This window comes from Diplotaxodon limnothrissa, linkage group LG22 (genome assembly GCF_057381915.1).
Source record: "Diplotaxodon limnothrissa isolate DT_005_m linkage group LG22, D_limnothrissa_male_GT1.1, whole genome shotgun sequence".
Lineage (NCBI taxonomy): Eukaryota > Metazoa > Chordata > Actinopteri > Cichliformes > Cichlidae > Diplotaxodon > Diplotaxodon limnothrissa.
In genome coordinates this window covers 16,201,519-16,262,466 of record NC_140616.1, presented here as the reverse complement: position 1 = coordinate 16,262,466, position 60,948 = coordinate 16,201,519, and the positions used below count along the sequence as shown (strand labels likewise).

Sequence of the window (60,948 nt, the reverse complement as noted above, 5' to 3'; positions counted from 1 at the left end):
CTACTTCTTTAGTTGAATTTATGAAAAAAATACATAAAACGCTATTTTTGCACCATTTTGGTGATTTTGGAACGGCTATTACCCGAAAACCTGGCATGTCTCAGCATGCTGTGCAGTGCAGACCTCGAAAACTATCTACAGCAGAAGAATACTAAAGAATTAAGGTGGTCATACCAAGGATTAACTTTCAAGCTCGTTGTCTTTGTGCAATCTCTGTTTTTTCCTTAAATACTGTATTTTCATTTATGTTTTCATATTATTTTAAAGCCATTTGGACAGACTTTTTTTAACTGGCTTTTTTCTGAATTTTGGTAGTTAATTTAATTATCATGGGACTCATTTCAGTTTCTTTTTTTCCAGGTATCATAAAAACAGCATGCCATTTGATGAAGGAACTTCTCTTCAGAGATCGGGATTGGATACTAAAGCTGTGATGTTTGGCAAGTTTTTGTTACCTGTGCTGAGAACTCAATAAGTTTTGGAAGAATAACTTTTCTAGAGTTTCAAAGAGGATTTATTAAACAGCTGTGGTGATTCTTGATGACCGGTGGTCTTGGAAAAGTGATGGAGACAGAAGAAAGGGAGGATGTTTCACAAAAACACACAGCTAAAGTGGAGGCAGAGGATGAGGTAACCCCATGCCACACCTGCGGGGTGTGTGGTCGCAGTTTTCCACTTCTAAGCTCTCTATCTCAGCACATGAGAAGACACACTCGGGAGAAGCCTTACAAGTGTCCCTACTGTGAGCACAGGACAGCTCAGAAGGGCAGCCTAAAGGCCCATATTAGAAGCCATAAATTGGGCCTTTTGAGCCAAAACCTCAGTGACAGGGAGGGGGATGGAGATGAAGGGCAAAAAGAGGATGCTGATATAACTGACCCTCCTGAGCTCAGCAGCCCACCTGATAAAGCTCATAACATTAATGGAAAGGTCAAGAAGAAAACAACCAAGAAAAAGGTTAAAGATGGTGTCGAGGTTAGCGATGGAGGTGATGACGGACCTTTTTCCTGCACCATTTGTGGCCAGGTTTTCCCTCAGGTATTACTCCTCAAGTCCCACATGAAAAGGCACCGTGGCTCTCAGGATCACGGTTGCCGGATATGTGGACGACGCTTTCGCCAAGCGTGGTTCCTCCAAAGTCACATGCGCATTCATCGAGTGAAAGCCCAGCTAAGGGGCAGCAAAAGCAACGAACCGCCTGCCACCATCAACGGGGTTCCTCAGGACCCAGCATTACTGACGAATGAAGAGTGCCTCTATGAGCTCTGTGCAGGCTGCGGTAACTTCTTCAATGACCGCAGGACACTGCAGATACATGAAAAGTTGCATAAACTGAACCACACCCGCACTCAGATGCAGAATCCAACACAAGGAAATGTGGAGTCCTCCGAGGTGCAAGATGCTAAGAGGCAGTTTTTGGAAAGCCTGAACCTCATTTCTGCTGGACCCAGGGAAAGCCCTGCAGAAGTGAAGCCGGGCAGTCGAATTCCTGAGCTGGATCCAATTTGTAGTTACCAGTCATGGCAGTTAGCTACAAGAGGACGGCTAGTGGAGGCTACAGAAAAATGTCTGGGATGGGAGGAGAGATTAGCTGATGCGGAAGTGGCATATGACATAGAAAAAGGCGAGTACGTCCCCTTGAAGCAAGAGAAGAAGAGAAAGCCAAATGACACAGCCGGCTCCAATCTTAAGAAGAGGAAGGGTGACGCAGGCCTTGATCACAAAGGTGGTGACAAAAAGATTAGCCAGAAGGACTCTATTCTGCTGAATGGACTTGGTCAAGCATTTTATGAAGCACTACAGACTAAAAACGTTAAAGATGTTCACTCCTCATCTAAACAGACGAAGAACATCAAGAGCCTAGACCAGGAAGGTGAGCCGAATACACCACAACACACCATAATACATTATCCACGACAGAGCTTAGACAAGAGTTTATATTCGTTGATCAGACTTAGAACAGTTTTGTACTTTTACCATTTATAAGCATCAAAGCATCAATTAAGGGCTGTATTTTATACAAATTGATTTCTGAAAGGTAAATGAAACTACAACTCTAGTACAAAAATGAGTTAAATTGGCAATATATTGTGTAAAGGAGAGATCACTAGCGAATTTCTAAATGGATTACAGCAGCAGTAATTGCCCTTTTTTACACAAGAATGTCTGTAAACATACAAACGCAGTAAGGTTACCTTACCTAATATTTTTAAGGGACTCTTAATATATAAATCTCAGCATTAATAATTGTTTTATTGTCTTAACAAATCTTTAAAAAACTGTTTTGGTTGGATTTGTAGATTCAGATTTAGATTTATTAATTGTGTGTCAGGGGTGGGACAAAATATCAATATGGAAAATTTTATGTAACAGCTTCTATTTGTGTACAATATCTTTAGACTAATGACAAATTTCTTTATTACTATTAAAACGTGCTGATGCTATGTTCTACCAGTCTGACTTACCACAATGACTGTCAATACTCATCATGGCAGCACCAGTAATCATGAAATAAAGCTAATAGGGCCAATATTAGCTGTTTGCTAATATTTTGGCATCTGCATTTATAATGACCAATAAATAAACACAATTTACATTTAATAATAGCACAATACATAATTCTATCTTTTTGTCTAATTAGGGGTGTTTTTTCCTTCCTTAGCTAGATGTGTGATCCTTCTGTCTTTATTATACAGTCTTTTTGTATATGTAAAAAAAACTGACCTCATCTGTTATGAATGTCCCCTTCTGTTTTTACCTGCAGATAAAAAAAAATATTTCTGCGAGCACTGTGATTTCCACACTGTTGACACCGCGCTACTCAGGTCTCACCTGCACATGCAGCACCAGGACTTCCTGAGTTCCTACAGCAAACAGAGCACCAATTTGGACATAAGCAGAAGTGGTTCCAAAGCCTCAAGATACATGGACTACCTCAGAAGCAGGAGCATCCTGCTCAGTCAGCCATATTGGAATCCATATTCATGTTCTCCAAGCCAGGAGTTAGTAGAGTCAAACATTAAAATGGAAAAGACAAATGGCTCAGAGGTGAAAGAGCAGGGACATGCTACTGGCGATGCTAGCAGCCTCCTCAATCTTTCTTCTTTACCCATAACTGATGTTAGTTTTTCAGTAAAAACACAGGGCCTGGTGAGACATCAGTGCCCATACTGCTCCCACACCACCAACTACCCAGAAGTACTGTGGATCCATCAGCGTGTTGCCCACAGGGTGGATGGCAGCAGTACCATGGCACCCAAGTGGGCACCTAGCATTAATAGTCTCAAGAGTTTAAAGGCAGGTGCTTCTCAGTGGAGACGCACAGGGCCGCCACCCTTCCTCGAAGGCAAGGACTGTCCAGCTTTGCCTACTCCAAGAACGCAGCGCACACAGCCTCCCGGGGTCACAAACCATGGCAGCAGCAGCAGCAGCAGCAATAAGCAGTCGTCCCACAAGAATCAATCAAGCACCCTGAAGTCCAAGCATCAGTCAAAGGACTCACGACCTTCAGATGCGACACAGTCTAGTGGCAAGGTTGGACTCCAAAATCAAAAGAAGGAGCATAACCGAACAGTGGGGGGTGGATCTAAAGGCTCCAGCACCCAAGCTACTTCGTCAAACAGCATTGTGAACAGCATTGTGAACAGCAAGAGTCTCCAGAGCTTGCAGCCTACCAGCAGCCCAAAACAAAGAGGCAACAGAGCCACTGTGGAGGGGAACTTCCCACAGGAGGGTTTGGGTTTTATGCTGGCAAGAAATCGCAGTGGGAATTCTTCTTCTTCCTCTAACACAGATAAGCTCCACTCTCGCAGGCATTCAAGTGACTTTTCTTCAGGTCCCAAAGGTTCTGATCTCTGGGCTGCCATGAATATGTGGGGGCTACACGGAAGCAAAGCATATTTAGATACACTCCGAATATCTCAGGGAAAGAGTGAATCAACAGGAGAAACGCCAACGGACATCGATATTTTAAGTATCCTGAAAAACTACAGTCCACATGATCTGGCAGCTCTCTATCAGCACTGGGGCTTTGTTGATCCCAGGCTTGTTTCACAGGGTAAGGAGGAAGCTTTGCTTTCTGCTTTATTTGCTGTAAATGATCAAAGAACTGAGTACTGTTTAGATCAGGGGTGGGGAGCTCCAGGCCTCAAGGGCCGGTGTCCTGCAGGTTTTAGATGTGTCCTTGATCCAACAGAGATAATTTAAATGGTTAAATTACCTCCTCAGTATGTCTTCATGTTCTCCAGAGGCCTGGTAATGAACTAATGATATCTAAAACCTGCAGGACACTGGCCCTTGAGGCCTGGAGTTCCCCCACCCCTGGTTTAGATGGAGGCCTAACGTTTTAGGAAATAGGATTTCTATTATAAAAATCTACTGCTTTCAGAATGAGAAACAGATGTTTCAATGCTCTTTCACTACTTTCTACTTTCACAGCAACGATGCAGTTAAATGGAAACTTTGGAAATGAAGTCCATTCCTCGTCTGAAGCTTCCAAACAGGTATGTTTTTGATTTTACTGATAATTTCTAGATTTGTATTTCAGGCAAAAAGAATTGTGAATTAAAATAATCTTTGCATCTTTCATTTTAAAATCTTTAAGACTTTTCGAATCATTGATGATCATAATCGGTTATACAACTAGGTTGGTGGATATATACTTATAAAGTATATAAATATGGTTTAAAAATGGAAAAAATAGCATTTTGTGCTCCAAACCAATTATATCTGAAAACATAAGCCTACCTTTACATCATTATTGATTAACTTTGTGTTTATGTTTTTAAAATCCTGTCAGTTATCTGCTGCAGGGCAGTGTTTCTCTTTATATTTGTATCACAGTTCAAAGCTTAACTACAGTTTCATCTTAAAGGTAACTCAAGCCAGTTAACCGTAGATCAGTTATCTCACTTTCCAGAGTGAAGTACAGCATAAAGTCCCTGCTCACCCCATGTACAGTATGTCTTTACCAACTGCGTGTTCCTGCTCTGTGTCTGTACTTCGTCTGTGTCTGAGCACAGTCTGTCATTTCTGCGCACACGTGCGTCTGCGTATTGTCTTGTAGATACAAGACAATACGCAGACGTAGATACGTGCGTGGCTGTCAGCTCCCACAACCTGGCTGTCTCTTCCTTCTCGTTTCCGTAACAGAAGCTGACAGGGATGAGGCAAACAAATAATAAAAAAACATTGTTGTCCCCCTCAGGGTAAAATTCGCACAGCATCTCCATATGGTGTGTCATCAGCCTGTCAGTCAGGCCTACCCTGATGCTACCTACAACTGTTCTTGCTTTCTCCTATTCCCCCTAGAGTAATGTGTGGGCAACTTTTTGAACACGAGTGATGGGCACTGTCTGTCTTCAGGGTTGAGGATTTCTAAGCCAGACAACAGTTGTATGTGAGGTGTAAAACAATACTGGAGAAACATGACTTTGTGAAAGATTTTTAAAAATTTCTATTTCTCCATATCTTATACAGCGTTTGTGCATCGCTCATTTCCATCTTTGTGAGGACACTCATAGACCTTTGTCTTAACTAAAGGGCTAAAGCCGACCCACCGGTTCTCAAACTGTGGGTAAAGCTACTGCAGGGGTGAGGGGTGTGGGCAGAATTTAGTGAAAATGAAGTTGAGATAATGAATGATTTATTGCAGGGACTATGGACTGGTTCCTATATAAAGCTTTTCTACTCTACCTGAGCATTTAAAGTGCTTTATACAACTTGCTTCATTCATTCAGGCACTTTTTTCCATGCTTAAGTGCTTTTTTACTAACATTCACACACATTCATACTCCATTGGAGGCATCAGAGTAACTTGGACCAGTCGCACCACCAACCTTCTGATCAGTAGTTGACCTGCTCTACCTCCTGAGCTACAGCCACCCTCAAAAACAAACCAGTTGAAAACCTGTGCCAGTGCTAACTAGTGTTACTCACACTTGTCTTCTGCAGATGAACAGCCACTCCACTTCATCCTCAGGGTCTCTGCATAAAGGAACGTAACGAAACATTGTGCTTCTCTTGGTTGCAAAGTTCTAACTGCTGAAAAAAGAGAGGCCTGCTGTTCTTCAAAGGAACTAGCCATAACTCCTGGAGAGCACAGAGGCTCTGGAATCTGCACAATATATGCAAAGCAATGCGGTGGACTTGTTTGATTTTGTATTATGACTGTTTGATTTGAAGTGTTAAGCATGTTACGAGTGTAGATATGATAGTTAAATAAACACATATGATGTGTTTTTGATTATTTTATTTGGTGAAAATGAGGCAAATGTTCAGGATTATTGTACAAAACAACAGGAAAGCATTGTAGAAGTACCACAGCCAGGTGGAAATTAAATGTAGAGCCACAACTATGTGGCTAAACAGATGTTCTCTTGGCTTTAGGCCCAGATATCTGCTTGTTTTTGGTTACAAAAAGTAGATCCTTGCAGAGCAATACAACATACCAAATCTTACAACTCATAATTCCACTAAAACAGCTGTGATGCAAATACATGTTTTTAACTGCTGTATATCAGTGTCGAGTTTAAGTTTGTTGTTTTGTTTCATGTACAAATGTCTTCTTTTTTAAGTTTTTAATTTTCTTGGTTGAGTATGTGATTTTTGTTGCAGATAACATGGTGTCACTTGTGTTTTCAGCCCACAATTTAAATAATAATAATAATAATAATAATAATAATAATTTAAAAACCGCAAACAGCTTTTGAGTCAACGTTTTGAGTTTGCCAGTTTTCATTTGGTCAAAAGTTATTTGTCACTATGCACCATCTCAAGAGTAGTCTGGGCAAATTCAAAGGACTCTCCTTTAAAATGCAAGTGTTGACCCAAGGCCTTAGTCACACAGGCCTAGAGACCCCTTTGCAAACCCCTGGCAGACTTTTGGTACCCTAACAGCTGGTGAGTCGTTCCTGGAGGTTGCTGAGTGAGATGTGTCGCGAGGAGGGTGCTGCACCAAAAATCTTCTTGTCATTGCTTTGGTCATTAGCATATTAATGCTATCACTCATTGTTTACACTGGAAATGTTGATTTGTATGCTAGCACTTGTCAACTTGTCACTTTAACCAAGACATTTCAGAAGGCACAACTCTTACTTTAAAGGTAAATGTTCTACATTGTCCAGTTTGCACTTTTTCCACTTCTCTTTTTTAAATATTTTTTGGCCTTTTTACAGCTTTCTTTGAAAGGGTACAGTGAAGAATGACAGGAAAGCAGAGGAGCGAGAGCAGGGAAGGCACAGGCCACAGGTCAGATTCAAACCCAGGCTGGCTGCTCTCAGCCATGCGGCATATGGGCACCTCACTACTCCCACTTTTCATTGTTTGACTGACACTCGACACAAGTAGTTGGCGACTGTTTGCAACATCTTCTGTATAAACTGCAGGGGATCACAGCAATCGAGAGACCAAAGCAATAACAAGGTTTTTGTTGCGGCACCTTTTTGATGACCAATATCAACAAGCAGCCACCCGCCTGGTGATGTGGACGCCAGTAAATGCGATACCTCGAGAATGAGGAGACGTAGGAGCTTCAAATTAATAACACACAGGTGTCTCTACTAAAAATCTCTGACAGGGTTAATCACTGCCTGGTCTTTAAGGCTCTGCTATTTTAATATATATGATTTTTTTTTTTTTCAGTGTTCAAAACTTTATATTTTGAACCCTACCCAAACCTTTTCTCCAGTTTTACACATTCCTCATGTAGTTTCACCAGTCCAGTCCACTTAAAATCAAAGTGGGCTGTATGTGGCCCACAGTGTAAAAAGACTTTGACATCCCTGCTCTAAGGTTTTAGCAGATGTTTTCACAGAACAACAAGCAACCCATTTTTCCCTAGCAACTGATGGTTGAAAGGTGGTTGCCAAACGGTCGCTATCCCTGTGTGACCAGGGCCTAAGACAGAAATAGTGCTTTTTTTTCCTGTCAGTTTGGAATCAGTATTTCTCCTAAGGTCAGATATGTAATTCAGTTGCTTCAGGCACAGCAATGCCATCGAGTCCTCTAGCTCTGCTTCAGGTTAACAAACTGCTCCGTTGTAGTTTACAGTAACTTCAGCAGACCAGTGAAACAGCACAACCAGAAACGGTTCCCTAGTGTTTATCTTGTATTTTGTTAATGAAAAGTCGTTGGCCATTTTCCAAACTTTAGGTCCAGGATTGATGTGAAAAATGAGCACTCGCGCTCGTCATTGAAGCCAGTCTTCAAAAAGGGTCTCAGAACAACCAGTGAACAATGAAAAGTGCTGCCATGTTTTTATTTTTATTTTAAATCCAAGTTTAAAATTTAAATGCAATAATTTGCTCTTATGTTTTCAATTAGAGCGCAGACATCTGCACTTCTTTTGGCATTATTCTAGTGATGTAGCCATTTAATGCTGTGATTTATTTCTTTTAGAAGTAGAACTTTTAGCAATGAGCATTTCTACTGATCCAAAACTCACCTCAGTCTCCAGTTGTTTTCATGTGTTTCATTGTTTGCAGATTTTAGTATGTTTACATTTCAATTCCTCCTTCTCAGTGTATTCATATCCCATAGAGACGTAGTCTATGCATTTAACTAAAAGCCATCAACTTATGGATTCTTGGGCGATCTTAAGAATCCATAATTATGAAAGCACTGACTGTGTGGAGAGATTTTTCTTCTTTTTGATAATATTGTAAATGATAGTTTTATTTAATGGTCTTTGTTTGTTTGCTATGAGTCGGATTTCAACAATTAAAAGTATTTGATATTTGTAGTAGCAGAACATGTTAAAAACATGTTGAATTTTCGTCACCTTTGAGGTCAGGGTCAGCGGGGTGTGATGCTCCCACAGCAGGTATCACTGAGCCTGTGTTTTGCAACGACCCTGTAACTGTAACTCCTGTTTGGCATAAAGAGGCAGGAAGCACTGAGAGAGGGATATTTACGCAAGTCTGAACTCTTATGCAAACCTCCAGCTTACAGTTGAGCTCTCGCTGGGTTCATTTTTGTGACTATGTAAACATGTTTCATAGTTATTATGTTGGTTCAGAATTTATATTTTCGACAGATCAACAATTTTTGTCTGACTGTAAAATTCAAATAAAGTTGGTTGATGCCGATCTGCGATGGCGTTGGATTTTTTTTCTCCATCACACATCATCTTCATTCAGAAGCCTCACGTCACTGTGTCACGTTCCTTCTCAGCAGTTTAACAGACTCAGCTCTCTTCTTCTAGTTTGCACAATATATATTCGAATAAAGTACAAAGCATTTCTTCTGCTCTAATAAACAAAATGACAAAACTAAATAAAAATTGGGGTCATTCTTGCTGCAGTGTATCACTTCTACCAGCAGGTGGCAGACAATGTCAACAAATGAAGGAGTTGAAAGCCGCTTTTGTTTACTCATGGCTCTTGGATAAGTGGCTTTATACCTTATTTCTTCTACACTGTTTAACAAGTAACTCTTTCTCCTATTTGCAGTGAGACTTCCTTTATATGCTGTCTGTGTGTACAACTCACAGCAAAGAAATCACGACGACCGCTGATGAATTAAACCTTTCTCCCCATCATCCACCTTTGTGGTCTTATAAAAACACAGTTACAGCAGATCTTTTAGATTTAAACTCAAACTCCTCGTGCAACTTTCAGCAGCTCTTCCTTTTTTGTGTGTCAATTATAAAAATTCACAAACGTACATCAAAGCATAATTTTTAAGTCGGGGCGTGTGTGCCGCTGACCTGGTCTGACAGAGGAGAAAATAACAACTGAATAAAGGCATTACTTGCACTGACTCTTGTGCAGCATATTGACGAGACATGAGCACAACTGTGCGTCTGCGTGTACACTGTGTGTGCCTGTGTGTCCTTGTCACAATGTGTTTGTCAGCGGGTCGTGTTGAATCTTGGTGCAGTGACAGCATCAGTTTGCTGCCTGAGAGACATCAGAGATCATGTTCGCAGAGCCACCAGCAAGGGGGCTGAGAGCTGGTGCCGGCCACAGGGACTGGGAGTAGATAATGTCAGGCAGCTCGGAGCAGGAGAAATGCAGTGGCATATGTTGTCTGACAGGGAAACGCCTGGATGTTGTCGGGCAGAGAGGGGGAGACGGTTTGGTGGCCAATGGGAGTGACAGCTGTCAGGAAGTGCTTTCTGTGTGTGTGAGAGCTACTGCTAAGAGAACCTAAGAGCTTTAGTCCTTCTAACTGAGTGTTTTCATTATAGGAAGTGCCTAAAAATGCTCTTTTGGGTGGATTAAAGGTCAGAATTTGCTCACTTGAATTTGGTTAGTTTGAAATTAAAGCTTGAAATCAGACTTGACGTCAGCTCTGTAGAAAAACATCACAATCTTGATATCATACGAAAGTTATGAGGCTTTGAGTTCTCTGATTTCATGAAGAAAAGTCTCACACATTATAATACATGAAAATAATTAAAACAATGATAAGCCACTGGGAGATTAGAGAAAAGATTCCTCTTCTATAAAATTGTAAAATTGGTAAGCAGATAATAAATACTGTCGTGAACTCCGCTGGCAAATGCTCTGCTTAAGGATAATAAAAGGTAAGATTTAATTAGTGTGTGAAAGGTGACAGCTGGGTGTGATTATTTAAACAATCAAAGTTTGATTTTAGGGTTTAAATTAAGTGCAATCAGTGTAAGCACAGAAGCAAGATGTTTCTTAAACATGCTGCTTTTTTTGGTTAGAAAATCTCAACCCTATACACACAAAGCCATAACCGGCTATTTTCAGTGATTGGACTTTAGGTCGCTAAACAGAAATTACAAACGTAATCTAAGGGGGTCACAAGATAATGTAGGACTTTAGGACTAATCCTTGGTCCCAAAATCTCCTGAAAGAGAAAATTAGGAAAGAAAGTTAGAGATGTAAAGCTAAGATGGTGTGGTGTGATGCGCAAGAGGAGGGATAGTGGACGTTGAAGATGGAGCTGTGAGGCAGGAGGAAGATCACAGAGAAGATCCACCTTTTCCTTTAACAGTAGTAAGTATAAAGTGTTACACAGAAATTTAGCAAGCATTTTTAAAACTGTTATTTCCACTTTATTTTGTATTTAACAAAACCAAACCACAGTTTTACCTGTTCAAGCCTCTTAAATCACTAAAATTAAACAGCCACAGTTTTCTATTCATGCCACGGAAAATAAATAAATGAATGAGCAAAGAAATAAATAATATTTACAACCGCTGATCTCGGCCTTATGTCGCAAACGACAGACATGTTGCATTTTACACCGTTTTTGTCACATCTTCTGCCATCTATTTGATTTTGAAACCTTTGCATGCGCTTCATGAAGCTCTGCGTTGGCTTTCTGGTTGTGGATGTTGCCATATTTCCATATAAAAGCAGGTTTTAATTTGGCCTTACAGTGCATTGCTGTGCCTCAGTTTTACATACTGAGACCCCACTGTGACAGTAATGACTAGGCAGCGGGCTAAAATACTGAGCGCTGCCTCAGACAGGTGGACACTACCGATAAGGAGATTTCCCAGCAGCCTCAGCAGGTGGTTGTAAATGTTCTGTACACCCTGATTGTTAGATCATGTGACCCGGGTCAGATATGTGATTCCTACCTGAATGCGTGCAGTCCGACTCGGTTGACGAGAAGCATCCACTAAATTGTACCGGTAATAAGAAAAAAAGAAATTAATAACACAGTTCTTTGTAAACTTCTTTCACATATTAAACATGTCCCAAATATTCAGAGAGAATCCAGTCAGTCAATGAAAAAAAAAAAATGTAAATAGGGAAAAAAAGGTGCATCAATTTCCATTAAGCTGGAAAGTGTTTTAAGGTAATCTACACCTTTATGAGTTTAGATTTGCAGATATGCATATGAGAAAAACTGCTTATAAGATGTAAGCTTGAAGTGAGGAGTGTAGAAGCTGCTCAGTTCATATATATATATATATATATATATATATATATATATATATATATATATATATATATATATATATATATATATATATATATATATATATATATATATAAACACCCAGCACGCCCCTGCGGGCGGTTTATCCTTCAAGCTCGGGTCCTCTACCAGAGGCCTGGGAGCTTGAGGGTCCTGCGCAGTATCTTAGCTGTTCCCAGGACTGCGCTCTTCTGGACAGAGATCTCCGATGTTGTTCCCGGGATCTGCTGGAGCCACTCGCCTAGCTTGGGAGTCACCGCACCTAGTGCTCCGATTACCACGGGGACCACCGTTACCTTCACCCTCCACATCCTCTCGAGCTCTTCTCTGAGCCCTTGGTATTTCTCCAGCTTCTTGTGTTCCTTCTTCCTGATATTGCTGTCATTCGGAACCGCTACATCGATCACTACGGCCCTCTTCTTCTGTTTGTCTACCACCACTATGTCCGGTTGGTTAGCCACCACCATTTTGTCCGTCTGTATTTGGAAGTCCCACAGGATCTTAGCTCGGTCATTCTCCACCACCCTTGGGGGCATCTCCCATTTTGACCTCGGGACTTCCAGGTTATACTCGGCACAGATGTTCCTGTACACTATGCCGGCCACTTGGTTATGGCGTTCCATGTATGCCTTGCCTGCTAGCATCTTGCACCCTGCTGTTATGTGCTGGATAGTCTCTGGGGCATCTTTACACAGCCTGCACCTGGGGTCTTGCCTGGTGTGATAGACCCCAGCCTCTATGGATCTTGTACTCAGAGCTTGTTCTTGTGCTGCCATGATTAGTGCCTCTGTGCTGTCTTTCAGTCCAGCTTTGTCCAGCCACTGGTAGGATTTCTGGATATCAGCCACCTCCTCTATATATATATATAAAAATTATTATTTTTTTTATTTTTTTTAAAGTGAAGCGTAATAGCTAAACCAAAAGAAATCAATGAAGCAGTTAATATCTCAGCCTAGCATAAGAAAGTTGTGATGCATCAATGCAAAGGATGGCAGGACACACCAAGAAGAAAGCTGTGTTGAGGCTGGCTGCTTTCTTTGTGCCTCCCAAGTTGGTATCTTACAGGATAATACAGAGGAGACTCAGTAATGACCCTGGTATTGGAGGTAAATCCACTACAGAATGACTTCAAACAAAGAAAATCTGCCTTTCAGTGTGGCCCAGTCAGAGCTAAGCACTTTAACCCAATAATGATGCTGTGCAGTGACCTCAAGATGTAGCCGTTTCCCCTGGAAGTCCTAAAATTATGGCTAAGCTCGAGCAGTTTGGTAAAGGAGGGTCTAAATCGGAGGGTTGGTTTTTTTTTTGCCACATAAGCTTTTAAATAAATACATATTACTATAATTTTTGGCTTGTTATTAGCTTAATTCTGTTGTGTTTCTTTCTTCATGACACTGACAAAGATTAGGTCATATGTTATGACCGTTTCATGCAGGAATCCTGGTGATTTTAAGTGGTTTGTTTACATCAGGAGGTTTTTACAGGAGTATGAACTTTAAGTTTACAGTGTTCTTAATCAACAAGGAAATCCTCAACTGTCTGCAAACACAAGACCTCAAATACAGTGAAATACAAGTTATTTGGGCCATGATATGAAGCTATTCTATATGTAGTAAAGACAGCGTGTGACAGGCCAGGTAGAGACACACAGGACAGAAGAAGGCATATCCATCAGATTAACACACAGTAATGTCTTCCTGGTCTGGCTCCCAGCATCAGTGATTTATCAATGCAAAGCTAATAGCATCAATATGAATCTAACTAAAAATCAATATTTCATTATCTAATTGTTAGTGGGAATGAAGAAGGATGATTGCAGGAGATGGCGTTTGAGAGCATCTGGAGTTCACAGAGACATCTGGAGGACAAACTCGAGCAGTAACTACACACTTAGTTATGACACACTTCCAAAGGGTAGGGGGTGAAAAAAAATGAATGTATGTGCCTTTAATGTAGTAAAACACTAACAACAAACAGGGAAAAATCCAATGATTTGTTGCAAAATGCTACCGCAAGGTTAAAACAGAGTCACCACCTTACATTTCATCAAACAGATCCCCGCCTCATCCCCACACATACACCCACAAGCTGCAGTCTGAACCATCCATTAAAAATACTGAAATCAAACCAACACAATCATCTCGGACCTCCTACATCCATCACTCCTGGCAAATGGGGGTGTGCTGGCAAAAGTCAATATGATGCAATTTGGTAACAAAGATGCATAAAATGAATCAGCTTAATCCTTTCAGTCACTCTGACACAAGGACGTCACATCTTTAAGACCACTGTTTCACTAACCTCATTAATTGCTTAAAATTGTTTCTGCTTGTTTCCACTAATCAGGTTCGATTTGCATCTGGAATACAAAGTGAGCACTGCAGTTACCATCTCAGAGGGTAAAGAGCATCCCAGCACCTTTAACTTACGATTACTGGAAAAACACTTTTTCACATTGTCACCTAATTTCATAAAAAAAAAAAAAAGAAAATAAAGAAAGACCCAAACATCTACAGACACAAAATATAAATAGCTATTCTAGAACTGTTTGGAGGGTACACGCATGCATAGGAGGTGCCCACTATAAGGGCACCCCCTATGCATGCACGCACAACGCCTCAGAGTGTACACAAATGTCTCGGACCCTCGCATATTTGCCACTGGAGAAAGTAGACCACTGGCATAAGGCTGTCAGTTCCAGACCCCCAACACAGAGCAGTACCTCCTTACATGGTCCTGTTTTACTTTGAAAAAATAAACCTAATTCTTATGTGGTCCGGTGTACAAGCCTTTGTCAGGGAGTTTAGTGTTTAACTCTCTGTACATATACATTAATACACATTTTCGTGTTGTGTGATGGGGAATCATTTGTAAGCAGGTACGTCATCTGTTGTTTTGCAGATCTTTAAACGATTCTCTTAAACGAAAAACATCCCTGAGTTTCTGGTTTTTGCCCTCCAGCTTCTCTTTTCATTTTTATTTCTCTGTGTCAACACGGGAAAAATAAAGAGAAACATTATCTAACCTGTGGCAGCGCTTTTGGGTTTTACCCATCAGAGCTACAGTCATTCGTCTGCAAGCATTTAGCTGCAGAGAAAGCGCGGCTAAAGATGAAACCCGGCAATGTATTTATTCTAAAGACGGGAACGAAAAAGAATCTGAGAAAAGGAAACAAATATGCATTTTTCTCTTCACCCTGTCCACAACCATGTCGTAAATGTAAGTGTGCCGTGAAACTGCTTTGGAAATTAATTCCATCGTGTTCTTGAACCGCAGTGCCATGTAATCCAGCATCTCGCAGTACATTTATGAATGTGCTTTCTTCAGCAGTAAGTGCAAAAGTATGAGGGTAAGATGCACTTTAAAGTCAGGGCCAAAAGAAAATTAAGGCAGAGTTGAGTGTTATGTGAGATACTGAAAGAAAGGAAGATTTCACATCTTTGCCCACACATACCAGAGATACAAATAAATAAATAGGACTTTAGGTTTGTGACAATATGTTGTTATTTTAGGGGAAAATGTCTGTAAGCTTCTTTTCATATTTTGCATAAAGAGCTAGGTTTAATAGCAGGACTTAGTGGTGGGCATATCGATCCAAATTATCGACAGTATCAATAACAATGCTGGTATTGGTATCGATTCAATCCCCGCTCGATAGCATCCACCCGAACATGCACAACATAGTACACATAAAAAATGTCTGGATTTTTTTTTTGTGTGTTGACTGTCACATCCACTTTATTTATAGCATACAGCACATTTAAACAACAGAAGCAGACCCAAAATGCTTTAGATAAAGGCATAGTTACATTCCAGCTCTCCTGTTTGAAAATGCATGAGAAGCTGACACGTGTGTTTTGTTGTGTTGACTAAGAAATTTGGAAAGAAAAAAAAAATCACAGTGAGTTAGTGGTCATCAAAAAGTAGACAGAATTTGGCAAATTGATGATGATAAATAATGACACACTGCTATCCCCTACATAAGCTGCCTTTATGAGTTAAAGGTATCGGTACTGGTATTGTATTGTATTTACAGTATTTACAAATTTGCAGTATTGCACAGCATTAGCAGAAATACCAGAAAATTAAAAAGGTCATGATTCAGAGCGCGCACACAAACTTTCACTGGTCACATCCTTTAATGTTTCAGAACAGCAGACTATGGATTTCTCATACAACTTGGATGTGAAGATATTGTCAGGCTTTCTTTGGTTTTTCTCTTTTATGGATACTATTTACTACATCTGAGGTTTCTTTTTGAAAATGCCTAGTAAAGCTGCTCTGCCATCTCTGTCACCTCAAGAAATCCTGGAACAGTGCTGCATTGGCTGTGCATCATTTGGCCCCTTAAAGGAACAGTAGGAGGAGCAATAGCATCTGTCGCCAAATAAAGAGTAACCTGACTGTGTTATGAATATGAGAGCTGCATTATGCAAGACCTTGAAGATATCACAGCCATATACTGCAGTTGTTAAAAAGACCGAGAGGATATTATCTCCACGGTGCCAAAATAAATCTCTGAGCTAAAGGTATTATTTGTTATGTCAAAGAGCTCGCCGTGCGGCGACACTTGTTAATGCTTTGTAATTTATGAAATGGTTATTTACAGGCTTTGAATCTGTAGAGCAGAGTGAAAAGAGGGGTTTTGGTTTAATTGCTGTGGAGCGGAGTACATGACAAGGCCCAGGAACTGGAAAGAAGCCAGACCCCTCCACTGTCGGGCACTAATAACACATCACGATGACAGAGATGCGCCTCCTCACTACCTTGCTGTATCGATCTCCCATCTTGCTGTTAATAGTCCTGTTAAACACCAGCTCTCGGCTCTTTACTGTGTCCAAGCCCACTTAACAATGAAATTCCCCTTCTCCTTTTAAAATTCCTCAAAGGCAGAGAAACATCTGGGGGGCAGAACTGTTGGATTAGATGCAGAAAAACCTCCTTTTTATTTTTATTTTTAAATTAATCTGCATGATACAGATCAAGGAATAGAGCTGATGTGTCAATCAAACAGTTAAGACGCTGACCGTAGTACTCAGAACTGAAAGGCAAATAGGCAGCACAACAGTGGATTGACAATGTCAGGTCGTGAAATGGTTGGTTGCTCATCCACTTTAATCCAGACTGAACATTAGACTGAAAACTATATATCTTAATGCCTTTACTGACTCTCTGACACCTAATTTAAATTTCTTGATTTCTTCATTTGGTTACTTGAGACTGACTCCAGAAGTCCACATTTTTGCACAGCACTGTGCTTTGTTGGCGATAGCTCCCTTTTTAAATACTAAATCTGACACGTGGCTCTGAAACATGCCCAGGCTTGTCTTGTTGTTGTTCACAGGGGGGAAGGAAAAACAAACAAACAAACAAAAAAAACATAAACACATGGCGTTGCTATAGCAATGTGATATTGCACTTTTATATCACATAAAAAATTTATATTGTGGACAATATGATACGACAGAGCCCTACAGACCACGGTGACAGTCGTTAAGATGCTCTTCTAGGTCTGTTGTGCTACCATTTATGCGTTCAGCTGCTAGTGAGGGGAGGGGTCGAATGTCTGCAGTGACACTGAAGTTTTGTGCCAAGAGGAGGCAAAATAGCACACTGTTTTATTATTGCAAGTAGGTCTCTCATCAGATTTTAGACTCTTGTCATCAATTTTAGTTTTTTGACAATGCTAATATTCACTCTTTAAATTTTATTAAAGCTTAACATTCTGCATTAATAGAGGTTTAGCTGCTAGCTGTCTTCTATGCCTCCCTTTGGTTAATTTGACTGACCTAACTGGACCGTTTTATGAGGTGCTGGTGCCTTTTGGAGCGTTTCTAATGCAACAAAGTAACTCAAGATTGCATTGACAACCTGTTCGAGGAATTTGTGCATCCCCTTTACTTTGTGAAAACTACTAATACTCTACCTCCAACAAACCAAGGTGATGATGGTCATGGGTTCAAAAGCAGACATTTCATTTTCCAAACAGCATTAACTCTTTATTTAGCACCATCTAGCATGTTTTGTCTGAGCTTACAGTTGCCTCCTTGTTATAAATATTCAGAAAAAAAGAGGAAGTAATGGACCCTGATACTGTGCCAAGTGGAGCTTTAAATAAGTATCGCTACAGTTCTCTTATGGTAGGATTAAAAAAAGAAAAATCATCCAGGCAAGAATCTCTAATGTATGGTAAACGAACATGTTTAAGCAGTAAACAATGCATTAGGTAATTGCAGATGTGGGAAGAGATGGAGGAGTGAGTCAAGGCAAACAATTGCTCCCCATGTAGAGCAGACGTCCAGAGGGAGCCCGAGTCTTTAGTCAAGGACTTGTGTTTTATTAGTTGAATGATATAAAACATGACAAAATGCCTACTCAAAGACTATCAAAGATTTTCCACCCTTCCCTTGGGGACCATGTATATAGGGCAAGAGCTCCACGCATCTCTTTCAGTTTGCCTCTCTCGCTCACATGTAGGCATCTTCGGAAACGCACAAAAAAACCTCTCCCGTCGACAACCAACATTCGCATTTGTAACAACGCGTGTGAGAAAACAACATTTTACAAAAGCTCATTCAGCAGGAGTCTGTCTAGTTTGTGGAAATGAGCTTTTTTGTAATATTACCTTAAAATTCTGTCCTTTTAAATGCAGTTATAATAATAACTCCCTTTAATCTCACTTTAACTAAACTATGCAAATAGCTCAGATCGTAATTCAAACTCAGTCACGATGGTGCCAACCACCAAAGAAGAGGTAAAAGCAATTTGTCACAATTTGCCAACCCTTTGTCACAAAAAAAAGGGAAAAAAGAAAAGAAAAACACAGTCTGCTCGTGTCTGCGGTGAACATGCTGAGATAAGAAAGACAAAAACTGATACAGTGAGCATACGTGTGTTTGAACTTTGAAACTTTCTTGATGGTTTGTTCTCTCTCCTGCTGTAGCACAACTCCAGTTTAGCAGAAGAAACAACATTTGAGTAACTAAACAGGAGCATAAGTGCGGTGTTTGTTGTTTTTGATTTCACTGATGCCTCAGGAAGGAATTTCTAGCTTTGGTGGTGAAGCTTTGAAGAAGAGTTTTCTTAAAGGTGTGCAATGTTTTTCTTGTCTCCAAACAGCATTTGATTTTTATTTATCCTGCTAATGTCACGTATCCAAGACACACACACAAAATTTACCGCACACACTCACAGACATAGTTAGACATCAGAGAAATATTACGTTTACTGGGCCAGGCTGTGGGATTATAAATGTTCGTATATTCATATAAAACAGATGGAAAAGTCGACTAAAACTGCTCTTTGGTGTATGTGTTTATCCTTTCATAGCCGTCAATATCTCAAAAAAACCTGGTACACCGATTTTAATGGTGATCACGAACAGAGACATCCTTGGTTTGAGTGTGGTCTCATTTCTCTGCTGTCAGTTGTGGAATAAAAGGAAATGCCCAAGAGAATTAAAAATGCTGTGTATACCAGCTGGATTATAATATTCAGATTTATTTAGTCGTCCGGGCTGATTTTAATTATATAATTTTCCTCAGAGGATGAGCATCTAGCAAGCATTCCACTGACCACAACCAAGAGACTCATCTTTACTTAATGAAAACTCATTAAGTAAATTCTGATTTAAGATCATTTTCTGATTGACTGGACCGAATCAGGAGCTTTTTAGAAATGGAGCTAGTGAAGAGTTTGCGAAACGCATTAACACCCATCACATATATCAGAAGGCCGGGTATATTAGCCAATATTAGCTATTTATCGATATCTGAAATTAAAAACGGGCTGATAAATGGAAACTTTTAAGAAGTAGAGATGGGAGGATCGCCCTTCAACCATGATATGAGTGTTGATGCTGCATCGTTTGTCTACAAGAAGCCAGTTAGGAACTTGGAGTGGCACAAACACAGCAATCAGCTGACCCAAGCAGAGTTGGGACTCGCGACATTAAAACCAGATATTTTTAAACTGTACTGCAATATTATGCTTATAACGACCCACACCCACACTAACAAACTATAGGGCAAATGGTCTTTGGTCGGTTAAATTCAGTTTGTTAAGTGTTAGTTGTGTGCGTTTCCTGTTTGCCATGATGGTACAGCTTAGTTTGTGACAAACTTGACTTTACTTCTGATACAGACCTAGTTTTGCCAGAGCCACAGTCAGTCATTTAGGTGTACGTAGCCACTGCGATGTGTCGATTATGAAGCCTTTAACTTTGAGTTTTTACTCTTGCCATCTTAGAACCTTTTCCGACCGAAATATTTTGTTTAGTGTGACTTTAAACAAGTGATTGAGCCTGTAAAGCATTAGGAAAGTGATTAATGAGGTCTTTCCCCCTCTGACTTTAAGAACTGGAAGTCTTGTGGCAGCTCCCTGGTGGCAAGAAAAAGAATGCAGCTTTAAGCTACTTCTGCACTGGCCGCACTGACATCTTTGATATACAGGGTGTGGATTAAAAATACAAGTGAACTGAGGAAAGTCTTAATCATTAATATTTGTTGTGGTATAAAAAGTGGTGCAATCATTTATTAATGCATCACGCAAGTTAAACAGATAAAAAAAAAATATAGACAAAGACAAATCATTATATAACTCTAAATTATTCTATTAAAAAAAACCCTAGAAGCAATTTGTAATGTCCATAATACAGAAAAACAAGCTTGTTTGGAAATTAAATGATAAATATGACTGTTAAAAAAAAAAGAGTCCACATATTGTGTGTGTTTACTACGTCGCCCGCAAAGGCAGCCTCTTGACTTTGCTATAAAAATGGTGCTGAACTTACCTTTTCAGAGTATTGCACAATAAAATGACATTTTTCCCGCCGATGTGCGTTATTCATCACCGAGGTGATTTCTGGCTGTAAAACTGGTGCTCTGACTCCGTTCATGTCGTGTTGCCAAATGATTCATAAACTGTGCTGAGCCTGCAATTTGCTGAAATGTGAACATTTTTCCTGCTGAAATGTTCAACATCATAGCTCTGTTCTGAATTATAGCATTCCTGAAGGTGGCAATCATGTTGTGACATTAGTCATCCTAATTTGACCACAAAAAAAAAGAGAAAAAAGTGGGGGGAAAAGGAGAAAGGACAGAATGACGACACAAGTCTCTTACAAACATGAAGAAAAATTGTATTGTAGTTCCTGCAAACTTCTTTACAAATACACTTGCACTTTAAGCAAATAAAACACACATTTTTCTGCTTGTCTCATAAAAAGTAAACTCTCCCCGACTGCAACAAAAAAATCTTTATCTTTGGAGTAAAACTGCATTTCAATCAGTACCAAAGCTGCAGCAGGTGTAGATGATCTTTGTTTCTTTATTGAGTTATTTGAAAAGACTCAACGGAGAGATGAAAGATAAAGTGAAAAGAAGTGTTTCTCCCAGTGAGGGCCCCTGAGGCTCAGCACTCGGATCCCTCACCGCTACACAGGACTCGCCATGCTTGTCATGTCAATGTTCCTGAAGGTCGCTTCATCTAAAAGGCTGGGAGGGACTGAGGTGAAGAAATATTCACATGAGGAGCCCTCGCTGTAAGCTACAGCCTTTCTTGTACAGTCATTATTTTGATCTTTTAAATAAACATTTGATTAGATGAGAGTGCGAGAACATGTTCCAAACATTACCGAATGAAGGCCGCTTCATCTAAACGCACAGTGGTCACTTCGGCAGCAAAAGCTGCAACTGTTGTCTCAGGTTGCCTTAACTGTAACTGTGACATTTTTAATTCACAGTTAGATTTCTTCATGTTGTCTGTAACTCTCCTCCAGGGCCATAGATACCAGAGTGGCAGAGACACCCTCTGGTGTGTCTATGGATGCTTCTATAAGTTTGTGTTTGGGAGAGAATGACAAAGAAAGAAGATGATTTTTATTATAGTGAAGTATTTTTAGAACATCTGTTTAGTGACCCATCCACACAAGTTTTTTGGGACTGACCGGTTCTTCCACAGATACGGTGGCTGTGAGAGATCAAACAGCAAACTGAAAAATGCAGCAAAAAGCACAACAAACACAACAAAATGTGAATAAAATCCATTTCCATTTTCTATTCCTGTTGTATTTCATTCAAAGTTTCTTGTTTCTAAGCATTTTTCTATTTCCTTTCTTAAGTGGCAGAGCATTTGACCTCTCAGGGCCACCGTACATCGAAACAATTTGCACACAATCAGACTATATGCACACATTGCAAATAATACAAATAATACATTAAAAAAATGTACCCTACAGAGCTCTATGGCTCAGTACAGAAACAACAAATACCAATTAGCACATTTATTCAGTCAAGAAAACATCAAAACATTAAAGGTTTTAAATCAAGCTAAAAGAAAAGTCAAACAGTAAAATGCGTTTTTCTACTGTGGTATCACAACCCATAGTGTTTTCATTAAAGTAGTTTACCAGAGCGTCAGGTTAGTAAGAACAGGTAAATCAGCAGATGGGCTTTCAGTGTTCCCTTCTTCCTAAATGGAGGAAGCTAATATCAGCTACTGTCTCTGTCACAGTGCTGTAAAAAAAGATTCTTTTTAAAATAATGTGTTGAGATATAGGCTTTATTGCAGATGTGTGTTTTGGGTTAACATATCCAAAACAAAGCAGTGTTTTGTGTTTTCCTTCTGTGTGATAATTCCATTTAGATATGCTCATCATCTCTCTTTGGAATAATTCACATGGATCTAACACTGAAGGAAATGTGTTCTCACATTGTTGCAGTTCCTGCTGGTCACCAACAGAGGCTGGTAAAGGTCACGGGTGGCTGAATGCCCTTCAGAGCACATACTGATACTGTTGAGCATATTAAGGTAATGTGATATTTACAGTCTGTTGTGTGTCCTGTGCTGGTTCCAGTCTCTCTTCATCTTTCCTTCAATTGTTTCCAAATTAATTGCTTTCCTGCCCCCTGAATACCCTTCTCTCTAGTCTGCCTCTCTGGCCTGTCTCTCTTTTCTTTTTCTTCTCAACCCCCCTACCCCGCCTTCTTCCCCATACGCATTTCCTCTGGCCCCGAGTCAGGCAGGGCAGCTGCAAAAGGCCTCACCAATGCAGGCTGATGAGAAGTGACAGCTCTCTGTATCACTCCCTGGCACTGACAACTGACAGATGGATACCACTCATACACACTGCAGGGGAAAAGAAAGAGAAAGACAGAGAGAGGGAGAGAGAACACAGAGGTCGAAGAAGAGGAAAGCACCAAGAAGGATGATTCTCCAACATTATTCTCTTTTCATGGAGCTGCTGTGTGATTGAGTGCTGGGTAGAATAACAAGCTTGTGCCATGCCAACCTGAAGCTCTTTTCCCCTTCCGGGCACAAACATAAACACGTCCACATGCATTCTCACACATGCAGTGAAATCATTAGAATAAAACTAAATAGACAATTTACTTCTACTGTACTTAAAAAAAAAATACATTGATTTACGATTTGAAAATCATGAGAATGCTACTAAATGGAGGCGTTCCTGCGGTGCAGTCCTGCTATTTTATATTTATTCTGTTTGCTTCAGTTAAAAGAAAGAAGAAAAAAAAATAAACCCTTTGTTTTCTCGATCGCTCGCATACCAGATGTTTAACATGTTGCTTGATTGACGCCAACACATTGTGAATGTGAATATATACAGTTTCCCTTCCTGACACACTGAGGGAACTGTATGCATCCATCACAGCGTCGTACGTATCTGATGCCACAAACAAAAACAAGTTGCATGATGAGATGTTGAGCTGTTTGACACAAAACCCAGACAGAATTTTTATCCTCTGCATTGATGTTTCTTCAATTACAAACAAGAGTACAGAAAAAAAAGTGTTAGAAATTTGTGTGAATTATTATGTGCCAGAATGTAAGACACTGTAAATTAGCAGAATCAGCTTCTGTGCATACTGCATGGATAATGTCCTTTACATATTTAAATACAAGGAATTTAATATTTTATGTGTTATGTGTAGTATCAGTGAAAAATGTGTTAAGTATTCCATAGTTTCATAGAATTTTTACACTAAATGTTTCCACACTATACCAAGGGTTATTTTTTATGTATACTATAAGACTGTGAAGACAAAATGAGCTTCAGCAGCTTTAGAGGTAGAGTGAGGAGCTCATTCAGGAGAGGCTTAAAGAAGAGCTGCTACTCCTCCCAACAGAAAGGAGCTAGCTGAGGGGGATTCAGCTTTCCCAGCATGTCCAACTGGGAGGAGGCCCCGGGATAAATCCCGGACACTCAGGAGAGATTACAGCTCTTGGCTCGCTTGGGAACACCCTCGGTGTGCTTAGATTGCTGCCCCCTCGACCCAGACTGGGATAAGCATCAGAGGACGGGTGGATGGATGCTCATCTGTGACTATTTGCTGACCTTCTCTGCCTTACTTTTTACAAATCTCTTTTAAATTTTTCACTGTGGGTTTAAAGACGGAGAGTAGACTGTACATAAAAGATGGAGAAAGCCTCTGGGTCTGAAAGGGCCTGTTTTAACTACTTTCTGACCTGATTGTCGCACGATAACTCGCAAAATTAAAAAGGAAATTGATCAACAGTTGAATTTTAAAAAAATATGTTAGTGAATTTCCTTCCCTTAAAAAAGGATTTTTAGTGATTTTAAGGGCAGTTGTACCTACGTGTCTGATTAGCGGCTGAATTGTTTTAAAAGAAGTCATACAGTCAAGTATAAACAGGATATCTGCTGTAAATAATGCTGCATGTGTTCAGTATGAAAATGTGAAAGTGGTATGTCCACTGCTGGGACGTAAACAAACAATCCTTTTCACAGTTTTCATGAAAAAAAGGCAGCGTGCTAGCAAAAGTTGCAAAACAAATCTATTTTCACCTCAGCTGTTGGGCTTGGTCCTATTCACAGGAGAATCAATAGCCAGGAAGTCGCCATGCTCGTGACTGACTCCACTGTGCAGAAAAGTAGAGAGTGAGAAAAGGATATGTTGCAGGAAAGGAAATCCCAGGGGAATTAAGCTAAGTAGGCACGCATCAAAATGGACAATGAAACTAGAAAATAACAACACGTAGAGAGCTGCTCGGCTGTATTTCCCGTGTCTGCTCTCGGCGACACGGTTTACCTTAAAAATCCAGCACGTTTCCTCAAACACCAGAGAGGCCTCCTCTCAGACGTGTCACTGCCGTAAATCACCTTCTTCTCTAAACTCAAATTTTACACTTGACTATAAGAGCCACGTGGAGAGATTTGGCGAAGTTGGGATTCAGCGTGCCCAGATTTGATTTTAAGTTGGCACATACTAAGCATCCGCTCTGAGTCTGATTGAACTAATAAGCTTGTGCCTGAAACCTTAAGTGACACTCTAAAATAGCAACAGTGTCAAAGTCTCAAACGGGCGACGCCACACCAAGGCGATGATGACACGAGCATTGTGTATAGGAGGTGAAGAGTATGGTAATGTTGTCAGTGCACCCCGAGGCTTCAGAGCCATCACGGAGCAAAACAAGAACCTCAGCGATACGCTGTCTCGTTACTGGCTGGCACATATTCTGTCAGTCTTCCTAACGCCAGACTGCTGCTCTGATTACTTCCTCTCCACTTCCTACATCTCTTGCAGGCTGTTTGACCTTTTGTAATTACGTAAAATGATATTTATTTTGCTTCTTCTGGAGGGTAAAATCTCCCATACACGAAAGCTTGTGATCATGATAGCTTGAGTCTCATGTGATCACCGTAACTGCAGTCTCCCATGAGCATGATTGCTAGTCTGCTGATAGCTGAAGGCAGCTTGTTTTCTTGGAAAGAGCGAGGCCTGATGAGTTTGATTGTCAGCCAGTAGAAGGACTTAAGAGCCAGGGGACTCTTTGGCTGTCTGGAAACCCCAAAAACATTCAAACAATATGCAGTCAGATTACTGCTTGAGTTTTTTTGCTCTTGTGTCGATGACAGAATTGTGCTCTTTCAGAGAATATTTTTTACATCCTGCCTGCCACATTGTAAAGTGGAGAGCGCCACAAATAACAACCAAAAAAAACTTTAAAAGCAAAGCACGATGTACAAGAACTGGAATAATAACGTGAACACATGGATGCTCTGTAGCCAACAGCAGCTTGTGAAACACACTGTATTGTGTCAGAATAATGCATCAATCCAGCAACTTTGAAACCACAGTTGTTCTTCTCTTTTAAATTATTTGGCAATACAGCAGGAGGTTGTGTTGTCACAGCATTAAAACCACCGACAGGAGAAGCGGATAATGCCGATCGTCTTCAAGAATTCAGTTCTTGCAGGGAACCCTTTGGGTCTTGGCTTTCATGCGGACGTTCCTTTGACATGTTGCACACTAAGGCGCATCCCCTATGGCCTTGGATGCCCACGTCTCTGTGCCAGACACTACAAGCAACCCAAGAGGTCCTGTGTTCATGCAGCAATAGAGGCAGAGCTGTTCTGGCTGCGCGGAGGCATCAATACGATATTAAGCAGCTAGCTTTTAAACACTCGTGTGTCCCGCTTTTCTGGTTAAACGTTATTTAGTGGCAGCATCAAAATAATCCCAATCAGAATAAAAAGAAATCAACCCCTCCAGTAGATATCACAAGACCAAATGCAACTGCTGCCAGAAAGATTCTTTTTTTCCAGAATAGAGGTGGAGCTATGTTAAATTGTGTTAAAGCTGCAACCACATCTGTATTTGCCATCCAACTTGTAGCTACTCATGGGATATTTTCTCTTTTTCAGACATTCTCAGTAAACCCTAGAGGAGATGGCTGTGTGAGAAAATCTCAGTAAATCAGCAGCTCACCATGACCCTGTCTAAGAGTTGAAATTAGCCAATCAGATTGATCGGCTAATTAGATATTTGCTTAAGAAGCAGTTGAACAGATGTACCTAATAAAGTGGCCGTAGTCGCCCAGTGCTGCCTAATAAAAATGGCCACGTCCTTGCAAGAGTTATTGCATCAAGCCTGTAAGTTTTTCAAGAAGATTATGCATGCATAGAAACAAAGGAATCGAAATAAAGGTGTACAAGATTGCGCGGCGAGTCTGCTTTTTGATTTATGTACACTCGGTGAGTCAGAAAATAATAATAATGCAGACACTACTTTATTTTTCTCCATTAAGAAAAAATAATACAAGTATCCGCAGCAAAAACATTAAAATCTTGACATTTTTAGTCTCTCCCATACATTCACGCATACGTGTGAGAACAATGAAAAAAAAAATCTGCCATTAACTTAATCACAAAAGGTCACGTTGTTGAATGGGAAACAGATTAAATTAGCATAGTGTTAGATGTGGAAAATGATTTCCGGCAAATAAAACTGCAGCACAATTATAATATGTTAATTACTTATTTCATTAAGGAAGTTGATTGCAGTGCACAGAAGAAATCATGCGGGCAGAGACACCTGGAAAGAGGTGATGAAGCTTGAAACCAGCCTCTCTCGCTGCCTTGTCCCTCCACTCTGACTCCTCTCGTTTCCTGCCGCCATCCTTGTCATCAGCTCTCATCTATCCTCGCTTTGGCTTTTTACGCACGCATTAATTGCCTGAATGTGCCACACAAAAATGCTTCAAAGGGCACAGGACTTCTCATTTGTTCATCAAAGGGAAGATGATGAGTAGTGTGAGATCATATGACCTACCCACAATGCTCCTCAAGGGAAGCGGGCGGCAGATGCAGTGTGTGAGCCAGTGAAAACACGGGGAAAAAGGAAAGCAAGGGAAACATTTAGCAATCAGCCTTATAATAACAAGGAATTGTTTGTAGTAGCAGAGAATATGATCTGTGGCTTTGTGAGTATTGTCTAAACATAAAATGGGAAAATCAGAGCTGTAATTGAAGCCTTACGGAATTTTTGTGTTGTAAAAACTGTTTAATCTTGTAATCAAATTAGGGATTTATTACTGCTGTAACAACCTTTGTGCGAATTTAACGGGCGGCTGTCAGTGTTTGTTTTAACACTACAGATAACAATATAAATTGTACTTGAAAGGGGATTGTTGATGCCTACATAACATGTTGGAATAAATGAGGATTTCCATTTTTGAGAGCAGTTCTCTATGATTGTTTCCTGGTACAGCTCAGCATAAGCACAGTAAAGTAAAGTTGGTGCATACTGAAGACTAGCCATAACAAAGCACTAGATGAAACATCAAGCCCCGGCATGTATTTTCTTTCTTTAAAACCCCAAATTTGGTAAACAAACCTACAAATGTAAGGCTAGCAAAAAAAACAACCCTTTTCTAAAGAAATTCAACTGAAATTCCAACAAATTTGATTAAAGTCAAACAGTTGAGTTAGTTTAGTTTTGCCACAACACCACAGTGGATTTGAAATCGAACAGTCGTGATGCTCACAGGCTCAAAAATAATATACATTTACATCACAGACAGAGAAGCAGTTTCATGGCCAGGTAATATTTCATGATTAATGAAGAAAGCAAAATATCTCAAGCTTACTCAAAGTGTTGAACTGGTATTTTATAGCTTTAATTTAACTGTAATTTTAAATATGAAACCCAAAGAGAAGTGAAATTGAGGGAGAACATCGGGGTGGCAGAACTTTAAGAATGGCCCAATCAACAATCTTATAAAGAAGGAAAGCACGGGCCGGCTCTGCAACATAAAAAGGACTGAAAGACCACAGAAGACGACTTAAGTACCGGACAGAATTATTTCTCTGGTAACAAAAAAACTTAACAACACCTAACCAAGTCAAGAACACTTTCAAGGAGGTAGGTGTGTCATTGACAATGTCAAGGTGTATAATCAAGAACAGATTGGACAGATGAAACCAAGGTGAACGTGTGGCCAAATGAAATGAAAGAAAAAAGTATGGAGAAGGACAAACAGCTCATGATCTAAAGCAGAGTGCATTAACATAGTGGAGGTAAGGTAATGGCCAGTCTTCCTGTTAAAAGGGAGTTTTTCCTTCCCACCGCTGCCAAAGCTCATAGGGGGTCATATGATTGCTGGTTTTTCTCTGTATATATTATTGTAGGGTCTACCTTAAAATATAAAGCACCTTGAGGCGACTGTTGTTGGGATTTGGCGCTGTACGAATAAAAGTGAATTGAATTGAAGTATGGCATGGGCATGTATGACTGTCAGTGGAACAAAGCCACGACTGTTTATCAGTGTAATGATGATTAAAGTGGGACGATCAATTATGAAGTGTACAGGGCTATACTCTCTGTTCAGACAGAAATCGGCTACATCAGATCAGATGGCACTTCAGTGCAAATGGATAATGACCCAAAGCATGCAAAAGTTTCTCAAAGCAAAGAAATGGGACTTAATGGCCAAGTCAGTCACGTGATCTCACCTCAGTACCTCAGCTTTTCAGTTAATGATGATAAAACTGAAAGCAGAGAAACCCACAAACAAGCAACAACTGAAGGTGGCGGCAGTAAAGGCTAGCAGAGCCTCTCACGGGAGGAAACGCAGCATCTGGTGATGTCTCTGGGTTCCAGACTTCAGGCAGTCACTGACTGCAAACAGTTTTTACTGAAGAATTAAAAACAGTCCTGATCATTAGAATTATGATGGCTTGTCCACTAATTGAGCCTCGTAAAAAGGAGTGTGTATAAAAATGACTGTAAGATTTTGTTAAAACCCTTGAAACTGAAAACTAGGCTGAAAGTCTGCACTTGGATCTCATGTTGATTGTTTGATTGAAAATCTACTGTAATGGTGTACAAAACAAACAAACAAAAAAGAAAAAAAAAGTACAAAGTTGTGTAATTGTCCAACAAACTATGGACCCTACTGTACATCTATTAGTACCTGTAGTACTACTATAAATAATCGGCAACAGTTGTGTGTTTCTAACAAATATGGTCTGGTCCTTGGACATTGGCCCACTATAATTACCATACATACAAATGAAGGGAAATCATTATTGATAATTGTAATTGATATAGTGCACATCAGAAAGTCAGACACATTAGTATGCAGAAGATGACTAAAAGCTTGATGAGCTCTAAATAAGCAGCAGATGACCATAAGTACTTATAAAACTGAAGACAGCTGCAGCAGCAGTCTGAAGGATAAAACAGCTTGTCTGTTAGTTATTATGAATAATAAACAAACTGACTCATGACCTGTGTTTTGAGAATACTTTGCTAACTTCCCAGGAAACAAATACTAATGGAACATGATCACATACAGTTGTCTGCAATATTCATGTTCACATCCCCAAAGCTAGTATGCACTAAAAAGCCACATAAAATAAAGAAAAAGTTCCAAACAGCAGGGGCAGATAGCTGTGTGCGCCACAAGAACATAATACAAACGCAAATATTACACACAGCGCGCAGACATCAAAGACAAACACATCCCATGTGCAGATCTTAAAGAGTGTACCGTACCTTTGTCACCAGCCCCAAAGCTTTATGTTACTGCAAACAAGCGCTATGTGACCGAGGCCTAGACATGACGTCACCAAGCAACAAACACGTACCTTGATGAGGAGAAGCAGTGCAGTAAATCCTGCAAGGTGATCTGACAAGATGAGATATCCCAATTTGCAGTAAAACTCTACATCCGGCATGAAGTGCTCACTGAGGCCATTGGGTGATTTCATAAATAGAAACCCAGAATAAACCTTAAGGCAGGGGTGTCAAACTCAAATACACAGTGGGCCAAAATTCAAAACTGGAACAAAGCCGCGGGCCAACGTTAATATTTATTGAAAAAAATCTTCCTCCAGATATAACAAGGAACCTTTTCTTAAAGACTCAAATAAGTTTTGCTGAAAAACTGAATATGGAATAAGCAACGCTTAATACTGAACGATATAGAACTTATATAAACATATATAACTTAATATTGCACACATGCAAAATTGAAATTCCAATTAAATAACATATCACTGGAATGCATTTCTTAAATAAAAATTGTATTTGCAGCCTTCTGATTTAAATTTTAGCAGTAAACTTTTTCCCCAGGCTAATAATAAATGTAAAAATAAAATAACAATAATAAACCACTTAACTAATAAAAATATCATTAAACGTGAAACCATTCAAGCCCATGTCTGGGAGTAGCAAGACAAATTGCACAAAGAAAATGGTAATTATAGCTCAGTTTGCTACACACTGATCTACTCTGATGCGTCCAAGCCAGATACCTGGCATCTCTTCTTGGATGCTAGTTCCTCAATGTCTGGGCTCAGGCTCTGAGCTGAGGAAATCCTCAGGATCGAGTGAAGGTGTTCATCGGTCAGACGTCTCCTGTGAGATGTTTTGGCCATCTTCATTGAGGAGAATAGTTGCTCACATAGGTAAGTGCTGCCGAACATGGAGAGCATCTGAGCAGCGTGGGTGCGGAGCCCAGGCATTGTGTCAGGGATGAAATGTGGAAATTGTGAAGCGCCCACAGCATCATACTTTGATTTCAGCGTGTCACTACACTGGAGTTCAATCAGCTCCATTTGGAGGTTTGTTGGTGCTTTTGCCACGTCAACTGCAAAAGGATTACTGAGCAGTTCAAATCGACATTTCTGGGCGTCAAAGTCGGCAAACCGCCGGGTAAACACAGTACTGAGTACACAGAGTTTTTCAGCAAACTGTACGCATGGGAACACAGCAGTAGAGATTTGCATGTTCATCGTTTGGCAGCAGGGAAAATGGCCCAGGTTTCCTTGTAGCATCTGATTCTGCCACAGGCACAATTTCGTTTTAAAAGCCCTCACTGCAGCGTACATATCTGTGATGATACGCCCCCGTCCCTGAAGCTGCAGGTTCAGCGCATCGAGATGGCTCGTGATATCACACATAAAGGCCAGCTCACACAGAAACTCTTGCTCCCTGAGCTCAGCTGTGTCTTGCCCTTTGCTTTCCAGAAACTGAAATATTTCCTCGCGTAGCTCGAAACATCTGTTCAGTACTTTCCCTCGGCTTAACCACCTCACCTCCGTGTGATACGGCACGTCTTCCGAACCACACTCCTCAAGAAAAGATTTGAATTGGCGGTGATTCAGGCCTTTGGCTCTTATAAAGTTAACTACTCGTGTTACTGCGGTCATAACATGTTCCATCTTTAGGGCTTTGCCACAAAGTGATTCTTGATGTATGATGCAGTGATAAACAGTCAGCTCACCTGCACAGTTCTCCGCTCGCATCTTCTCCCGTACCCTGCCCACCAGTCCGCTCCTTTGACCACACATCGCTGGTGCACCATCTGTCGTTAACCCCACAAGTTTTTCCCATGGCAACTTCATTTCAGTTAGACATTTGGAAACCTCTTCAAATATTTCCTTCCCTGTGGTTGTTCCATGCATTGATTTTAATCCTCAAAGTTCTTCCGTAACACAGAGAGTTGAGTCCACACCACAGATGAAGACTGAAAGCTGGGCAGTATCAGAGGCGTCGCTGCTCTCATCCACAGCGAGGGAGAATGCAACGAAACTGTTTCCCTTCTCCATCAGCTGGTTATTTAGATTGTTGGCAAGTTCACGTGTGATCGGCTACTGTGTTTCTGCTCAGGCTAACATTTGAAAATGCTTGCTTTTTCTCTGGGCACACAACGTCACAAACTTTCATCATACAACTTTTCACAAACTCTCCCTCACTGAAGGGCCGGGCTGATTTTGCGATCTCTGCTGCCACAACAAAACTAGCCTTTACAGCAGCCTCACTTTGTGATATGGCTTTTTTGAACATAGTCTGTTATGAAACAAAACTTCTTTTCATCTCTTCTGCTTTCCGGCGCCTTTGAGTCATGTCCAGGTCCTTGTACTTCTCTTGGTGTTTCGTTTCATAGTGTCGTCTAATGTTGTACTCCTTGGTTAAAGCCACATGAGCTCCACATACAAGACAAACAGGTCTGTCTTTTACATAGGTAAACAGATATTCTGTCTCCCACCTGTCCAGGAAGCTCCTGTTTTCGTTCTTTCTTTTCGCCATTTTGGGAGAGGTAGCGCGGGAGTATTCGCGCGGTTGCTATGACTACAGTCAACAGAGGAGAGGGCGTTAATGGGTCCTGTCCTGACTGACGCGCCAAAACGCCAACAGAGCATTCTGGGAGTTGTAGTATTAGCAGTACATGCGCTGCTTAAGACCGGCGGGCCAGCTCTAATAGTAATTTGGTATGGCCTCGCGGGCCAAATGGGCCAGAGTTCATCCTGTTTGGTGGTAGATTTGTTTAAGAGTGCTACATTTCAGATTCAGCACACACCGCAGTTTAGAAAGTGCACAAGGCAAAGGAGTGGGCGGAGCTTTGACATGGCAGCCAAAGGTGCGTTCAATATATGTTACAGCCTGGAGACATTGTCAGGTGATCAATCTAGTTGTCTACCTAACTGCACCGTAGCATTGATATGCTAATTTTTTCACGTTTCAACTAAATTCTTGTTGATGCTTCAATGTGAGCAGAAATGTTCAAATGTGGTCGGGTGTAAAGTGACAACGAATTCTCAAGTGCATCTTTGTTCTTGTTTGAATCTTTATCACCAACATTTCAGCTTGAATGTGACGTGAGTGAGCAGCACAGGGTTGATTATGCGATGGCCACCAGTGTTGGTCAAGTTACTTCAAGGAAGTTATTAGTTACTAATTACTGATTACTACTCCAAGAAAGTAATCCCGTTACTTTACTGATTGCTTCTTTTCAAAAGTAATTAGTTACTTTATTACTTAGTTTCTTTTAAAAAAAACATGGTACACAACCTGAATACGTAATAAAGTAACAGACCTTTCAGCCCAATTCTATTTTTCTGCATAATCCATCATATAAAACTGAATCAAATGGAAAAGTCTCTTATTAAAAATAGTTTTATTAGTTTGAATCTTTTAACTTTATTCACATTGCATCAAGCAAAAATTAAATTATATGCAACTGTCTTTAACTTGAAGAAATTTGTTTAACATTTAAACCTATTTTCTGTATATTCCAACACATAAAATAAAATAATTTTTTGTGTTTACACTCACTTTAACAAATAGATGCAAGTAAAACACAGCACAAAATAAATAAAATCAAAGATTCAGCAGCACTAAGTCCTGTCGATCTTAAGTCTATTTTCACCTATTTAGCAGGAGTGGGGCCGGTGGAGGTTCGCTCGGTGCCACAGCGGTCATGTCAGTGGGGGGATCCGGGGGTTTCTCTGTGAATTTCACATTCCTTTGGCAGCGTGCTCGGTGCTTGCTCAGATTTGAAGCGTAATTTTTCACTGTAGAAAGAAGTTTTCTTCCCACGCAGAGTGTACAGCGGACGCTAATGTTTTTGTCACTTTTACAGAATCAAACTCAAAGTAACGTCAGCACTTCCAAGCTTTAAACGCTGTATAGTCGTACTCTCTCCCGCACTCCATATTATCCATTGTTGATCTGCACACGTCTGTTGCTGCCATGGACATGCATGCGCTTAAGTCATTGTCATGAGACACTCTCACAAACAAAATCACAGTTTAGTAATGCAGCATGTTTACGGAAAAGCAAGGGTAATCTACTTACTTTTTTGCAATAGTAATCCCTTACTTTACTCGTGACTTAAAAAAAGTAATCGGATTATGATGGCCACATAGTGGTTGGAGACTGTGGCACAACCAAAATTATTGCAACGATGCGCAATGAAGTTGTAATCCTGTTGCTGGGATAAAGTTTACAACCATGCGTCGTCAGATATCGCCTTCTTTAGTGCATCAACATGGTGAAAAATGGCAGCTGGATGAAGTCAGTCTGCTAACAGTTTGTATGGTTGAATAAATTAAATCTATCTGAGGTGTGACAGGAACTATAATAAATCTTTGTGCAAATCTGTCACTGTCTACATGCACAGAAATTCCTATTTACAGCTTACATTCATAGTCCAGCTTGATCGTTGTAGATTTGAAACAGAAATTTAGAAATTCCTCCACAAAAATTGACGTAGTTGCTGCAGGATCGGAATTTAACTGCAAACCTTGCTTTAACACAGGAATATAACCAGAGTATAACCAGTCGGCAACCAGGAGAGTTGAGTCTTCTGAAAATAGATATACTGCAATGCGTTTATAAATTAGACAGTAATTATTCACTTTTGCCAATTTCTGGTCGCCTCCACCCAGGCAACCAGTGATCAAAAGTGGTGCTCAGAGGTTGCGTGTGGGCAATTGGTTGCCATGACTACTTGCAGTTGGCCTATGGCAGCAAAAAATTCACTGCAATCACTGGAAAAGCACAGATTTTTACTGCTTGCAAGTACGTTGCTGTGCAATTTTTACAACAGTTTGACTGAAGCTTTAAAAAAATACATTAAAAAGGTATAAAGATATTTTTCAGTTTTAAGGTTTTTTTTTTTTTTTTAAAAAAAGTGAAATATCTGAAAACCACACAATGCAATTTTAAAAAGCAGTATCCGTGGTTGTGTTACAAATCCACGCCGCATTGCTTGCAGTTTTAGATACCAAACTAACAGTAATGCAACTCTACAGCAGTCATGAGGTATAGGAAGCAGGGTGTAGAGTTTCATGGCTCCATCTGCCGTGTAGCCTGTAGCTGCTTATGATGTTTGGTCTTGGTTCTATACTTAATGCTGGGTGGACACATCCGCTGCTTCCACATAGCCCCTGGTCTATAAATCATTCTACAAAGCGCTTAAATTTTGCTAAATTGGATACATTTCTGGCATAATTTATTATCTAATCAGTGGCTAGAAAAGTTTAAGCTGATCTCAAAGCCCTTTGCTTGATTGAGAGACTGACACATCTTGTGTGAGTTACAGAAAGACTGGGAGAGGATGGCGACGCTAAAAGACACTTGCCTCTGACAAGTGGCAAATGGAGAGGATTAACATAAGCCAATGAGCTACAGAATGAATATATGTTCAAACCTCATTTGAAGTGGCATCTGTGACATTGGCATGCCAATTTAGAGAGAATTCAATCTTCTGGCATCAACTCTCCAAAAGTGTGATTGGACTTGTGAAGAGCCCAATTTGTTTCTAAATATGTGCAGTCAGGCCTCTTTGTGATTACGATACCATATCTGTATCTATTCTTGAGCTTCAGCTGTATTCTCAACTCCATCAGCACTCAAATTAGCCTTTCTTATCAAGTATTTGAGGGAAGATTAGAACATAATACAGTCTATCATTTTGAGAGGCAGGGTTAATGTTTGCCGGGATATTTGAGAGGTTATCAGCTGTCAGTACAAATTGCTAGAAAGTTGATGAAGTCTGTGTTTCATTTGTGACCAGCAGCTAATCCAATGTACCAGACTTGTATTCTGGGATGAATTATTTTTGATGAGGCTGCCATTCCTTTTTTTTGTCAATTTCATGCATGTTTATACAGTCCATAATGTAACTGTCACTGCGCAAGTTTTTCCGACTTGTCCTGAAGGGTTCTGCTTGAGAGTTTTCTTCCAAACGTTTACAGCACGTTATCCTCATCATTGATGCTAAACACCATCGTAATTTTGTTACACGTTTGATTTGGTAATCTCCTTTTTCTTGCCAGGAGTTTGTTTAAATAAATTTATATTTACAATTTATTAGGTACACCTGTTTACAGTAACGGCACGTTTAATGCAAATTTCTAATCGGTTGATCGTTTAATAGCAACTCATTTAAGTATGTAGATTTAACCAAACTATGATGAAATATAGCATCATCCTTCCCATTAATGGTCAAAATGAATGGGGAAGAAAGGTGATTTAAGTGGCTGCGGTTTCTGGATGGTGCCAATATTTCAGAAACTGATGATGTTCTGGAATTTTCCTGCCCTCTTGAGGTTTTTCCAAAACTGACAAACAGAAAATATCCAGTGAGCGGCAAAGGGCCTTGGATCTCAGAGGTCATGGGTGAATGGTCAGACTGCTTCATGCGCAAAGGAGTAACAGTAACTCTAATAACCATGACTTTAAAACAGATGGTCTCCAGCAGCAGAAGACCACACCAGGACCACACCACTGCCATCGGCTAAGAACAGGAAGCTGAGGCTAAAATTCACAAAGTTGGACAAGAGAAGACTTGATTCATTTTACCTGGTCTGATCTGATTACAATGGTAGTTAGAATTTGCTGTGGAGAACATGAATATATGGATCCATCCTGCCTTATATCAATACTTCTGGTTGAGTGGAATGCTGGGGGTGGAATAGTGTGGCCATATTCACTTGGCACAAATTTCCACCTTTGGGATGTGGCGAAACGGAAGATTCAAATCATGAATGTGTAGCCGACAAATCTGCAGCAACGGTGTGATGCTATCGTGCCAATATGCACCAAAATCTCAGAGGAATGTTTCCAGCACCTTGCTGAATCTATGCCACAAAGTTTTGAGGCAGTTCTGAAGGCAAAACTGGATTCAACTGAGTAAGCAATAAAACAACTGCCTCCACTGGCATAGAGGTAACAAAATGTGTTTCCCATTATTTCTAACTATAGTCTTTATGTGATCTGCATAAATAGAATTTAACCACATACTTGGGTTTTAGAAGATGTTCAAGACTATTGGAAGCTCTTGGACGGTTTCTGCTTATGCCTTAGAAATCATCTGCACATTTTTAGTCACCTTTACCAGTTTTTACCCAGTATTTCAAAAAGCAAAATGACAGTCTTTTATGAGACAGATCTTCAGCATCCCCTAATTTTAAGCAAGAAAGTAAATAAGTCTACTTCCCAGAAGGTCAGACTGCTCCTTCAACAAATATGGCTTCACACTGGTTCTTAAAGGCACCTCTCAAAAAAGAATAATATCAGCTAAACAAAAAACAGAAAACATAATAAGTAATATTTCTTTAGAACTATAATTAAAAATCTGTGTGGTGCTATTAAGGTTTATTGCATTATAATGTGAGGTGTTTCTATTATTTAGCCTTCTCTCATTAATACATAAATGGTGCTCAATATGCTCAAAAGAAGAAAAACCTCATAGGCGATATCGTCTATTCGAAAGCATTTTCTAATTAGGGGAATGAGTTAAAATCGTATAAATCACTTCATTTCAAATTCTCTAACCGGCCATCTGCTGTTTGCCTGAACCTTCTCCTGTTTCAAAGCACCAGTTTTACGACTCAGATATTTTAGGAAGCCGCTGAAGATCCTGCGCGTGCCTCACGGTTTGATTATTGTGATGAATGATTATCATCTGTCTTGTTCTCACAGGGCAGCAGAGTATAGGAATGACCAGTTTCTTAGACTATTATCTTTCATCTGTTTGTGCAAATGGCCCTTTAATGCTTCAGAGACGTGTCTGAATAAAATTAGAATAACTGGATGTGAAAGAGGAGGTTCACTCTGGTGAGGCCTGCTGCTTAAAACAAATTGCGTGTGTGTGTGTGTGACTGTAGACGGGACTCATGTGTGTGTGTGTTATGTGTGCAGGGGAGCTTGTGTATGCCCTGTCGCATGATAAATGTTCTCTCTCTTATAATCTATGTGCTTCAAAATATGATGTATGTGAGGATGAACTTTGAATTATAACCTAAAGAGTGACTCATTAATCTTCTGACTTTGGTGGGGAGTGGACCAGAGGAATCCATTTTGCGTGTTTATGTTTTATGAATAATGCAATATTGCAGCTGGCCAGTTGGATCTAGGCAATGACGTTCAGACACATAGAAGTCGACGTGGAGGCAAACAGCTCTGTTTGCTGGAATGAAAAGGAGGTGAGTGCACGTTAGCATTCAGGAGGAAGGTCAACAGATCCTGTTGGGGTTTTACTCTGTGTGATACATGATCCACGTCTCCTGGAGATATAGTTACAACCAGCCTGCCCATTCTATCCGCGTCTACTTCCATCTAATTTGTTTTGTTACGTTTTTAATCTTTTTCTAGTTTATTTCCCCACTTTTTTGTTCTTTTGGTGGTTTTCATATATGAAGGCACTGTTGAACTTGAAGTAAACAGCTTGTTATTCTCAGTATCTTCCTCCAAAGAGACTCCACTATACCAGCACTGCAGGAAAACGACTAAAGAGTTTGATGAGAATAAGTGAGGATTGTGGATCAGAAGTACCTGGCTGAGAGCCTTAACGTTAACATTCCCAGGATGGGCATGTCCAGTAAGTTTTAAATCAGTTAAAATTATGGGATTTATAAACGTCGGGGAATTTCAGCTTATAACTGGCTTTAGGTGTTAAATTAGATCCAAAAGGTTTGTCTACAAGCCACATCACATCTTTTAAGGCAGACTTTAGCATTTTCATCATATTTTTTTCTTAAATGTACATACATGCATAAACATAATAATAATGAATACTAAACTTTAAACGAGAAATCAAGATGAAAGGAACAAAGAATCAGTCAATGAGAAAAACAGTTAATGTGCTAGTTGAGAAAAAATCACGACTCAAGAGTCGTCGCATGCTTTTAAATGCTGCTGCTGTCCTTTAGATCATGTAGGTTTTTCCAGTGTAACTCAAGCTTTGCTATGTCACTTTTTTCCATCATACCATCTTCCTGGCCTGCAGGAGTTCAAGTTAAGTAGAGCGAAAGGTTTAAGCTAACAGTTAAAATTCACACTTACAGTTTTTGAGGTAATCTGAACAAAAGGCTTCCAGTATTTCACCAGTTTTCGAGCAGCACCTTTACCTTTAAAGATTCAGTTTTATTGCAGTGAAAAGGTTGCTGTTAGCTACTTGTATTGTAACAGCTTTATTTATCTGTAATTTTGTGGATTTAAGTAAAAAAAACAAAAACATTACGTGATCTGAAGATTGAAAGGATCAAGACTGAAGCATAGAGCTGTAAACATTTCCTTCCTTCATTTTTTTTCCTTCCCACAGCTACTGATTTGTCATTTAGCTTGACGTGCACGATGGCTGATCTCCACCTTTGTCAATAATCTGTTCTTCACTTATCACCAGAAACTCCTCAGACTTATTCACACAACGAGACAGGAAAAGGAACCTGTGGAAAAAACAATAACAATTTAAGAAATGTATTAAATCTGATTAAGATCAGTTGAAATTTGCAACCTAGATGTTTTTAAGTCAATCAAAATAAGTATTTAATGTGTCAGATTTGAGAAAATAGTGAAAAATGGGGGAGATTATATTAAAGGATGCTCAGTTTACTGATATTTGACAAGTCCTGAGAACTCAGAGGTTGTCAGTGTCGCATATTTTATAATTTTTGATTTAAAATGTTAAATGATGATTAGTACAGCCACGGCACTTTGGCACAGGCGGTAACTGCGATTTTGCATATTTTTTTTTCAGTGAGCACTTCCAGCCTAACTGTACAATGAAATAGTACTCTGCTGAGATCATTTTTAACAGAAATACGCCTTGTTAGAATTTCCACAGCCATTTATGCATCTTCTGGGTCAATTATTGTTTTCCATAGGGATGCAGGATTGTCCGTGCTGCTATTCCAGATAGTCATTTAGGTCCCGAGTCCCTCGTGGTGTTCTCAACCGCAGTGACAAAATCCTTTTCACAAGGAAATGTAAAAACCCAACAACTTATCAGGTGAACCCAGACACAATGTAAGAGGTGATTTAGTCTGAGCAGGCTACATGTCACCAGGGCTTTCTTTGTTTCCCTGAGGTCTGATTTGAACTTAAATTGCTTCTGTGAAGACCTGGCTTGGCTTCTCATTATGTTGCCCCTCCTACTGCTCTAACATTAGGGAGCCCCATGTGCTGCGGTGTACTGTGTTCTCAAATGGTAATGCCCTCATTCTTTACCGCCATTACTACTGTATAACCATCTGTCAAACTGCTGTGGAGGGTTTTTAAAGTCTTATTTTCCAAGTAACAAACACACAAGAAAGAAGAGAGAAACTCAGTTCTTTATAACTGAAAACATGTTATTGCATATGTTAGAAACATTTTACACAATTAAAAATAAGAATAAGCTAAATGTAATGTAGGTCATTTTTCCCACCCTATAATAAAGACCTATCCACAGACACGGTCGAACGCTGCCTCTTAGGATAAAAAATATATATTTAGATTTTTAATAATTAAATATTACAGTTTAAATGTCAAATATTAAAATATGATGCCTATATTAATATTATATTTAAAAATATTAAAACCTTTAATTTAATATATAACATTTTGATAAATATGCTTATACCATTTACAGTTTCTTCCCATGAATTCGATCAGATCAATATCATTCATATCTGTCTGCTTAATATGTTGATTAATTAAAAATCAACATCTGGAGAAAACTGATAAACACCCTGACTCTGTCCAAAGCTAATAAAATCACCTACCAGAAATTAATACTGAAAAGACTATAATTATATTATATAATTTTTGTGTTTTCTGCAAACGATTCCTCAGAATGATGCTACTGACCCAAGTGACACAGGCTAATAAAATAATTAGGACTACTATTTTGGATGAAAAATGCAGTAATATGGTGTTTTTCAGCTGCTGTAGGCATGACTGATGAAAGTCAATGGACGCTCTAAAATTTGTTGGTTTTCCGAAATTTGAACAGCTAGGAAGCTTGCACAAATAAAAAAGTTGCTGCCCGGCTGGAGCAGCAGTGCACACTATGCAATATCATAGCATAAAACATGGATGTGGTTTCTGGGTTGGAAAAACTGAGCCAATATGGAAGCACCTTAAATTTGCATTCTGTCTGAAGTCCAACAGACGTCGATAGCTATAGTTGCAAAATGACTTACACTCCTGTGTAGACTTCTACAAACACTTTCGTGCTGAATTTATGTGTTCAGTCACTTATTTGGGGTCATAAACAACAACAACAAAATTAAGTATATGTTGTAAATCTTCAATTCAATATTTATATAGCGCCAAATCACAACAACAGTCATCTCAAGGCGCTTTATATTATAAGATAGACCTTACAAAAATACATACAGAGGAAAACCCCCAAAATCAAATGACCCCCTATGAGCAAGTACTTTGGCGATAGTGGGAAGGAGAAACTCCCTTTTAACAGGAAGAAAGCTCCAGCAGAACCAGGCTCAGGGAAGGGCGGCCATCTGCTGCGACCGGTTGGGGTGAGAGACACAGATAAAAGACATGCTGTGGAAATCTTGGTCCTACTATGTAATAAAATTCTCCAGTCATCGTGTAATTGACAAGGTGGTTAGCCAATGAGCACAGGTTTTCACCTTCAGACCCGTCCAAATGCCAATCTCAATGCTCATAGAAAATGAAACCAGCGAGCTTCTATCAGCATTATCCATATATAAGTGAACACAAACATGTAACTGCTTAATTGCTACTTGTGTTGACACAAGTAGCAATTAAGTAACATAATCATTTTACATTACATTGTTTAACTTTGTTAAACTTTGGAATATTTATTTTACTGTATTACAGTTCATATTTTTCTAAATTTCACATTCATACTGTATTGCTTTTTAAAAGTCATATTTATACTTTTTTGTATTTTTGTATTAATAATGTACTCTGAATCTGATTCTGAAAAGTTTTAAATGAACACATTTTCCACGTGCTGACTTTTCCTTGGATAGAAACGGAAGTTGGTCCACCTGAAAAGCACATAAACCACTATGTTAAATATTGTATTTAATAAAATGTAATGGAGCTCTGGGAGTGCATCCTCTGCCCATTAACCACACCCGCGGTTACATTTAATGTTGTTTTTTCTTTGCTTAGGCTCTGCCAAGTTTCATAAAACCCAGCTTGCTATTTCCTCTTTAGTCTTGCTGACAGACAAACAGCACCTATCACATATCTCCACCTTGGTTCGTGCCTTGGGGAAGGAAAAAAGAAAGTAAGTAGGTATCCAAGGGAAATCATTTAATGCATGCATGTTAACTTTTCTCTGGACTTGATTCTCTGCCTCTCATTTGTCTGTGAAAAGAATGACCACTGCTCCTATTATAGAGCTTAAATTCTTTTTGTGTGCCTGTGATAATATCCGCACACCTGTACACACATATGATGAAGAGCTGTGCAGCTGGCTGACCCATCACAGCCATCTGAAACAAGATAGAGAAGGATATAGCAGGCAGAGGAGCATACAGTAACAAACTCGTAACTGCTGGCAGAGTGCCTCTCACCCTTCTTGTGAGCAGCCAGGCAGCAATAACCAGATGCATCAAGCACACATTACATCCCTGTACCCTGTGTATTTACTCTGCCATCCAGCCAGAAAGATTAGTTTAGCTGGAGAGTTGATTTATGGACGACAGAAAGTAATCCCTTCTCGTCCTGCGCGCTATAGTCGTGCCTCCTTCTTTGCCTCTGCGCTGAGCTTACACAGTCTGAAAGCCCTTGATACCGTGTTCACCCTAAGGTGTAATGTTTGATAATATAACTACTGCTTCTGTCACCCAGAACCCCCCAACCCCATCCACACCCACAGCAGAGCCTCCACCCCCCACAAATATATTACAGCCCCACAATGCTTTGAGATTTATGAGGGAGTTGTGGCACAGGAGCGAGAGAGAGGGAGATAGAGAAAGAGAAAGGAGGAGGAGAGAGAATATGCATTGATTGAAAGCCCGAGATAGTCCCATCCAATCCTGCCCCAAAGAACATCAGTTATTTTGCATCCTGACACAGCGATTGATAACTCGTAAATGTGTGTGGGGATGACAAATGCAGATGGAAACTGACTCTGACAAAAATGATAACAGCATTGGTCTCGAGGGGGTGATGGAGGTGGAGGTGGGATGCTTCTTAAAATATTTAATAATTGATACGGAGGCAGTGAGATGCTGTTTGACCCTGGAGGAGTGTGAATGTCATCAAAAAATTGCCAAGACTTTGAAGTGAAATACATTAATGATCTGTGTGTGTGTGTGTGTGTGTGTGTGTGTGTGTTTCCGTGATGTGCATTTGTATCTATATGCATTTACAGAAGAGGGTTACAGGTTTAGGCCTGTATGGCCACTGAACTGTATAATATTTGTATATGAAGCAATAATATTTCCCCTGAATCTGACTAAATCCACAGACTCTGTCTCATGTAGAAAATTTTACTTTTAAAAAAAGGAAAAAAAGGCCGTGAACATAACACAGGTACTGTTTATCCATCCAAGCCATCTTATCCAGTCCAGGGTCTCTGGAGGACTAAAGGCTATCCCAGCTGTCATAGGGCAACAGGCAGGGTACACCTTAGGCTTAACCTGAGGGCTAACATAACAAGCCAGACAACCATCCACTCTCACAGTCAACTGTGAATCACCACTTAACCTAAACCTATGCATGTCTTTGGACTGTGGGAGGCACAGATTATGTTCCTCATTAAAAAATAATTAAGAAAACCACTCAATAGCGATGTACAGTCATGATAAAGGGAAACTACAGACTCTTTTAATTCTAAGGTAATAAAAAAATCTTATGAGGAACAAAACCTAAACCAAAGGAGGAGTGTGTAAAAAATTAAGTACACCCTATGATTCGATAGCATGTAGAACCATCTTCAGGAGCAATCCGGTTGTTCAGTGATGACACGACGAATCCTACTTCCGGGCCTAAAGTAGTCTGTGTTTAATATGGCTTTTGTGTTGTTAACATGTTTAATGTTTTGTATTTTCTCTTATTTGATCTCAAAAAGCTCCTAAAACAGTCAGTGATCACTGTTGACCTCCCTTGGCTTTTATTACTGCTAATCATTTATTTAAGCTCAGTTTTTAAAACCTTAGGATGTAACTACAGCCCAGCCCATGCAGCAGTATATGAATGACTAACCTCGTATTGTGGATGGATTATCTCAGTTGTTCTCCTGGCTGAAGTTTGGTCCTTTTACAGCATCCTGCCATGCGATTACAGTTCCTGACGACCGAGAACACTCACGTTAACTTTTATCGAGTGGAAAAAAGTTAGCTTGTTTATATTATGCTAACATAGCCGTGTCGCTAGCGGTCACGTAGCACATCATTATATACCAGCTAGCCCAACTTCAGTAACCCTACAAACGTCACTGCTGTTTAGTTTCCTGTCTTCATTTATGCTGGAAGTGATAGCAGAGCTGTACGTTTTAATTTGTTTCCAAAACCCCGCAGTCAGGACATGCTATATTGTATTTAGATAGAAGCTAGCGAGCTAACTTCCTGCTAACTTCTAACTCCGTTAAATGTCATAAATTCCGTTTTCATGGATGCCTGGATGTTAAACTCAATTGTTACACCTGGTAGAGCAGAACGCTGATCATTTTATTAAAGATGAAAGACTTTAGACAGTTTTTCAACTCTCAGTAATGCCATAGTGATCGTTTGATATATGGACCTGCAGCGGAGTTTAGGTCCAGACACGGCTAGTGACGTCAGACTGAACAACCGGATAACTTCTGTAATGGTTTTCTCTATATCTTTGTCAGTCTCTCACACCATTACGGAGGAATTTTGGACACTATTCTTTACAATGGCCTCATATGTGACTCTACTCTGGTATACAGAGGAGTTAATGGTTGACACGGTGACTACAAGGTGCCCAGGTAAAAAAAAAAAAAAAACCCAGTCCAAATCATCACTCCTCCTGGTAATCCTTTCAAACAAGCCATACCTGTTCAGTCTTTTTCTAACTGTTCTGTCATGAACTGGAACATTTAACATGATAACTCAGGTCTGTGGAGTCTGAGAAGTAGCTCTTGGGCTGATTTTCGCAATATTTCATTGCACCGTCTGACCTTGGGTTGGATTTGCTGGGACGTCCACTCCTGGGAAGATCGGTAACTGACTTGAATGTCCCACTTGTGAATAATCTTTCTCACTGTAGAATAATGGACTTTAAATGATTTGGAAATGACCAGATAACCCTTCTTTGACTGACAGACAGCAATGATTTCTTTTCTCAGATTATTCCAAATGTTCCTGCTTGGCATTTTCTTAACACACACATGAATACTCCAGACCAGGAAAGAAACAACACTGACGATCAGGTTATCGAGTACATTTGATTAGCAGCTACTTACCATCTCAACTCCTGTGGAAGCAGTAAGGGCGTTTTTTACACAATGCTTCCACGTTTTGACTTAATTTTTGTCCATGTAAGAACCAGATGATTCTTTTCTAATATGTTAAACCTTACGTATAATTGAAAGAGGATTTATGGCCTTGTTTATGATTTCAGTGTTGCCTAATTTTCGAGGTATTTTAAAATTAAGGGCCTTTAAATTACTGACGCTTAGAGGAGGAGCGCTTTATGGTCAGCATAAAATTAAAACTCACACACAGCTCAGAGTAATTGGTGAAAAAAAAAACACGATCTACTGCTTGCGGCTATGGATTCTTTTATTACAACATATATTACGATATAAAAAATGTACCGTGCTTTGGATCAGAGCCAAACCTGAATGTCTCAGGACCATATGGTAAGTTGCAAACCCCTGTGGTGGACACAGTGGGAAGCAGAGCGGTTTCGTCAACATCAACCTTGTTCCCACTGTTCTAAACAAGCCTAAAAATCTTTCTCATGTCTCATTTGGTATTAAGACAAATCAGTCTCAAAGGAAGAGTATGTGAAGCATTTCAATCCTCTTACACTAGTCTGATGTCTGAAAAGAAACAGACAGTTAAGAGGTTCCAATTAACAAAGTGCATGAGATTAAGGATCGCTCTTGGTAAAGTCTGTTATACAGACTCAGTGATGAAAGAGACATGGATAAATAACATCATAGGTTTATTTATTTTAGCTTATTAATGCAAGAGAAGATACCTGAAAAGAGAAAACGAATGTGGCTGTTTAGGCTTCATTTAGAACTTTCAGCCAGATTGATGAACTGCTAAGCGGGACCACTGGGAAAGGCCAAAGGACCAAAGTAGTCAAAACCCATTTGCAAAATCACACAGTAAGAGACTGCAAACAAAATTACCACAAAGAAATGTAAGACACAGATCCATCCATCCGTGGACAAGAAAAAGATAAATGGTAGCAATAGGCAGGCAATAAAGCCAGAGAGGACACAAAAAAGCCACATCTTTGTATCGGTTTTACACCAGTATGAGTCGTGCACAGCATCTTGCCTAGTTTAGGGGATGTTAGTGGGGTTCATGCAATACTGTACACACCATCCACTAATGGACGAGAAGTCACTGGGTCCGCCCCCCCCCCCCGGGAATGCAGGTATTGAGCACTTTCCTCCAAATGCCATCACTTTATTAAATGAACTTCTCTAAAAAGCCGCACTAACATTCTGATTAAGGTTGGACTGATGTTCCTCAGAAGTTAGTTCAAGCTCCCTCTTTTTTTCTTTTTTCTTTTTAAATACGTTTGACAACGCCTACCTCCTGAAAGAGGGGTGAGGAGCCCGGAGAAGCAAAGGAGAAGGAGACGACAGGAGCAGAATGTGAAGAGACATTAAAACATTTCAAATGAAAGGTGCGTCAGAAGAGCTTGTCAGTGCATTACCTCCAAGATTAAAGGGGTCTCGGTGTCTTCTGTCGGGTTCAAGGGAGACTGCATAAGGATTTGGCTCAGACTCTTAAATACCTCTGTCGACTAAGATTCAAACAAACACTTCCACAATAATTACATGTTGACTTTTCTTCGTTTCCAGCAGAGAAGGTAAAACATTTTAAAATGAAACTCCTACATTGTCAGCATAAGCACTCGCTGGTGTTTATTCAAGCTGAGAATTTTTAACGCTATTATTCACTGATTAGGGCACATGGCAGAGAAAATCGTAAAATAATGCCATCACAGTTAGAAGCCTTCTGAGAGTTCAGGAGGAATAAGTCATTTAGTTCAGGTATTAGTTAGGAAATGAATGTGCCATTGGTTGTCATCAGGAAACAGGCAGCCATGCCAAAACTCTTTCTTGACGGTATCCTCGAGGGTTGACATTTTGCGCTCATATTGCATTTTTTTTTTTAGCTCTTTTATGGTTTAATACATGCACAAATGTCCTAGAAGTTACTTATACTGAACTATACACCCGAAGAAGCTGTCACGCTGCTGTTTCTTGCCTCTTGTCTCAAACCAAAGCCTTCATCTGGCCATTACCTCCGACATTCAGCTGGAAATTAGTAAACGAACACTTTAAAATCTGTGGCATTTTAAAGCAAAACACATTCACCCTGTGTTCTCTAAACCAGTGAGGAGCCCGACTGGAAGCCGTGGACTGCTGGTGTTCTTAATAGCAGTAGCTGTCAACACAGACAGGGTGGCTGAACTCTAGATGTGCCTGTCAGACATTCAAGCAGCTGTGACCGGTGCTGCTGAATGCAAACATGAGTGGCCATTTGTATGAATTTGGTAGGCTGAGATGTGACTGTCAAAACTGTGTGTAGACACATGTGGTACCTGTCTTACCAGTGGAGGAAAGTTCTTTGTACAGAAATGCTAAGAAATCCTGATTGAATGTCAAAATATTTTGACAGTGTCTCGACCCTCGAAACGGGAGTTTGACAAAGCGGTATGAACCCGGTGTCCATTTGCTCGCTTGATCTAGAGCCTTCAACCACATTACATCCTGAGCAAACTGAATACAACTATGCGACGCCACTGAAGCTTCGAAACACGTTAATGAGCAGATGTTTGTTTCTGAGGCGAGCCTCTCTCGAAAATACATTTGTAGTGTTGTTATGCACAGCTAAATTCTTTCTCAGCTATGATTCCATAGTAAAATATTGACTTGCTGGATTTCTTTAACCGATTTTAGAGTGTCACATTTATGACAGTCAGTAAACAAAGCACAGAGCAAGGTTTACATCCAGAATCTGTGACTGTAACAGCACTTTAGGAAAGGTTCAAGAAACCTGGCTTTGAGTTGGTATTGAGTATTAAGTTCATGCATTGTGGACCGTATCCGACTAAACTGCACGATACTCTCCCTCCAACCATTCAGTTCAGTTTGAATCCATTTTATTTATATAGCACCCATTCATAACAACAACTAGCTCAAGGCGCTAAACATTGCAAGGTATAATCTCTGCAATATTAAAAGAAAAAAAAAAGAAAATCTGCAGATCCCCTTTGAGCAAGTGGTTGGCGATGGTAGTGAAGAAAAACTCCCTTTTACCAGGAGGTGGCCTCCAGCATCTCTCTGGAAATGGGAAAGAGAAAACAAGACGGAGGAGCAAACACAAACTATGTGAGATAAAGGGAAAATTTGCTGTTGTCATTATAAGCACATAGGGGAAGAAAAGAACATTTCATAGGAAGTCCTGCAGCAGACTGAGCTTATTCAGGGCCATCTGATCCAGCTGTAACTACAAGTTTTATCAAAAAGGAAAGCTTCTTAAAAGCAGAGACTGTCTCCCAATCTAAACTGGGAGCTGGTTTCACAGGAAAAAAGCTGAAGTCTTGTAAGCTACCAAACATCACCCAAAAAGCAAAACATGCAACATAGCCAACGCACAGCCTTTGCAGACAGTGGCGTCGATTAAGAAAAAACTGGTAGGAAAATGAATTCTTACGAATGTTAGTTCAGTATTTATTTGGAAAGCCAGACTTAAAAGAATGCAGTTCTGACTTGCAGTGACTTACATCTGATTTCAAAAACACGTTCCTCTTTCTTTGAGCAAATATCCACTGCCTAGATTGTTGCTATGGCAATCATAAAGTGCATATTGGGCAGCTTTTACCACTGCCTGCCACAACACAAAGTCTCCTCTTTCATGTAACTTTCTTGCACACAATAATTTGTTGTAATCTTACACTTCCAATACTATAATTCAAATTCTTCTGACACATCTGGAACAGAGCTGCTATGTGGCCTCGGCAGATCACTCACAGCCCATACAGGTTTAAAAACAATTACTCAACCTCTAATGCAGATGGCACATTGCTGCCTGCAATGCCTAGCTGTGAGAAGCCGTTGAATTATATTTGCTTTGACTTTCTTGTCAGCCACAAGTACAAACACACTCCTGTTGTGTTTGAGGTTAATAAAACAGAGTGCTCTATGCGAATAAAGCCCCAAAACAATTCACGGGAGACATTAATTTAAATGCTTTAATAAGAAAGACAACAGAATATTCCAAATGTCAAGGTTTTGGAAAAACCTTCCAGAACAAATGGACATATCTCTCCTACAGTAATGAAAAATGGCAGCATATAATAACCCAGAGTAAAGCTAAGCTACTTAATGTAAATTCTGCCCTGGAGAAGGAAACAGTGCTCTCTCTAGTTGACCGCTGCAAGGACGTACGTACACGCATCACAATGAAGACAAAGAGAAAGGCAGAATTAGTATGAAAAACTGTGAAGACTGAAAGAGAAATGGCTGAAAATTGATTTCAAGTTCTGTCAGTGACGGCGAAGAAAACCGTGCGCAGAAAAAACAACATCTCTCACCAACTGCCTTGAGAAAACAAAACTGTGCCATTAAAAATATAATAGGATTATCGTTTCTGTTTGTTTGTCACGGTGGATCAGGAAAATTAGAGTTAAGAGAAGAGCTTAGAGCCACATTGTTATCACCACTTCAGAAAACGAGGCGCAGACACAGACCATTTGCATATTCATTTACTGCTTTTGAAATTCACCTTTTTAATTAGTCTGTGTGTAACAATCACTTAATATCTGCAAACACCTTGACACGGAGAGCCACCGCAAACAACGTCCTCAGCTGCCGAGCGCTTAACGCGGGATCATCAAACAGCGGGCTGGTGTCTGTTCGAGTGATGCCTGAGTGGGAGGAAAAGAAATGAAAAAGAGAGGAAAAAATAAAAGTCAATGAGATGAAGGCTAACAGTCACTCTCAAGGTTGTGGGAGCTGTGCTTGTTTGTTTTGCTGTTTAACTTAAAAACAAAAAGAAGAAGAAGGAGTGAGAGAAAAAGCTTCTGAACAGAAAGTTGTACCGAGAGCACCGAGTCAAATCAGCCGAGTGTGTTGTCTTGTTGGTTGTTATTTTTGTTGGTTTTCCAGCAGGCAGGGTCTTCAGAGGATGACACAGAGGACCTTCTTATGCGTGCGCCTGCCACACCGCTGCTGTCTTTGGTTCCCTCTTGTCATAATTACCTGGAGAACAATGAGGGTGCGACTCTGAGAACTGACCATTGTGTGCAGATATTTCTAATTATGTGAAGATGACATGAAGAATTTTTTATTTTATTTTTTTCCATCACAATGCTCGATCACAGCTAAAGGAAAAAACAAGCAAGAAAAATGTGTGAGACTGAACAATCGTATGATGCCTTCAAATGGCAAAGTGAAAATGTAAAAGAAGTTAGTTTTTTAAAGATCTGAGCTTTCAAATATCTCTTAAGTAATGCTAAGAGGTATGAGAGGGTCAAGTTTCCCTTTAAGAAGCATATTAATGTCTGCATGCATTCATGTATTCTTCCCCTTGCTTCTTGAATGTGTCTGTTGGATTAAAGCAGACACATTAACTCTTCACTCTGCACCTGTTCTTCTTATAGAAAATTCAGTCACACTTTGATTTTTATGCAAAAGCCCAACGCAAACACTTAAACAAATCTACTTACATTAAAAGAAAACTTGAATAGCAAACTCATTATTCCTATTTGCTTCCATTTGTTCTCATTTACTTTTAAAACTGTTAACCTCTGCATAAAATTTACTCTCTATTTAATTTCACTTTTATCCTTCATTGAATGAAGACTTGGAAGAAGAGGCAGAGGTCAAAAGAGATACTATAATAACATTTAAATCTATAAAAAGATCAAAAACTGTAAGATTATTGAAGCCTTCATAGTTATTGAACTTTATTAGCAACAAAGATCAGGTGAGAATGTGAGCATAAATGGTTGTTTGTCTCAATGTGTTAGCAACAGATTGGTGATCTGTCCAGGTATCCTTCCTCTCACCCGATGACTGTTGGGGTAGGCTTCAACCCCAATGAGACCCTGAATTGGATAAGTGGAAGACGATGATCGATGTTGTAATCGTATCATCAGATCCGTCTTCTGGACAGTTGGGTGAAAAGAGGTACTGAGCTGTCAACTGATCACCACCTGGTGGAACGCCTGGCAGAGGCCCCAGTCCGCAAGATCTTCAGCTCCTACCGTCAGCAGAGTTTCAACAGCATTTCGAAGGAAACTTGGACATTGTTGCATGGATATCAGGACCTCTGGATTGGCAGACCGTGGTGGTGGTTCCCATCTTCAAGAAGAGGGACCGGAGGGTGTTCTTTCTAATATCCCACTATATATAGTGGGATATTATAATATTTATTGGGTTTTTTTTCCCACATTTACCCAAACCCTAAGTGCTTACTCAGCAAGCTTATGAGCACACAGTGTCCTCACTTGTTCAAAATTCTGTTGTATTTAAAGGAGACAGCTGTTCAGTGTTTCTGCTAAGGCCTTAGCCTTTAGTTTGCACAAAAGACCAAATAGCTTTGAGAAAAATGAGACAAACCAGAGAATGTAAAAGCCGTGTAATGTGAATTGTGTTTGTTGTGGGAGTAAGTCACAACTTTAACGCTGAAGATGAACACTCGATGTTTCTTGTTTGCATTTTTTCACATTTCACCATCACTCGGTGAGCAGTTGGTTAATGCGGCAGACAAGTTGGTCAAGTTGGTGTCGTCCATACAAACTGCAGGCGGCCACACAAAACTGGTGGTGACCTAAACAATCACAGAGGTTTCTGGAGCAGAATAGAGTCTCCAGGAGGGTGGCTGACAAGTCTCAGGACCTGCCACATTTAGTTTTGAGTCTGTTTTTAACCAGTCAGAAGTAGCATCAGTAATAGATGCACTTTGGAGATAAGATAAACTAACTTATCTGCTCTACCCTTGTGTCCAAATACGGTCATGTGTGAGTAAAAAAAAGTGAAAAACAACAGCTGATATCCAGGTGAATACACATGTAATTTAGCAACATAATCAATTTGACTGTTGGCTCAATCAATGAATAAATAAAACTATAAAGGTAAAAGATTTACACACTAAATCTAGTGCATCATCATCATCAGTGAATCCACTGCACTGTAGAAGAAGCTGGCGTTAACATTTACTTTCAGTCATTGTGAAGCTGACAGCTGCCAGTCAAGCCTCTCTGATGTCTCTCAGTACTGCAGCTTTAGTGGCTGTTGGCGTTCTGCTGATCATAAGCAGTAACAGATGTACAGCTAATGAATGGGGTGTTCGGACAGACTCTCTCTTGATGTTAAACAAAGCTCTGTAATGTGATGCCGGACTCGTCGCAAATTGATACCCGCCGCTAAACTGGCAAAGAAAGGCAAGTTAGGCAGGCTCACAGCCAAATGCAGCTGGGCAGCGACTGTGTTCAAAACGAATCTTTAAGGCACTTCCTTCATTCTCAGTTGCGGCAAACTTTCCTCCCAAAGGCAAAAAACCTTTTTGATCTTCAAGAAACAACATATAATCAAGAGTAGCTCCCATGCTGTATATGCACTATTACACCTCTTAGCATGATTGTGGTTAGCTCATATTTCAGTCTGCGTTCTGCATTTTTCAGAGAGGTTTAGGAACAAATAAGTAAGAATCCAGTTAGATTGTCTTTTGGTCCACATTTAATTCTTTACAAACAAAAACACATTACATTCGTATTAAATATTTGAAATCTTAGATAAAACGATCTCTGACTAAAACTTAAAAATATATCTGGGACAACAGTGAACAGAAATCCAAAATCACATTTCCTTAAAACAAGTGAGACATTGTCCTCTCACTTTGTGTCTTTAAATAATTCAAAATGAAAAATGAAAAACGATTTGAGATCACTTTCCTTTCCCATCACTCACACAGATGGCAGCCTGGCTTCCCTGACTGGCAGATGACATGACAGATGTTATTTCATTTCTCTGCTTCTGTTTGGACAGAGAATAATAATTGGATCTGTTTAATGGCACTCTCTCAATTTTTCTCCGTTATAGCTCCATTTTGTTTTCAAACTGCTGCCGATTTCTTGCTTTTTAGCAGTAAACACTACGCCGCTGGCAGGAGGCGGACTACTTTAACAAGCGACTTAAATGTTTCAATGTAATTTACTCTCACTTTAATATTTCTACAGCAGGACGACGCAGCTAAAAAGATGGATAGGGCCCGAGTGTTTGTCAGAACTTTACCTGTGCGCCGTTCAGTGCTGAAATTATTTAACTAGCTGAGGAAGGAAAAAAAAGGCAACAAAAAAAACTTTTCCTTCCCCAGCTGTCACTGTGGAAAGACACAGTGTGGCATCACGTTGGGTTTTCTGGACATCCCTGCGGCACTGGCAGAGCGCAGCCACTTCACTCTACGCTCGGTAACCAAACCTGTTTTATTCTTAGGGTACCTAGCACTTTCTGACACATTTGATGTGTTTGCATATCTCTGTATGATGTGTGTGTACATAAATAACACAACTCTGAATATCTGTGTGCAGTAAGGAGGGCTGTGGGGAGGAGGTGGGGTGGTGGGGGGCATGTGGATGTTCCTTCTGCAGTGCTGTCTTGTTGCCGCATTTCTTGCTGACAGGTCTGATCAGAACGTGATGACAGCCTATGATTGTCAAAACGCCTGTCGCTGAGTGGCAGATCGGCTTTGGCTCTGCCTTATTTCCCACTTCCCTTCCCCCTGGTTTTGTCACATCTCTTTCCCAGCACTGGGGTTGGCTTAACTCAGAGTGAAGGTAAGAAGAGTTGCGTACAGGCAGCATGAGGAACTCAATCTCTGCGTGTTGTGTTAGGGCCATTGTAGATGTCATACGTTAATACTCCCACGGCGGTGGAGAAGGAAGCCAGATACCTGACAGTGTGGGAGTTAAACCAGGAGTTGGAGAGCAGAGTTTGGTGAGTATCTTGACAAACAAAGCAGAGCTGCTCCGTGCATTGTGTCTTGGACAGGTGTGACAAGAGCAATAACTGTAGTTTCCCCAAGAAGAATGCTTGAAACCGCACTCTTCAAATTATGCACCAGCAGATACAATTTTTAATAACCTTCATATTTTAGTTAGAAGATAAGACAAGATGAATCTCCAAAATGAAAACCCACAAAAGTAACAGGACTTTATCTTGCATGCAGCAAGACTTTGGTTTCGTTTTAAGAACAAGAATTTGTTTGTCTGTGTTACACAGAGCGTAATTCCTGAACACTGAATTGAAATAATGTTTGCATTATGCATAAAGGCAAAGTTCAAGTGAGAATCGATCAGTTTCAAAACAGTGTGGGTCTCGTATTAGATCAAAAAGCTTTGAATTAAGCTTTTTGGTAAATCTAAGGTTAATAATTTTCATTCAGCAAAATAACATTTTCCACAGTGCATGAGGCTGAGCAGGAGTCATGTTTGAGAAGCTGAGTGAAATAAAAAAGAACGGCTCATGACTGCAGCTGACTTGACTGGAAGCAACAACACACAATAGTCCTATTATACCAACAAATTATTAAAAAAAAAAAAAAAAAAGATTTATTCACAGGTAAGTATACAGATAGCGTATCAGTTACACCTGCATTCATTTTGATAAAAGTGCAAGATTCACTTTTTATTGTATTAACTGAGCACTGATCATTAAATGTGTTAAAATTATAATTATATATATATATATATATATATATATATATATATATATATATATATATATATATATATATATATTCTGTATCAGGAGCAGTGTTGGTCAAGTTACTTGAAAAAAGTAATCAGTAACTAATTACTGATTACTTCCCCCCAAATGTAATCCCGTTACTTTACTGATTACTTATTTTCAGAAGTAATTAGTTACTTAGTTACTTTTTAAAGCATGATTTATCCCCTAAATTTGTTTAACATTTAAACCTATTTTCTGCACATTCCAGCACATAAAATAAAACAGCTTTTTGTGTTTACACTCAGTCTTTCAAATAAATGCAAGTGAAACACAGCAGAAAATAAATAAAATCAAAGATTCAGCGGTCCTGTTGCTCTATTTTCACCTGTATAGCAGGAGTGTGGCAGGCGGAGGTGTACCCTGGTGCAGGTGTGCCGTGGTCAGTGGAAGAATCCGCGAGTTTCTCTGTGAATTTTTCCCATTATGTGGCAGCGCACTCTGTGCTTGCTCGGAAGTTTTGGGGGGGTTTTCGCTGTAAAAAGAAGTTTTCTTCCCACGCAGTGAACAGCGGACGCTAATGTTTTTGTCACTTTTTACGAAATCAAACTCAAAGTAAGGTCAGGTACTTCCAGGCATTAAACGCTGCACAGTCATATGCTCTCCCGCACTCGATATATTATCCATTGTTAATCTGCACACAGCTGTTGCCATGAACGTCGCACTCGCTTACGTCACAGTAACGCAGTAACGCAGCGTGCTTACGGGAAAGTAACAGTAATCTAATTACCTTTTTTGCAATAGTAATCCCTTACTTTACTCTTTACTTGAAAAAAGTAATTGGCCCATCTCTGATCAGGAGTGGTTGAAGGCAATGTGGATCTTCCACTTACTGCAAATGCCTCTTAAGGTTCCACAGTCCTCTGTTAATGTGGCTAACTCTGGAGTATTAATAAAAAAAGAGATCTGATCCACAAAACTGTATTATGTTATGCATCATTACATGAAATCTGTAGTAATTTGGCAATTATTTGTGATGAAAAAATTGCAAATGTGCTGATGTGTACGTGCACACAAATTCACATTTATACTTACATTCAGAGTCCGGCCAGAACCTCATAGAAATTACTCCACAAATAGTGACGTAGTTGCTGCAAAATGGCATTGACTACGACTTTTCTACTATAACTGACCACTCAGGGGACTTTTTAACTACAAGCCTCATTCCTCATTCACACACACTTTTGTGCGAGCACTTTATTCTACATATAAACACTTTGACTAACATTCGCTCGCTTGCACTCTGATGGATGCTTTGGGAGGAACTCGGGGTTCAGTATCTTACCTCCGTTCAGTATCTGACCTTCCGATTGGTGGATGACCCACTCTACCACCTGAGCCACAGCTTCCCCAAATAAAGCAGAAAACAACAAGTTGAGAGGAGTCCGCTATTGCAAAGACACGCACTGTAGAAGATTGGTGCTCTGAATGTGATGTGTTGGCTGTCTGTCTCCATTTATAATTGGAAGTTTTTGCAATAATTTGCAAACCTTCGCCAATCTGTCTGATTGTGATTACAGTCAATCAGAGCACGATTGTGTGGAGACATCCCGCCAGATGACCAGTGCAAGCACCTTGTGGTCACCTAGTGGTGACAAAAAGGTTGAGGGCGAGGCAAGCTCAACCTCAACCAACTAGTTAGTTACCTCGACCACTTGTAGCTGGTCCCTGAATGCAAGAAATTGAATAAAATCGCAGAGCAACCACTGATTTGTGATAGCTGTGAGGAGGTTGCCATCCTGTTCATTTTCTATTGTGACAACTCCACAGATCTGATTATATTATTTATCTCTGTCTCTCTTCTACAGCGTGTCTTTCGTTCTGTCTTCCTTCTCTCACACCCAACTGGCCGCAGCAGATGGCTGCCCCTCCCTAAGCCCGGTTTCTTCCTGTTATAAGAAAGTTTTTCCTTCCCACTGTTGCCAAGTGCTTGCTCAAAGGGGTCTGTCTGATTGTTGGGGTTTTCTCTGTAGTGTTGTAGGACATTTACCTTAAATTATAAAGGCCTTGAGGTGACTGCTGTTATGATTAGGTGCTATATAAATAAAGCAGAATTAAACCAAATGTAGAATGAAATAGCGAGGCATTTATATTGTCCTTCTCTACTAACTACTTAAAGTGCTTCCCTCTCCAGGCCAAATTCAACCACTCACAAAAAATAGAAAAAACAAGGTGGTGACGGCTGAAATGCCAAACACACGTCTTTAGTCCACAAACCAATAGGTGATGTTACAATGGTTACATCTTGTGGAGGCTATTGTTGCATAGAAACCACTAAAAAATAAGAAGCAAAAATAAATGGTGTGAGAGTCAAACACATCAACAGTTAAGCTAATCACTTAATTTGATTTAAACGAGGTAAAAGCAAGCCATGAGACTGCAAACTCGCTTAAAAATGGAAACCACACTGATATGTTTACAGTCACAGTGTCCCCAGATTGCAGCAGTGCTGTTTATAGAGTTCATATCACATGATAGACATCTCAAATTCGATCTCTCGTTTGACTTATAATGGCCTCAGATTAAATCTGCCCTTATGCAGCCAGTCCTCTTTGCTAAAACAGCTATGTGGGTGTGCTCAGCTCCCCAAACTAGCTCATCGTATAATTCAGTTTAGTGCAATGTCCACGCTCGTCACCGCTCTTCCACCGCCCACCCCCTCCCTTCAGTTCCCTGTCACTCTCATTTCTGCTGCGATCATGGTTGTTGGATAACTGTTAATTAAAGAGATGTCAAACACTTGCCAGTGATAGCAACTTAATTTGGGGCTAGAAAATAAAAACAGAGATATAACATATGTAGTGCCTTTAAAAGAGTAAAAGAGAGAATGGGGGAGGCCTGGTTTGACTTTGCAGGAAGTTGGTTGTGTTGCGGATCCAGGACATGAGTTACCCTCGGTGGAGATGTTAGGCAAGGCAAAAGTGACAGGCCAACATCCATCCGCCTCCTCAACTTGTCTATTTATATGTATATTCATATTCATGAGCTATTGGACCATGCGCTGTTGGCGATGCATTTAGCTTTATTGGAAAAACTGAATCTCAGTCCTTCCCCCTGGCAACTGACAGAGAAAGATTGCAGTGCCCAAGTGACAAAGGACTGGCAGGGCCTGGTACTAAATCATGATATTGACGTGGGCAATGAAAGCAGAATCTCAACTGTGGACTTGCAAAAATGCCTCAATATCACTTTGGGCATTAAGTGGATTGTTACTTATTCTATTAACACATCTTCTAAAGACTTGTAAGTCTTTGGGCAGCGTTTTGAAGACAGGGGAGAGGAACACAGATGACATGATAATTTATTATGACCCCTGTGCTTCAAGACTCTTTCAAACTTTTACCTCTGTGTCGCTACAGACAGGAGCAGTCTGTCTTGAGAACAGAGTGCATATTCATCTGATGAGATGACTGTTAACCTTTAAGTCAGCCAATAATTTTAAAACACAGCAAAACTAAGACTTTCAAATTATCAGTGTCTGCTGGAATAAAAGGCAGCCTGACATCTGTAACACAGAGGAAATGCTAAAGCTGCGTTTGAAGCACCAACTCAGCTGTACCCAGTCAAGAGGAAGATAGGAAGAAAAAAAACTAAATATAGTTGTTGCTTTTAAAATAGAAAGGACTATTAGGAGAAAAAGACTGCAGTAACATTTGAAAAATACAAAAAATAAATATATATGTATATTCAGCTCAGTGTTATAAGGTTTATGTGTCAAGACGTGATAAATAAAAATCCTCTGGTCACCCCATAATTCAGTAGCTTGCACCACCTTTAGCAGCAATAACTTGAACTAAAGTTTTCTGTATGACTTGAATGAAATGTTGACCAACTCTTCTTTACAACTTTGCTTTGGTTCATTCAGGTTTGTGGGGATTCGTTAATGCATATCTGACTTTCAATCAGGTTGAGGTCTGGACTTTGACTGGGTCACTGGAAAACCTCAAATCGCTTTTTTTCAGCGTTTCTGTTGTAGATTTGCTGCTGTCCTTGGGATCACTGTCGTGTGTCACGACTTTGCTTTAGCCCTCAGAAAGAATGCCTCACATTTGATTCCAGACTCAATGATGGGAAGGTGCCCAGGTCGGGTGGCAACAAAAAAACCCAAGAAAAAAAACAACATAAAATGCCCAAATTTTTGTCTGAGAAAGATGACTTTGAAGCTCATAATCATTACTTGAAGCTGATTCTTGCACTTCTCTTATTGATTTGTGGCTTCTCTCTCTCCCCAGATCTGCGCCTCCCCTCTCTCTTCCCCCAGTTTCCTGCACTTCCTCCCTCAGTTCTTCAAGCCTCTGACAGTAGCGCTGCACATATAGACACTGCTGCCTTTGCATAATGTGGATGCATCGTCTGTAGGTCGAATGAAGCTCCTTCGACATGTGTCAGAAGCTTACCGTGTACGCTTGGACTAATGATGGCACAACGGCCAGCCCACTGCCCCTCAGCATATGCCCACTCTCACTTGTGTGTTTGAGTGTGCGTGCGCGCAGGGGGTGGCAGGGTTCGTCATGCTGATTAAAAGCAACCCCCCCCTCACAAAGCTCCTCAGAAAAAGACAGCAGGGAACATGAACCACTGTCAGGTTGGCCCAGATGAGGACACAGGATCCATGTCACCTGAATTTACCGGCCTAATATGACAGCCAAGTTGTGATCCCTTGTCTGGGACATGTCACGTTTGCAGAGTTTGCTCTTATTCTCATGCAAATGATGTCAGGTTTGGACAGAATGTGAATGAGACTCGTCACACTGTCCAAGGGTCTAAACCCAACCGCATGACAGTGGTTTCCCGCTCAACTCAAGATGAAATAAATACGACATTTGACATTCAAACCTGGCAACCCAACCCAGGAATAGTTCAAAATAATGAGGAATTTGTGAGAGCAACCACAGCACCGCGAGTGTAACCTATTTACTTTTTCTGAGGTGCTAAATGGCACATATTTAAATTCCAGCACAAACACGTGCACAATCTGCTGCCTCGAGATTTCTCTGAGAAAAACACTTACACAGATTCACCCTTTATTCACATACGTTGGCACAGACTCAGGTCTTTAATTACATAATATAAAGTAATTTTTAATATGCTGAAAGAACTGACACTGTAATAAATATAAAGCAGGTAGACGTGCACTATCTCTGGTCACAAAGACATCTCAAAAACTGGAAAGTTCCTGTGGAGCACTCGCTCAAAAATTAAACTATGGAGTGGAGAAATGATAGGATTCCCCCTTAGTGACACACCTATATATAAATATCTTTAGCGATGGTGCGGTGCATCACACCTGTGGGCTTTACATCACTGGAAAAAAAGCTTTGATAGATCCTAAAAGACACTCCATCCATTCAGAACGCTGGCAGCCGTCATTATTCTCAAAAGAATCGACTTTGTCACTTCTCCATTCTTCAAGAGCCTCTCGCTCGGCCTGATGAATTATGTCGTCTGTATCTTCCAAAACAAGGCTCATTCCTGACAGGTACACAACACTTTACAAGATGCTTTTGACTGCCTGCAGATCTCAGCGGGGACAAACTTGTCAACAAGCAATCAAGATTCAACTCTCTGTCCATGATGAGATGTCTCTGGTGATTTTAAACCTTCAGCTTCACTTCAAATTTGGCATCGAGACTTAATGTTTTTACAAAAATTTAAGGTGCTATATTGTTCTGCTGTCAGGATAGCTGCGGCGGAAAGAAATAAGTCTGACACCTCAGGTGTATGTATTTGTTACTTGAGAAAAATAGTTTGGTTTTGATTGACATCTTACAACTT

At 40.1% G+C, this 60,948-nt stretch overlaps 1 protein-coding gene and 1 pseudogene across 1 annotated transcript; one reads left to right on the top strand and one right to left on the bottom strand.

Moving 5' to 3' along the window:
• Positions 1 to 540: 540 nt before the first annotated feature.
• On the top strand, positions 541 to 6,003 carry LOC146609671 (zinc finger protein 516-like). Its single transcript, XM_085346712.1, has 4 exons — positions 541 to 1,873; positions 2,765 to 4,057; positions 4,438 to 4,502; positions 5,953 to 6,003. The coding sequence occupies exons 1-4, from the start codon at positions 541 to 543 to the stop codon at positions 6,001 to 6,003; spliced, it is 2,742 nt and encodes a 913-aa protein (XP_085202838.1).
• A 24,952-nt stretch (positions 6,004 to 30,955) lies between these two features.
• On the bottom strand, positions 30,956 to 32,759 carry LOC146609670 (general transcription factor II-I repeat domain-containing protein 2 pseudogene; annotated as a pseudogene).
• Between the last annotated feature and the right edge of the window lie 28,189 nt (positions 32,760 to 60,948).

Bases quoted from the DNA above. Each gene is read 5' to 3' on its own strand.
- LOC146609671 (XM_085346712.1), top strand. From the start codon at position 541: ATGACCGGTGGTCTTGGAAAAGTGATGGAGACAGAAGAAAGGGAGGAT. The intron at 1,874-2,764 runs GTGAGCCGAATA...TTTTACCTGCAG, and splicing joins CAAGAGCCTAGACCAGGAAG to ATAAAAAAAAATATTTCTGC. The intron at 4,503-5,952 runs GTATGTTTTTGA...TGTCTTCTGCAG, and splicing joins CGTCTGAAGCTTCCAAACAG to ATGAACAGCCACTCCACTTC.